At 36.9% G+C, this 72,089-nt stretch overlaps 2 protein-coding genes across 3 annotated transcripts; both read right to left on the minus strand.

Moving 5' to 3' along the window:
• Window positions 1-34,154: 34,154 nt before the first annotated feature.
• On the minus strand, window positions 34,155-39,834 carry LOC111890642 (putative nucleobase-ascorbate transporter 10). 2 transcript variants are annotated; one of them, XM_023886747.3, is made up of 16 exons: window positions 39,645-39,834; window positions 39,379-39,524; window positions 36,859-37,663; window positions 36,668-36,765; window positions 36,384-36,560; window positions 36,194-36,294; window positions 36,037-36,112; window positions 35,870-35,929; window positions 35,582-35,763; window positions 35,406-35,502; window positions 35,214-35,300; window positions 35,060-35,118; window positions 34,873-34,964; window positions 34,720-34,797; window positions 34,478-34,635; window positions 34,155-34,405 (listed from the first exon to the last, which is right to left on the minus strand). In XM_023886747.3, the coding sequence occupies exons 3-16, from the start codon at window positions 37,040-37,042 to the stop codon at window positions 34,199-34,201; spliced, it is 1,656 nt and encodes a 551-aa protein (XP_023742515.3). In that variant the 5' UTR covers window positions 37,043-37,663; window positions 39,379-39,524; window positions 39,645-39,834; the 3' UTR covers window positions 34,155-34,198. The 2 variants fall into 2 exon arrangements, 1 of the variants encoding a protein (XP_023742515.3); XR_006183423.2 differs by lacking the exons at window positions 34,155-34,405; window positions 34,478-34,635; window positions 34,720-34,797; ... (9 more) ...; window positions 36,668-36,765; window positions 36,859-37,663 and adding an exon at window positions 39,021-39,269 and having other exon boundaries at window positions 39,645-39,800.
• Window positions 39,835-69,868: 30,034 nt separating this feature from the next.
• Window positions 69,869-70,489, minus strand: LOC111890631 (uncharacterized). Its single transcript, XM_023886733.1, has one exon. It carries the CDS (start codon window positions 70,487-70,489, stop codon window positions 69,869-69,871), a length of 621 nt encoding a protein of 206 aa, XP_023742501.1.
• Between the last annotated feature and the right edge of the window lie 1,600 nt (window positions 70,490-72,089).

Here is a 72,089-nt window from a genome sequence, read left to right on the forward strand (position 1 = left end):
GGTCTAAGGTGTTGGACAAGGCTACAACAATCATGAGTGCTCATAAGTTCTGAGCATTGGACTCAACCCACGCTCACTAGAATCACTTCATGGAAATCTATCTCGAGTGATCGTGAGACGGTAATATCATATAAGTCTTCAAACCTAGAGATATGATTTGTTACTTACAAGTTGGTTATGCATTGACTGTACGAAACCGCATTGGTAACTCGATGTTATAAAACGTACTTTTGTGTGTAATTCAATAAGTGGTAGAACAAACATATGAGTCGAAGTTTATCTGTTCCTTCTTGGATTAGAAGCTGGTATCTGGGCCCCTCGATGATTTTGTTTTGACCCATGTACCGGGCCCGGTCAGAACTAAGTTGATGTGTTCAATTAAGTTCTATGTCAAACAAATCGGAAATCGGGAAACAAATGCTGGACAATAAGCAAGACAATGTTCCATGTATTTGTCCGGCTGATATCTAGAACAGAGGATTATATGATCACTTATCTTAAATGGCGTACTATCATCTTCTCAGTTCCGAGAGACCTTGAAAGAGCTACGATTGCCGGTCGGTTCCTGAAGTACTAGAGATATAGTTATTAGACTTATCCAAGTGGGAGACTGTTGGATAAGGTGTCTAAGTCCATAACTATTTCGGGCTTGTACTTGACCCGACCCGGCATGGTCCATTTGGGTTGCATGGCACCATGCAATTGGATAGACTAAATGAGAGAAATAACACTTGGAGATTATTAATATATTATAAGTTCTAATATATTAATAATATTATTTAATTAGTTGATCAAAGAATTAATTTGGAATTAATTAAGTGATCAAAGGATAACTAATTAAATATATGGGTTGATTATGTAAATCATCCATATCTTGTATAGTGGGCTAAGAGGCTCCATGGATTATCAAGTTGGGTTCTACCCATAGGATGCTCCATGGATGCTCCATGGGAGTTACAAACTCATGGGTCATGGAAATGAAGAGTCATGACACATTAGGGTTTACATGGTGTAACCCTAGATGTGTCAACACTATATAAGAAGCATATTCTCCACCAAAAATCGGCACTACTAAGGAACTAGAGGGCTTGGCCGATTTTGAGAAGTGTGTGTTATCTCAAGAGTCTTTCCAAGAGCATTTGGTGTTGTGTGAAGCATTTGAGGCATCACACTTGGGGTGCTAGGCTCACAAGGTTTCAAGGAACACAAGCAACAACAAGGTAAGTTATTCTATCTATGATTCAAGTTAAAATTGTTCCCCATGTATGCTAGATAGGAATATAACCTTGGAATTCAACTTTGCATGATAATTAGACAAACATAGATCCAAGGTTATTAGGGTTGCATGTACACTTAGGAAGTGTTAGAATGCTCAAAACCCTTCAACATCTTGGTTCTCCACGATTGATTTTAGCTCAGGGTATCATAAGATGAGGGTTAGAGACGAGGACGTGGAGAAGACATCGTTTCAGACTAGTTTTGGTCATTACGAGTTCGTGGTGATGCCGTTTGGGATCACCAATGCGCCTGCGACATTTATGGATTTGATGAATCGAGTGTGCAGGCTGATGCTCGATTAATCAGTCATTATTTTTATTGATGATATCCCGATCTATTCCAAGACCAGGGAGCGGCATGAGGAGCATATGCGACAACTACTAGGAATTCTGAGGCGGGAATGATTGTATGCCAAGTTCTCGAAGTGTGAGTTTTGGTTACAGGAAGTCCAGTTCTTAGGACACCTTGTTAACCATAACGAGATTCTGGCTGACCCGACTAAGATTGAGGTTGTTATGTAGTGGGAGGTTCCGAAGTCTCCTTCTGAGACTATGAGTTTTTTAGGATTAGCAGGGTATTATAGGAGATTCATTCAGGATTTCTCCAAGGTTGTTGTGCCTCTCACTCGTCTGACGAGGAAGGGCGTGGATTTTCGTTGGGGGCCCCAATGTTGACCCTTCCTGAGGGTTTTAAGAATTTTGTTGTTTATTGTGATGCTTCCATCACTGGTCTTGGGGAATTTCTTATGCAGCGAGGAAAGGGTTATTACGTATGCTTCTAGGCAATTGAAGCCACATGAGGTTCGGTATCCGACACATGATTTGGAGTTGGGAGCAGTGGTGTTTGCTTTCAATATTTGGCAGCATTATCTTTATGGTGTCCGGTGTGCCATCTACATGGATCACAAGAATTTGAGATATCTCATGGATTAGCCGAATGTGAACATGAGACAGTGTAGGTGGCTAGGCGTAGTTAAGGATTATGAATGCGAAATTTTGTACCACCTGAGGAAAGAGAATGTGGTCATTGATGCTTTGAGTCACAAGTCGGCTAGTTCTGTTGGGAGCTTATGTATGCGGATTTCGATTGATTCTCCACTTTTGGATTTAAGTAGGGATGCTCAGGCCTAGGTGGTCAAGAAGGAGAATTGGAAGCAGGAGTGGATTAAGGGTGAGATCGATGGGTTTTCTACTAACAATCATGGATTTTTGACCCGGTGTAGTCGGGTTTGGGTACTGGATTCTGGTGGGATCAGACAGACGGTGTTGGAGGCAGCACACAAGTCCACATTTTCGATACTACTTGGAGCCACCAAGATGATGGGTTTTATGCATAAGAAACAATCCTATGTGCTCATACAAACCCTAATGCTTGGATCTAGGTTTCTCTATTGTACATGCTTTGAATCCAAGACTAATAAACTTAGATCTAACATATTATAAACTGAATTAAGGTTTAGAGAATTACCTTTGATTGTTATATAGCAATAACAATCAATTCCTTGCTTGGATTTGTTGGGGTTTGAGCAATCTAACACTTCCTAAGTGTGCATGCAACCCTAATAAACCTTGGATCTATGTTTTCTTCTAAAATACATGCAAATAATAATTTCCAAGGTTTCTTCCTAACTAGCATAGCATAAGGATTATGAATCATAAAACTACTAGTAGAAATACATACCTTTTGATGATGGTTGATTGTTTGGAGTTTGAGAGCCAAGCACCAATAGTGTGAATGCCTCAAATGGAATCACAAATCACCACAAACACTTGGAAAACTTTGATAGAGTGTATACACAAATAGAAAATCGGCCACACACACAAAACCACACTAGTGGCTATTTCATGCAACATAAGCATGCTTATATAGTGTGCATGGTTAGGGTGAAACCCTAATAACCCATGACCTTTCCTTTTCCAAGGATCCATGGGTTAAAAGCTCCATGGATCATCCATGGACTTCCATATAAGCCTAGCCCATTAACAAATGAGTGTTAGCCCACACTATATAAAACCAATAGCCCACAATCTAGTTAGTCTTCCTTTTAATCTCTAAATTAATTCATAATTAATTTAAGACTAAGACTAATTAAATAACATGACTTCATATTAATATATTATAACTTATAATATATTAATAAACATATGTGTATAACTCTCATAAAATTATCCATAAATAGTTCGGGTGAAGTGCAACCCAAATGGACCATGCCGGGTCGGGTCAAGTATATACCAAATAAGTTATGGACTTAGACACCTTATCCAACAGACTCCCACTTGGATAAGTCTAATAACTATATTTGCGTATGTTACTTCAGGAACCAACCAGCAATCGTAGCTCTCGAAAACTCTGTTGAACTATGAAGCGCCATTTTAGATAAGTGATCATATAATCCTCTGTTCTCATGATATCAGCCGGACAAATACATGGAACAACGTCGTACTTATTGTCCAACAGTTTGTTTCCCGATTTTCGATTTGTTTGACAAAGAACTTAATCGAACACATCAATTTAGTTCTGACCGGCCGGTACATAGGTCACAACAAAATCATCGAGTGGCCCAAATATCGCTTCTATTTCTAGAAGGAACAGATAAACTTCGACTCATATGCTTGTTCTACTACTTGTTGAATTGTACACAAAGGCACGTTTTATAACATCAAGTTACTGATGCGTTTACGTGCAATCAATGCACAACCAACTCATAGGTAACAACTCATATCTCTAGGTTTGAAGATTTATATGATATTACCGTCTCACGATCACTCGAGATAAATTCCATGAAGTGATACAAGTGAGCGTGGGTTTATTCCAATACTCATAACTTATGAGCACTCATGAATGTTGTAGAAACCATTGCTATGACTAAACCCATTTAGCCATCTACAAACTCGATTCATGACAGTCTTGATTCATACCTACTTCCAACATATGAACGACTGTGGAGTGTTTAAATAACTTAGTCATTCGGAAAGAATAACTTAGCTATTTTGGAAGTCAAAACATGCAAAGTGAAACACAATAATAATCGAATCCAATATGGTCTCAGAACCCCTTTGAATATAAATAGAACCACCTTTTATTTATCACCATATTGATTACACATTATTCATTGTATAATGTTTCAAACAATCAACTTAAGACTTGAATAAAAACAACAGTCGTCCTATGCTCCTAGCATGTACACTTTGTTTTTCTAAACAATAGTTATCCCATACTCCAAGTATGCACACTATGTTTGTCTATGATCCTTACATTGTGATGTAGATCAATTGAACATGATTCCAATGATACTCATTCCACAATCCCAAATCCTTATTGTAAATGTGAGAATCCCCGATTCCTATCATTTACCAAAAAATCTGTTAGATTTTAAACTTTTATGCAATGTTCCTCTTGTAATGATTATGCACAAAGTCACCAAAACCTTGTCACCAGTCATTACAGAGTATTCCAAAGAAGGTCAACTTCTATGGAACAGAAGTCTCATATTCAAAGTATATTGCTTTGAACATCCTTCTTGCATTAAGGTTTTCTAATCTAACATAGATTGAATAACTTCCACCTATGGAGACATTTCCATAGTACCATTTTGACTATCACTTCCGAACAAGAATTACTTCTTTTCAGAATATGTCAATATGGTCCTTTCTGACAACTTACATCATACTTCCAACTTTCCCTGAGCAACCAATCTTTGGCAAACCTCAGATTGTCCTCGACAATTGCTTAATCACTTTAGTCATATCCAGTTCTAGACTTTTCCCTTCTCAATGCCTTGAGCATTTGGAAAATTTAGAAAGGATGAATATTATAGCACATGAAATCGATCCTATATCCGAAGCATATGGGACACAATTCATGATGTCTCACATAAAGACATGATACTAGACCAGTCTTTTGTTACAATATTTTTTATTTGCCATGTTTTCAAAATTTAACTATGAAGAGGGATGTCGTAGTCATAATTGAATTTTGAGAACGCAATATATATAGAATTTCCTTAAGTCGAACCATTCAGACATAAAATTCATATATATGTCCTTGACTAAAGATGATTAAAATCTCAATCTAAGCTTCTAGAATTGAAATGAAGTATAATTTCCTCTCCCTTAATTATAGCAAAACGACTTTTTCAACCCCTGCAACTTCATGAATTGAAACTTTTGTTTTTCTATAATTAACATTGCTAGCTTGCAATACTAATCATAATTATCATGCTCCCACTAACATGATGATTATTAGCAAAACACTTATGCTCCCACTAGCTTTGACATATTTCCAGAAATCTGCTGGACTTCTGAAATTTAGATTCATACACCCTTTCTTAGATAGCTCACATGTGTGTCTAAGCAATTTCAAGAACTATGAAAAGGGATGTCGTAATCATAGTCTCAATTTCTTAGACCTTTGCCATTTCTCACAAGTCCATGTTAGTGTGCCGGTTAACCACACACGCTCCACTAACGACTTTTGAAAATGCAAATAACACAATTGATATCTACGTAAAATCTACTTAGTGAAAGCGTTTCCTCACCATCACTTTCATGAATCGGAGAGAAACCTTATGACACTTAGATTTTATAGTGTATGAGTTCCTATCCATGTGAATTTGTCAAAACCATAATCACAAGATAAGGTTAGTGACAAATTCAGCCTTACATGGATTAAACTTGTTCAATCTTAGTTTCTTGTCACCTTGGTAGCACAAGGCCCACCAATGCTTCCAAGTTGAACTCTGATAACTCACATGCAAATTCAACTTATTTGAAGTAGGTACAGAAATAAGAATTATGTCAACACGATAGGTTGCAAACCTTAAGTCGTGTGCTAGTGATAAATTACAGGTTTTACTCTTGATTAAATCTTGAAACTCTTTCAGGATCTTTAAGGCTCCCACTGTCCCCTTGACATATAAGTTTCCCCAGTCAAGAACCATTCCTTGACAAAACAAATATTCAAGGGACAGTGCGGATTCTTATCAAGACTAACACTTCACACAATTGGTCTTAGTTGGTCTTTGTCTCATCCAAGACATCACAACTTACCAATCTCAAATGTACAAGGGTAGAAACATTCTACACTACATTTGATAAGTGTTTTAAACCTTACTTTATGTCACTCAATGTTACAATCTTGGAGTATGACTCCAAGAATTGTTTTGGAACGAAGTATGACTCATCTTCTCGATCTTAACCAATCCAACAATTCATGACCTCTCTTCTTAGCCATAACAATGCACTAAGATGTCCTTAGAGTATGAATTTGTGATATGGTTTCATAATCATTAAGATGATCATGAAATACGATACTAAAGTACTCTCCCATCCTTTCAGATTTGAGAACCTTTTATCTTTCTGCCTAATTTGATTCTTCTCATTTGTTTTGTCATACATTGTAACCTTTCCAATGTTACAGAATTATACTTAACCTTATAAGTATAATCATATTTACTAATCTTTAGTAAATCATGACAAATAAATCTTTGTGGTGGACCTTGACCAGCGCACACCCAGTGTACCTAATTCCTTAGTCCTTTAATTGACTCACATATACATGTGATCAAAGAATTAGTCTTAATTTTCAAAGATGAAAATTCTCATTCATCATACAATACAACTTGTATGATTCCAAGTTTCTGTCCAATTGAAACTTGGGTGATGAAAAACTTTCTTCATTTGGTAAATTCAGACACTACCACAAATGGAAAAATCAAATCCACTTTCCAATATTGCTATTACTGGAAACATATAAGCAACAATTTTTCCACAGATGCCATTGTAAGGATATTTTTAAAATAAATAAAATTAAAACCCTTTTTTCTTTTATTTTAAAACTTTGCGGAAAAACTTATCCTTACAATCCACATGAAAACCTTGTTGTTATCTATTCATAAGCAATATATTATAACTCTTAAGCAACAGCTCAAAATTCTGATTGTCGAACCATGCGATCGAAACCCACCTTTGCAATCAGAATCAACATATACTTACTTTAAGCTTCCTATCTTTTCTTTGATTCTTAAAAACATCAGCATGTGACCCATTCACATTATGTAATAAGAATCTCCAAATAGGAACTTAATAGAGTTAGACAGTGGACTTTACCCGAAGTAGAGTCAAACCTCTTGACTTGATCAACCTTATGACCTTTCAGGTGAATAGGGCAGCTTCGCAACCAATGCCCTTTCCTTTGGCAACAAAACACATGGACCCTTTGGTAATGGCACATGAGACTATCTCAGAATTTGCCTTTCTCTTTACTATTTGGTCAACCGAGTTGACGATGGCCGATCCCTTTCCATTGGGAAGAGAAATGCTTTTCTAGATATCCAATGCTACCATTGTCAATGTCCATTTAAGACTTCGGAAGTTGTTCTTTTAATCAATTTTGCTTTACTGGTGTTCCAAATCATTGTTGATTCCACAACACCAAGCAAATATATAACATCATGGAGCGTCATGTCATAGTGTGTCTCATAGTAGTCCCAAAAAGACTCACTATGTTACTAAGAAAGTGATTGAACATCCAACTTTCACGAGACTTTGACACCCAACTCTCCCGGCTTGTCAATATGTGACTTTATCTCCAAGATGTGAGCACACATAGACTATGCTTGCCAATAGGGATTAAGTGACTTTAAACTTTTCAAGAACTTGTGGGTGAGGGAGAATAATTAGAGGAGGTGGAGGAAGTAAAGCATGATGTTGAGGGACACCATCTTCAAGAGATTTGGGAAGATCATAGTTGTCTGAACCAGACATCTATAATGGGAGAAAATCAAGTTAGTTGATTCAAAGTCCTTAATATAACACCCAATATGAAATATTAAGGCTAGGACCCAACACAATATTTTATAATTTAACTATGAAGAGGGATGCCGTAGTCATAATTGAAATTTGAGAATGCAATATATATAGAATTTCCTTAAGTCGAACCATTCAGACATAAATTTCATATATATGTCCTTGACTAAAGATGATTAAAATCTCAATCTAAGCTTCTAGAATTGAAATGAAGTATAACCAATGCTTCCAAGTTGAGCTCTGATACCACCGTTGGGTTTTGAGCAATCTAACACTTCCTAAGTGTGCATGCAACCCTAATAAACCTTGGATCTATGTTTTCTTCTAAAATACATGCAAATAATAATTTCCAAGGTTTCTTCCTAACTAGCATAGCATAAGGATTATGAATCATAAAACTACTAGTAGAAATACATACCTTTTGATGATGGTTGATTGTTTGGAGTTTGAGAGCCAAGCACCAATAGTGTGAATGCCTCAAATGGAATCACAAATCACCACAAACACTTGGAAAACTTTGAGAGAGTGTATACACACATAGAAAATCGGCCACACACACAAAACCACACTAGTGGCTATTTCATGCAACATAAGCATGCTTATATAGTGTGCATGGTTAGGGTGAAACCCTAATAACCCATGACCTTTCCTTTTCCAAGGATCCATGGGTTAAAAGCTCCATGGATCATCCATGGACTTCCATATAAGCCTAGCCCATTAACAAATGAGTGTTAGCCCACACTATATAAAACCAATAGCCCACAATCTAATTAGTCTTCCTTTTAATCTCTAAATTAATTCATAATTAATTTAAGACTAAGACTAATTAAATAACATGACTTCATATTAATATATTATAACTTATAATATATTAATAAACATATGTGTATAACTCTCATAAAATTATCCATAAATAGTTCGGGTGAAGTGCAACCCAAATGGACCATGCCGGGTCGGGTCAAGTATATACCAAATAAGTTATGGACTTAGACACCTTATCCAACAGGATTGGCCTTATAAAGCTTAGTGCCTCAAGTGTTGCACCTCTAATGGAGTCACAAACACCTTATGCAACTTGGATGAAGAGGAGAAGAAAGGAGGCTGCCAAAAACGACTAGAAACCCTAGAGAATAAGTTGTCCACGTTTTTGGGGCCTAAGGGGTCCTTTATATACTTGTGTGGGTTGCTAGGGTTTCAGTCAAAACCCTAATGGACAGCTTAAACTCTAAGCAGCCCATGGAACCTTCTGGATAAGGCCATGGACGAAAATATGATGGGCTCCCATCATAATTTCGTTCAACCCTTGTTCCTTTAGCATTCCTTAGCCCAATAACTCAATTATCCAATAACTGCAGTCCAGTCCCCTAAATTTAATTAATCTCTTTTAGCCACAAAATTAATTCTTAATTAATTCTTGACTAATATTAATTAAACAATATGATTTCCCCTTTAATATATTATTCTCATAATATATTAATAAATCATATTTAAACCTCTCTCTCCTTAATTCATCCTACATATTGCTATGGTGAAGGCAACCCAAAAGGACCATGCTCATAATCGGGTCAAGTACATACCAAAATAGTTATGGACTTAGACACTAATCCAACAGTCTCCCACTTGGATAAGTCTAATAACTATTTTCCATATGACTTCAGAACCTGATCAACAACCGTAGCTTTCAAAAGCCGTTGTCAACTATGATCTTATCAGATAGCGTGTCCTCTATGTTGGGTCGCATTTTGTGTTGCGTCTATTGGGCTCGTTAGTTAGTCTAATATGTATCTCCGGTATGGGCCTGTCCATCCGTGAGTTTTGTTTAGGGTTTATTATATATAGATGCTTGCATGCATTCTTAACGTAAGATTGATAGAGATTTGATAGCGTACAAGTTCTTATCTTTTGTAACCCTAGAATCCTCTACAGCGGAAGTTCTTAGTCGAGCTCTACTAAGGATTAAGTAATCTAATCATTCAACACATCTTGATTCATACTTGGGTTATTTAATGTTTATATATTCATCGCTTACCTATTACATAGATCTAATCGATCATCAAGTTAATTAATAAATTATCAATTGGTATCAGAGCAGGAGGCTGTGTAATTCATACACATCTTTTCTGTGAAAGAGTTTGCGATTAGGGTTATTCCGCATTAACTAATATTTATTGAGCCGTCATTCAATAATTGACGTAACTCAGCATTTATTTGTTTTGCCCTAATATTATTCATTACAAGTCTGATCTTTCAAACAGGTTAAACGATCAAGCATGGACGAGTCACAATCAAATCCCATCAATATCTCAAACAGCATCGGATCAACGATGAAGATTCCTATTCTTTACACCCAGGATTATGAAGTCTGGGCACATCACTTCGAAGATTATGTCATTGGATCGGAAGAAAATGGATACCTTATTTGGGAAGCAATAGTTTATCGACCATTTGCTCATTCTGCAACGTCAAAAATCATTAAAACTCAGAAAGAGTACAATGATCTGTTAAAAGACGTAAAGGATGTTGCTCAAGACGAAAAGGAAAAGTTTCAGGGCAACATTAAAGCATTGAGACTAATTCGATTCGCTCTTCAATCCGATACGTTCAGGCTAGTGAGTTCATGCAACACTGCTAACGAGATCTGGGATAGGCTGCGAGAGTTATATTCCACAGATGAAGATCTGGAGCATTCCATTCAGACTTTACTCTTATCAGAGTTTGGCGAATTTAAGCAGAATCCCGATGAAACTGTTACTCAGAAGTTCGATCGCTTCAATCATCTTCTTAGTAAGATGATCAAACACGATATAGAAAGGAAGCTGATTGAACAAAAGGTTATCTTTTTGAATGGTCTTAGATCTGAGTGGAGAGCAGTTGTGTCCACTGTTAAAGCTCATGAGCAATTCAAATCTAATTCTTTGGCAAAGCTAGTAGGGATTCTGAAATCCCAAGAAAAGATAGTCTTACAAGAGAAAAGTGTGGTTTCAAGCTTGGGATCCTTGGCTCTTCTGTCCAAAAGCAAAAGTGTAGTAGAGGATGAAGATCTCAACTTAGAAGATTATGATCTTACATCTGAAGATTATGCAATGATGGTGTCAAATCCAAAGAGGTTCATTAAGAAAAGATTCCCTACAAATAAGAATCGGAATTGGCAGGGAAGCTATAGTTCTGAAAAGGTGAGGGAGGAACCGAAGGCAAAAGAACCAAAGAAAGAGCCGAAAGCTGAAGGAGATTCTGGTGTGAACTGCTACTACTGTGGAGGAAAGAACCACTATGCCAAAGACTGTGTCTTGAAGAAAATGGCAGAGAAGGACGAGGAAAATGATGAAGAGGTTGTGCTGATGAAAAAGTTGGAAGATATCAAGAGAAAGAAAGCTACTGCTAACCCTTCAATGAATGCTTTAATTGTGCAGGGTTCGGCAACGGATGATGAGTTCGGTGGTGTGCAGGTCTGGTCAACCGACTCAGAGGATGATGAGGTCAGGAAGCCATCTCATGGAAAGGCGTATGTTGCTAGAGGTGAAGAAAGTAGTGGGAAGTGCTTGATGGTGACAGATGTATCTCAACTGAGGGGATACAATACAGACGGTGGGAATGAAGAAACGAAGGAGCGAGAGGACCTATGCTTCACAGCAAAACCTCTCAGCGTGCAATTCAATGAGCTTGATGAATTAATCAAGAAGGTACAATCCGTTTTTATTTCATATAAAGTCCCACAAAACTCATATGAAAAAGAATTGAAAATCTTAAACTCAAGAATCTCAAATCTAGATAGTAGTTTAACTCAAACACGGGTCACCAATTCTAACCTAACTGACCAAATAAGCAGGGTATCATCAAAGAGTGAGGAACGGAGGATGTGGATAGAGCTGAAGGAGTCGGAGCTGATTAAATCCAAAGACGAAAACATTTATTTACAAAGAGACAATTTGAAACTTTTGAAACAAAGAAATATGTTTTGTTTAATTGCTAAGCGTCTTTATTCTAACATCACTCAACTTCATTTGAACTGTGAAATAGGACAGAAAATTCATCGCATGATTTTGCCCTTCCTTGAATTCAAGGAGGATGAAATCGACGTTGAAGCATATAATTGCGAAAGTGTAGTTTCGTCTAATGATGTGAATCCAACCTACATGTATGGTATAGACAAAATTGAATCTTTCATAAAATCCAAGGACCATAAGGACATGTTGAAAAACCTTTTGGATGAAAATGATAAAATGAAACCAAGGACTGAAACCATACAAAAATTTGACTCATTGAATGCCAACTTGAGCTCAGAAAATAAAATAGATGTTGAAAACGCGTCCGAGCTTAATGAGGATGATGATATGAGTGAAATTTCTGTAGAGGATGAAGTTGATTGTTCTAAGTTTATCAAGAGCGAACCAGAAAACCACAAAAATCTTATTTCTGAAAATTCTGTGGAGTTTGCTCGTTTGTCCCAAAATAAGTCCCCGATTCTAGAAGAAAAGGCCGTTGTGTACCAAAGGTGAGAACAACACCAAATCAGGTATATAAGGTCACAGGACTAACCGAACATCAGACAGCCGAACTCACAGCCATTGTAAACGAAGATAATGCAGATGGTTGTGATGAATTCTTCTGGTCTGCTCCTATAGATAATGCAGACGAAACTGTTGGTCTGTCAGAGCGGATTTCCTGGAAAACCAAAGGCAAATATGTGCCGGAGCCGCTAAACAAGCCTGATAACTTCGACGTGCCAAGTACTAGTGGTACAAAAGAAGTTCCTGTAGAAGAAGTCACTCCCTTGAGCGAAACATCATCAGTTCAAAGTGAACCGGCTGATAAAAAGCAAAAGCAAAAAGCCAACATCCACCGACAGCCGAAGCAAGTAAAGGATCAGAAGTAGCAAAGGAATCTGAGATACAGGAAGAATCTCTCAGAACGAAAACAGTTTTGGCAATCTCAAAACGCCCATTTCTCTTATCATGACAAAAATTCCAAGTCAGAGAAAAGTACTATGAGAATGCAAGAAAGTAGTTACAACCGAAAGGACAGGTTCGGTTCTGAAAGGAATAACAACCGAAGGGAAAGGTTCGGTTCAGAGAACACCAGCTACCGAAAGCATAGGTTCGGTTCCGAGAGCAAAAGCAATCAAGGTTCAAGGTTCGGTCCCACTAATGACCAAAAACAAAAGGGGCACCTAGAACCTCAAGTCAAGAAAACTTCTCAGTCTAACTTCTCTCGTTCTAATTCTTCTCAACCCCATTCTAAATCCAATTCTGTTCAAACTCAAAATCCAAAACATTCAGCAGATTTGAAAGGAAAATCAAAGGTTTCCTCAGTCAAGAATGTTCAAAAGCATTCCAAGGCCCAAACGTCAAATCCTGAACCCAAACCGTCTGTAACAAATCCCAACAAAATTAAAGTTTTCACCATTAAAAAGAAAGATGATACAACTTTAATAAAAAGAACATATCTTGTTGACATCTTTCTTACTATTCATGTTCCTGTGAAAGGCTCACGTGGACCCAAGAAACTTTGGGTTCCTAAATCTGCTTGATTTTTGCAGGTTATCAGTGACGAGCAGTTCGACGAAGAATGGTATATTGACAGTGGTTGTTCACGTCACATGACAGGGAGGAAGGAAGAACTGAGGGAATTTCGATCTCTTCCAAACGGCGGGAATGTCAAATTCGGGAACAACTCATACGGCACAATAAAAGGTTATGGGATGATTACAAATGGAGACTTCACGATTAGAAAAGTTGCATATGTTGAAGGACTATAGCATAACCTCATCAGTGTATCTCAGCTTGTTGGAGGTACTGGTCTTAAAGTTTCGTTTGATGATGAGGGTTCGGAAATAATAGAGAAGAAAACAAAAAGAGTGATTCTCAAATCGGAGCGCAAAGGCGAAATGTTTCCTCTTAATCTCAAACCTATCAAAGGAAATCCAGCTATCTGTCTGTTATCCAAAGCACACTCTGATGAAAGCTGGTTGTGGCACCGAAGGCTCTCCCATCTCAACTTTAAGGATATGAACAAACTTGTCACCGGAGGTCATGTTCGGGGTCTTCCATTGCTCAAGTTTGATCGAGAACATTTGTGTGCTGCGTGTGAAATGGGGAAGCAGAGTCGTCAAAGTCACCCATCCAATATAAACACTAAAGTCGTTGAACCACTTGAGTTAATTCACATTGACTTGTGTGGTCCATCGTCTATCGAAAGCATTGGTGGTAGCAAGTATATTCTTGTTATTGTTGATGACTTTTCACGTTTTACATGGGTGTTCTTTCTGAAGCACAAATCTGAAGCAACTCTCAAGCTAAAGATGTTCATCAAGCAGGTTGAAGTGCATCTGAGGAAAGTCGTTTGCAACATCAGAAGCGACAATGGGCTGGAGTTCAAGAATAAAGAATTTGAAGACTTTTTAGCTGAAAAAGGGACCAGCCACAACTTCTCAGCTCCTTACACCCCTCAACAAAACGGGATTGTCGAAAGACGAAACCGATCTTTGTGTGAGGCAGCACGAACTATGCTAAGTTTCGCTTCTCTACCTCTATATTTCTGGGGTGATGCTATTGTTGCATCATGTTTTACGCAGAACAGGTCCTATCTCAATAAGCGTTTCACTCTTACTCCTTATGAGATCATCAACAACAGAAAGCCAAACGTCAAATTCTTCCACGTATTCGGCTCACGATGCTTTATCTTCAATTCTAAAGAACATCGTAACAAGTTCGACATAAAAGCCGATGAAGGGATTTTTCTAGGATATTCTCTCACTTCGAAAGCATACAGGGTTTTAAACAAGCGTTCGAGGAAGATTGAAGAAACGTATTATGTGACTTTCGATGAAAGCTATGTCAAGAAGCTGAAGGCCACGGAAGAAATAGTTGGAGAAATCTTCTCTCAAACAGGCCAAGTCACAGCCTCGATTGCAAATTTGTTTGAGCAGTTTATGGAGTTGTTCGATGAACCGGAGAAGGATAATCTTTCAGAAGCTAATGCAGCGGACAACAAAGTTGATCATCTGAAGCAAATCGTCGATGACGCTGCCAAACGACTGGGTGAAGGAGGATCAGTTCCAACTGAACCTTCTCAGCACGGTGCTTCAGTTGAGGGGGAGAATCCATCTTCTTCAAAACAACCAAGTTCACAAGTTGAGGGGGAGAACTCTTCTCCAGCTGCACCCGAAAGCTCTACTGCACCCGAAGGTACTGTAGCTCCCGAAAGCTCTACTACACCCGAAGGTACTGCAACACCCGAAAGCTCGACACCACCCGAAACTCCTGTTGCTCCGGAAAGTCAAGATTTACCTGAAAGCTCATCAGTCGAGGGGGAGAATGCCGACATGTTTTATGACGATGACAGTCAATCCGAACTAGAAGAGATGGTAAATGCTGAATTAGATCCATCATATGATCCAAATTACCCTCCTCTTGTCAAATGGACTAGAGATCATCCTATTTCACAGGTTGTGGGTAATGTCTCTGAAAAGGTCCTGACCCGATCTCAACTGAAGGCAAAGCAAACTTCTCTATTCTCAAAAGTAGAGTTTTGCATGTTTAATTCTTTCGTCTCAAAAGTTGAACCAAAGACAGTTAACACTGCTCTTGATCACTCCGATTGGGTTCAAGCTATGCAAGACGAACTTAATGAGTTCGAAAGAAATAAAGTTTGGCGCCTCATTCCAACTCCTCAAGATGCATCGGTTGTTGGTCTCAAATGGGTCTTTAGGAACAAAATGGAGAAGGAAGGCAATGTGATAAGGAACAAAGCTCGACTAGTGGTGAAAGGATACTGCCAGGAGGAAGGAATCGACTATGAGGAAACTTTTGCTCCTGTAGCTAGGCTGGAATCTGTTCGAATATTTCTTGCCTACGCTGCACACAAGAACTTTGAGGTCTACCAAATGGACGTAAAGTGCACATTTCTAAATAGAGAACTCGAAGAAACGGTGTATGTGGAGCAACCTCCGGGATTTGTCAATGAAAAATATCCCAATCACTGCTATATTCTGTACAAAGCAGTTTATGGACTGAAACAAGCACCTAGGGCCCGGTATGAAATGCTAACCAAGTTTTTAAAGATGTCCAAATTCAAACATGGTTCGGTTGACCCAACCTTCTTTCGTAAGAAGGAAGGTAACCACCTTATGATTGTTCAAATCTATGTCGATGATATCATCTTTGGCTCAACGAATCCTAGCTTAACAGCTGAATTCAAAAAGCTGATGGAGACTAAATTCGAAATGAGCTCAATGGGTCCGATTAACTTTTTCCTTGGTTTAAATATCAGACAGGGAGCCGAAGGCATCTTTATTAACCAGGAAGCTTACACCAAGACTCTCCTTGCTAAATTCGGCATGATGGGAGACTCAAAGGTTAAAGTTCCAATGGCGTTCGGCACCAAGCTCACTCCATCCTTGGATAAGCCAGCAGTCGATATTACGCTATATCGCCAGATGATCGGTTCTCTAATGTACCTTACTGCTAGCAAGCCTGATATAATGTTTTCTGTTTGTTATTGTGCTAGATTTCAGGCGAATCCTCATGAACCTCATATGCTTGCAGTGAAGAACATACTCCGGTATCTCAAACAAACTACCTCTCTCGGTTTATGGTATCCATCAAACTCAGGTTTTTTCGTTCAAGCCTACTCAGATGCAGACCTTGGAGGTTGTGGACTAGACAGGAAAAGCACCACTGGAGGCTGCCAATTCCTTGACGGGAAGTTGGTTAGCTGGCAATCAAAGAAACAGACCTGTGTATCTTTGTCTACCGCTGAAGCAGAATACATTGCAGTTGCCTCCTGTACATCTCAAGTGATTTGGATCCAAAGCCAACTCCGGGACTATGGACTCAATATGAAAAAGATCCCACTATATTGCGACTCTGAAAGTGCAATTAGGATTTGTCATAACCCAGTGCAACATTCCAAGACTAAGCACATCGCATTGAGGTATCACTTCATTAAGGATCATGTGGAAGATGGGAACGTCGAAATTCATTTTGTTCGAACCACTGATCAACTGGCTGACATCTTCACCAAAGCTCTCCCTAAAGCATCTTTTAACAAAATTCTACAAGGGCTTGGAATGATGGAATCAGAGTCAGTACCAAAAATTACCTCTCAAGATCAAAAGTAAGAATCGAAATAGACCGAACGTTCGAGTTCGGGTCTTGATCTGGTGTGCCGAAATAGACCGAACGCTCGGGTTCGGTTGTATCATCTGATTTTCGCCTATCACTCAAAGGTAGTTTCTATGGTTGTAAATCTTTTGTATCATTTTTCTTAATTCATTTATCTTATTGTCAAAATTCTTCTCCTTTTCGATCTAATTTTTTTTTCGCAACCGAAATAGACCGAACGCTCGGGTTTGGTTACAAAATTTTTCTCAACCGAAATAGACCGAACGCTCGGGTTCGGTTCCAAAATTTTTCTCACCCGAAATAGACCGAACGCTCGGGTTCGGTTCCAAAGTTTTCTCAACCGAAATAAACCGAACGCTCGGGTTCGGTTCCAACATTTTTTTGTATAATTTTTTTTATGTCTTATTTTTTTATTTTATTTTTATGTCTCGTTTTGGGTAAATTATTTCACTAGCTAAGTGTCCCTAGAAGCATGTTGCTGTATGTGTCCAAAGCCTCATTTGATTCTGAATAATAGCCTTACTGACTTGGTACAAACAAACCTTGTCTTCCCAATTAGGCTCTCATAATTATTCTAATCATGAGCTACCTAACTCTCTTCTCACATGAGATAAGAGTTGTCTGCTTGGTCCCTATTTTTATAGCAGAGGTACTTTGGTTTCTTTATACCATCTACATCATTTTTCTCCATCTCACTCGTTTCACAAACGTAACCCTTGAGACTCTCAGACATTACCATTGAGGTTTATGGTTGCACAATTTCTGTGTTCATGATCTTAGCTTCGTGTCACTACGTGCTAAGTGAAACCCAAAATTCAATACCCATTATGCATTGACGGTGAACAATTAATTTGCTCTAGCTTTCACTAATGAATTGACGAACTTCTCCATGGGGGTACAACATGAAATCTCTATTTTTTTTCTTTTGAGTGATTCCTATGAAATTGTTAAGTCCAATAACATTTCTTCCCTTGGGATCCAGATTTAATTTTTTTTTTGAGATTTCACGTACAATAGTTTACCTTGCCAATTAAATTATCTCCAACCTACTTGTTCAACAGACTACATTGGTCTCACAAGTACTTCGTTCGATCTCTATCTTATCTCAAGCTTAGGAATTCTGAATCGAAGCGAAATCCACCCTCATAAGCCTAATTAAAAGAAGCCTTTCAACACTTCTTCATAAGTGTCTGATCGTTATTCAACGGGAAACCACACAAACACTTTAAAGTCTCTCTTGAAAGAGAGGTGGTTAAATCGTGTGTTTTGGATGTCCACTCTGCTATCTCCAATATCCTTGAAGCACATGACCCCATCATCAACTATTCAGTATGTCGTACCCTTGCAGAGAAGCTCGCTCCCGCCCTCGCTCTACTCAGCAAAATTGAAGGGCTCCTTGATTTCGTGTCCATTCCGAAACAAGGGGGAGAAAAAGAACAAGTGTCTCAACCACCTCCTACTTCAGCAACTCACACAACCGAACCTCCTCCAGTAGGCCAAGCCTCCGGTTCTGGTGTGAAAGACAAAGGCAAAAACATTGCTGAGGATAGTGAAGATGATGATAAAGAGACAATTGCCGACATTCTGAAGCAGCAAAGTCGAAACAACGAGGCTGACATTAGTGCTCGTGTGGCTAGAGAGGCTGAAGAAGCCGAAAGGAACAGAAAGAAGCCCACGACCTTCTTGAGAGCAGGAAAACTCTTTTTCCTTCCTGGACTCTTGGGAGGCTGATTAAGGAAGCCATTGACACACCAAGTATCTTGTGGCTGGAACCTGTGATCTCTTTAGATCGTTCCAATACTGTCGACTCACAGTTCGACATGCCACTGACCCGAAAGGCGTTTGTTTTTCATGCCTTTGACAACATTGCAGAGTTCCCTCATCCTCATCCACAGGTTGATCGGGACTTAATCGATTTTTATCTGAAGGTTGCTCAACCCCAATACCAGACTTGGAGCGCTCAGAAAATCGTCAATGTTCGGGTCCTGAAGCCGTACAGGGAAGGTAACTTCACCAATGTTCGCTTCAAGGTACTTCGGGGATCTGCCAAGACTGAACATGCCATCTCACTTGCAGATCTTCTCAACCTTAATCCCCATGATTGGATTATCTTGCACAACATCCTTCTGACAAACGAAGCTGAATATGGTCCGATCATCGACCATTTTAAGAGGATGTTTGTATGCTACATCATGGAAGTTGCTTTGATGGATCAGGAGATTGCGAGCGTGTTTAAGAAGAAGCCTACCATATCTCCTGTTGGCTCTGCCAGTGATCTCAACATGATGCAGATGGGGAAGATTGACCCGAAGAGAAACTCTGTCATGTTTACCAGGAACGAAGGACATAAATGTCTTTTTGCCTTGGCAGACAAACATCTCTATACCACTGCATATTTGGAACACGTTTTAGGGATCATCCATCGATGCAAGCATAACACAGCGGATGATATCAAGTACTTTGATGATATGATTCAATTGTACATTCGGTTCAGACAGACTATCCTTGCTCTTATCACACGTTTGTTTGATACCGTAAAGAAGGCTCCCGCTGCTGGCCCAAGCAAGAAGAAGAAGTAGTCTCGCTCCAATTTGACGCAAAGGGGGAGATTATTGGGTCGCATTTTGTGTTGCGTCTATTGGGCTCGTTAGTTAGTCTAATATGTATCTCTGGTATGGGCCTGTCCATCCGTGAGTTTTGTTTAGGGTTTATTATATATAGATGCTTGCATGCATTCTTAACGTAAGATTGATAGAGATTTGATAGCGTACACGTTCTTATCTTTTGTAACCCTAGAATCCTCTACAGCGGCAGTTCTTAGTCGAGCTCTGCTGAGGATTAAGTAATCTAATCATTCGACACATCTTGATTCATACTTGGGTTATTTGCTGTTTATATATTCATCGCTTACCTGTTACATAGATCTAATCGATCATCAAGTTAATTAATAACTTATCACTCTAGATAAGGGATTATATATTCCTCCATTCTCAAGATATCGTATAGACAAAAGACATGAATTTTAATCATTCTCTCTATACTGTTTCCCGACTTCCGATTTATGACGACTGATAACAGACTACAATTGAACACATCAACTTAGTCCCGGCTTGGCCAAGCGCTTAGGTTTCATCACTAAATCATCGAGAGGCCCACATATATCGCTTTTATCCCACTTTGAGTAAAAGGAATGGATAAACTTTGACTCATATGCTTGCTTGCATTTACTGATTGAATCATACACAACAATAAGTTTTATAACACCAAGTTACTGGTGCGTTTACTTATTATCAATAAGCAACCGACCAACAAATAACAACTCAAATGTCTCGGTTTCAAGAATATACAATATTATCGTCTCACTATTCACTCGTGACAAATCTATGAAGTGATCCAAGTGAGCGTGGGTTTAATCCAATACTCTAATCTTATCAAAGCACTCATGAACTCTGCAGCAAACTTGTGCTATGTCTAAACACTTCAGACAATCTACAGACAGATTCATGACAGTCTTTATTCATACCTACTCCCAACGTATGACTGACTGTGGATGTTTGAATAACCTAGTTATTCTGGAAGTCAAAACATGCAAACTGAAACATAATAATAATACTTAATCCTATATGGCCTCAAACTTGTGAGAGTAAATAAAACACTTCTATTTAACCACCATATTGATTACTTATTATTATCGTTTACTGTTTCAGAAAATCAACTTATTACTCAAATTACAACAATAGTTGTCCCATGCATAAAGCATGCACACTATGTTTCCTATGGTCCTTACTTTGTGAAATAGATCAATTGAAAAACCTTTTCAATGATGCTCATTTCACAATTCCCAATCCTTATCATTAGTGTAAGAACACAAGGTTCTTTGCTACTATTAGAATATGCTAGATTCTAACATCTTATGCAACGATCCTTTCATAAAGTCATAGCACAAAAGTCACCAAGACTTGGCTAATGAAATTACAAAGTACTCTCTCAGAAATTGTTGCAAGACAATTCCATAGACGCGAAGTCTCACATTCAAAGTACATTCCTTTGAACATCCTTCTTGCATAAAAGTTTCTAATCTAGACATAGACTCTCAACATCCAACTTCCAATATGGAAACATTTCCATATTTGCCAAATGACAACTCAGTCTTAATAGAATCTTATCTATTCATAATAATGTCAATATGGTCCATCCAATACCATACTTCCAACTACTCACAAGCGACCAATTCTCAGCAAACTTTAGATCGTCCTTGGATAGTTGTTTAATTATTTTAGTCAAAACTGATTCTAATCCTTTTTCCCACTTAATGCGCTAGACATTTGGAAAATTTTAGAATGGTCAAATATTATAACATTTGCAATCGATCCTATACCCGAAGCGTATGGGACACGATGCATAATGTCTTACATAAAGATATGATACTTTACCAATCTTTTGCCATAATATTTTATGTGTCATGTTCTCACAATTCGAACTATGAAGAGGGATGCCGTAATCATAATCGAATTTTAAGAACACACAATGTATCCTTTAACTGAAAATATTAAAACTTCTCAATCTAAGCTTTAGATTTTGAAACGAAGTATAATATTCTCTCCCTTAATTATATTAAAACAACTTTTCAACCCATGCAACTTTGCAAATTGAATCTTTGTTTTTCTATAATTAATATTGCTAACTTGCAATACTCGCCATAATAATCATACAAGCATAACACTTATGCTCCCACTATCATGATGATTATTATCATATAAGAATAACACTTATGCTCCCACTAGCTTTGACATGTATTCAGAAAACAAATGAAGTTTCAGAAAACAATGCCTATTGAATTTCTGAAATTCATATTTCTAATACCAGCTGCTTCGATAAGCCTTTATCTAGGCTTCTTAACCTTATGCACCTTTGTATTAGATAGCTCATATGTGAGTTTAAACAATTCAGAACTTATGTTACTAAGTTCCAAATGTTGAAACTAATTGCCAAATCTCATAATTCGAACTATGGAAAGGGATGCCGTAACCATAATCGAATTTTGAGAATACAATTTTCACAATCGCTATCTTCTTAAAATCTCTTTTAGTGAAAGCATTTCCTCACAGTCATTTTCATGAAGGAGGGAATCTTATGACACTTAGATTTTATGGTGTATGAGTTCCTATCCATATGAATTTGCCAAAACCAAGGTTTGCGACAAATCCAAACTCATATGGACTGAACTTTCTTAATGTTGATTTCTTGCCTTATGGTAACACGAGTGCCCACCATGTCTTCCAAGTAGTTTAGTAACTTGTCCTTACATATCAATGTACTTTCCATCGACTAAGGCTCTAGTATGCATTCAAATGAGAACTCATAGAACTCACATACGCAATTAACTCAATTGGAATGGCACAAAAGCAAAATAATGTCAGCACGATAGGTTGCAAACCTCAAGCCGTGTGCTAGTGATGAATGATAAGGTATATTCTTGATTCGTTCTTGAAACCTTTCAAGACCATTAATACTCCCACTGACTCCTTGACATATAAGATTCTCTTGTCAAGAAACATTTCTTGACAAAGCAAATATTCAAGAGTTAGTGTAGTTCTTATCAAGACAAAACACTTCACAAATTGGTCCTAGTTGGTCTTTGTCTTATCCAAGACATCACAACTTACCAATTTCTAATGTGCAAGAATAAAAAAACTTTTCCAAATTCCACATTTGATGATTGTTATAAACCTACTTAAGACTTGTCACTCAATGTCACAATCTTGGAGTATGACTCTAAGACTTGATATTGGAACGAAGTATGATTGACTCTTTGATTTAACCATTTCTACAATTCTCGATTCCTCTTCTTAGACATGAAAATGCACTAAGACTCACTTAGAGGATCAATTGAGACATGGTTCTTAATCATTAAGACTTCATCATAAAACACAATAAAAGGTACTCTCCCTTCTACTTAGAATGGAGAAACTTTTATCTTTATGCCTTCTTGATTCTTCTTATTCGTTCTGCTATTGATTGAAACTATTTCAGTTAACTCAGAATTATACTCAATCTTATAAGTATAACCATATTTACTAAACTTTAGTAAATCATGACGAATATCTTTGTCACTCTTGTGGTAGACTTGATCAACGTACGACCTAGTGTACTCGATCTCCTAGTCCTTCAATTGACACTTTGTCAAAGAATTATTCTAAATTTCCCAAATGTGAAAGTTTTTCATTCATCATACAATACACGTTGCATGATTCCAAGTTTCTGTCCAATTGAAACTTGGGTGATGAGAAACTCTCCCTATTTGGTAAACTTTTGATATGTCCACAAATAACATAATTAAGAATCAAATCCATTGTTGCTAATAATAGAAACATTCAAACATCAATTTTTTCATACATGCCATCGCAAGGATAAATAAATAAGATAAAATCAAAATTCATTTTATTGCGGAAAAAATTTGTCCTTACAATGCAATTCAATTGAAAAACTATGTTATTACATATTTCTTAACAATCTATTCTAACTCCAAATAGTAGCTCAAGCTTCCTCTCTTTTCTTCGATCCTAAAAAACATCAAAATCTAATCTTATCACATCATGTATTAAGAATCTAGAATAGGAACTCAAAAGAGTTAGATAATGGATTTTACCTGAAGCAGAGCCATACGTCTTGACTCTCCCATCTCTTAGATCTCTCAGGTAGTTAGGGCAGCTTCGTCTCCAATGCCCCTTCTCTTGGCAATAAAAGCAAATGGACTCCTTTGGCACAACACATCGGACAATCACAGACTTAGTTCTTTCTGCACTTCCAATGTTGCCAGTGTCCATTGAAGTTTGGGAGTTTGATTCACCAGACAAGTTTGCTTGACTAGCACGCCAAATCATTGCTGATTCAGCAGTTATAAGCAAATAGGTGAGATTAATGAGGGTCACGTCGTGATCCATCATATAGTACTCTCTAACGAACTCACTATATGATTCAGGAAGTGACTGAAGAACCTAGTCAGCAGCCAACTCACTTGAAATCTCGACACCCAACATGCTTAACCTATCAATGTGTGACTTCATCTCTAAGATGTGTGCACACACAGGTTTCCCATCTTCGTGTTTACTTGCCAAAAGGGCTTGAGTGAGCTTGAACTTTTCAAGCCTTTGAACTTGTGGGTCAGGGAGAACGATTGGAGGAGGTGGAGGAAGTGAAGCATGACTCTCATTTCCTTGATCGTATCTCGGAACGTCATCTTCATTTGGAAAGCTTGTTCCAAAGGATTTGGGAAGACCATTGTAAGATTCAGACATCTACAAAACGGGAGAAAATTCAAGTTATGTTGATTAGAATTCTTGATGTAACACCCAAATGAAACATCAAGCTAGGATCCAACACAATATTCTACAACCTAGAAAAGGGATGCCGTAATCTAGTTGCAAAATATTTGAATGTAGGTAAATGACGATTTACCAATTTCCACCATGAAAAATGAAAAGGAAGATTAAGTTTTAAATGAATTGAAACTCCTAGATCTTTTGAGATTCATTGAACTTTTCAATGGCATGTTTAATCTCGATTATGCCCTACTATTTGTGACTGGGATGTCGAGGATCACAAACAAGGTGTGAATAACCATACGATCACGTGGTGCACCCAATGCTACTATCACCTAATCAATGTGCCGGTTAGCCACACACGCTCCATTGATCTATGACAAACATCGAGTCACCCTTCGCTACCAATGTCATCCCCAAATTAGTGTGCCGGTTAACCACACACGCTCCACTAACGTTTGACAGGGGTACGAAGTGTAATTCTATGGATTAGCATACAATTTCACATTTTTTCTAAAGTAACTATGATTTGGGAATTTGAAAAAGCATTTAGTTACTTTGTACTTCATTATACTTATAATGGAAGGTTTCTGTCCTATCCTACCCGTTCGGCTAACGACCCTCCACTAGTCAAGAGTGTGGTGGGTAAGAGTGGATACCCATTCAATCGCCATTTTATAGGCAATTTCCTTAAACACCCCTTATAGACCAGCTTCGTGAATGAGGCCTACTAACGGTAAGACTGACTGTTTACTCATATATAATACTAGACTTTTAATGTTATATATAGTATAGGGTGTATTTTACACTTTTAAAATACTAGGTGGTTTAACTTAGTAAATTATACTTTTAATTTAATTAAATGTAAACCAAAAACTTTATGGGTTTATTAAATCACTTTTAATTATACACTTTAATTAATTAACAAAACCATAAGGGTGTGATTCGAACTTTTCAAATTACTAGGGTTTTAGAATTTAACATTTCAAAATTAAACTTATAATCAACTTTTAAATTCCAAAACTTGAGGGCAAGTTTTGAAACATTTCAAAACATTAGGGATCAAATAACAAATAATTCAAATTAAACAATTAATTTCATAATTATCTACATTTGACCTAATCTTATTTTAGTCATTAGATAATTACCAAATAACTTTAAATAATCCATATTTATCACATAAACAACCAATATTTAAAAGATTTGAAATTATCTATTGTTTTGGCAAGGATAAACATATAATTAAGATAAATTTCGGATTTTAGCTTCATAAAACAATTTAAGCATCAAATCCAAGTCAAAACAGCAGCTAAATCCCGAAATACCCTCTACCTGACGCACTGACTCGCCGAGTAGGGCCAACTCGCCGAGTCCAGATACTGACTCACCGAGTTGTGTCGGACAGAGGCAAAAAAAAACTCGTTTTTAAGCAAACAAAACAGTTAAGCATCACATACAACTGAAACCAATCAAGGCTCTGATACCACTGATGGGTTTTATGCATAAGAAACAATCCTATGTGCTCATACAAACCCTAATGCTTGGATCTAGGTTTCTCTATTGTACATGCTTTGAATCCAAGACTAATAAACTTAGATCTAACATATTATAAACTGAATTAGGGTTTAGAGAATTACCTTTGATTGTTATATAACAATAACAATCAATTCCTTGCTTGGATTGGCCTTAGAAAGCTTAGTGCCTCAAGTGCTGCACCTCTAATGGAGTCACAAACACCTTATGCAACTTGGATGAAGAGGAGAAGAAAGGAGGCTGCCAAAAACGACTAGAAACCCTAGAGAATAAGTTGTCCACGTTTTTGGGGCCTAAGGGGTCCTTTATATACTTGTGTGGGTTGCTAGGGTTTCAGTCAAAACCCTAATGGACAGCTTAAACTCTAAGCAGCCCATGGAACCTTCTGGATAAGGCCATGGACGAAAATATGATGGGCTCCCATCATAATTTCGTTCACCCTTTGTTCCTTTAGCATTCCTTAGCCCCATAACTCAATTATCCAATAATTGCAGTCCAGTCCCCTAAATTTAGTTAATCTCTTTTAGCCACAAAATTAATTCTTAATTAATTCTTGACTAATATTAATTAAACAATATGATTTCCACTTTAATATATTATTCTCATAATATATTAATAAATCATATTTAAACCTCTCTCTCCTTAATTCATCCTACATATTGCTATGGTGAAGGCAACCCAAAAGGACCATGCTCATAATCGGGTCAAGTACATACCAAAATAGTTATGGACTTAGACACTAATCCAACACAAGATGTATTGGGATTTGCGACTTAGTTATTGATGGTCGTGTATAAAGAGAGAGATAACTTGGTATGTTGAGAGGTGTTTCACCTGTCGGATGGTCAAGGACGAGTACCATAGGCCGCATGACAACCTTTAACCTTTGGAGGTTCCCATGTGGAAATGGGAACAGATCACCATGGATTTCATCACCAAGTTACCTTAGACGACCAAGGGGTTTGATGAGATTTGGGTAATAGTGGATCGTCTGACCAATAGTGCCTATTTTCTAACTATTCAGAAGAGCTCCTCGGCCGAGAAATTGGCCGATGTTTATATGCGTAAGATTGTCACTCGACACAGTGTTCCAATTTCAATTGTATCTGATCGAGATGTGCAGTTCACTTCTCAGTGTTGGCAGAGGTTCCATGAGGAACTGGATACGAGGTTGCACTTTAGCACTGCTTATCATCCGCAGACTGATGACCAGAGAGAGAGAACCATTCAAACGGTCGAGGATATGTTGCGAGCCTGTGTGACCTATTTCGATGGGAGTCGGGACTCTAAACTGTCCCTAGCTGAATTTTCATACAACAACTATCACTATAGTATCGATGCACCACCGTTTGGGCTTCTCTGTGGGAGGAAATATTGTACCCCGGTCTGTTGGGGGGAGGTCGGTCACATGGTCATGGGGAAAACAAAAGTGGTTCTTCAGACGACGGATCTTAATCAATAGATCAGACAGTGACTACATACAACACAGAGTCGACATAAGAGTTTATGACGACTAGCGTCGATCCGAGTTGGAATTTCAGGTTGGCGACGTGGTTCTACTAAAAGTATCACCTTGTAAAGGTATAATACACTTTAGGAAGAGGGGAAAGTTGGGGACCATGTATTTTGAGCTGTTTCGAGTGATTGCCAGGGTTGGCAGGGTAGCTTATCGGTTGGATTTTCTTGAGGAGCCAGTCGGATTCACAACACCTTCCATGTTTCTTAGCTTCGGAAGTGTGTGGCTGATGATTCAACGGTTGTTCCCTTAGATGATATTCACGTTGATAATCGCCTGAATTATGTTGAGAGACCAGTGATGATCTTGGATAAGAAGACGAAGGCATTGTGTAACAAGGTGGTATCTTTGGTCAAGGTCTAATGGCAGCATCGGAAGGGTTCCGAATGGACTTAGGAACCCGAGACGGAGATGTAAGAGCACTACCCTTGTAACGACGTGAAAAATTAAAACAATTTTGTCATTTTTAAAACATATCATATCTCATATAAATCATTTCAAAACTCAAGTGTATCGAATGTTATCACAGTAAAACATATCCCATAATCTCAATTACAAAATCCTTTGTCAGTGTGTACAAATCATGTCGACGCCTTCCCGCGATCCTCGCTAGTACCTGAAACACAAATCACATAACACGGTAAGCATAAATGCTTAGTGAGTTCCCCAAAATACTACATTCACGTATTAGCCTTTCGAGGCTATAGCATCGCATGACCTTCCGGTCAATGTGTCTTAGTGGGACCTTCCGGTCCCATAACTCTGGTAGACCTTCCGGCCCTGCCTTGCCTTCCGACCCCAACTCTGTTTGCCTTCCGACCCAATTCATTCAGCATATACATATCACTGTAAACATCTCACATAAGTCACATAACTCATACAAATACATAAGACCTTTCGGTCACACATAGTTACCATTCTAGGTAAAGTATAGTGAGAAGACTCACCTCGGGTAATTCTCGGAAAGTCTCGAACTCGAAATATTGATCTAGCCTCTGCCTCTGCCAAATCACATAAAGTAATTTATCTCTAATTAACAACGATTCTCATAGGATAGACTAATCCCTTCCTATAATGTCTCAGAAGTGGAAAATACCATTTTACCCCTCCAATGGTCCAAATGTCCAAATGTTGACCAAACCCTAAAAGTCAACTCCAGTCAACGGTCCAACTTTGACCAGACTCGTCGAGTGCACTCGGGTGACTCAGCGAGTTCATGCATGTCCTCTAAATCCTCCTAAGGCATCACTCGACTCGTTGAGTTAACCTTTCACTCGACAGGTTACCACTGATCACGAATCACGGAACAACACGATCCGACTCGTCGAGTCCTCTCATGGACTTGACGAGTTTCCTCCATGACAATGCTCAAACAACCTTCTGAGGTCAGATCTGTTTCTCTAACTTATAGATCCGACCTTCTAACACCCAAAAATCACGTAAAGGTCTGAACTTGGTGTCCATGCATGGTGTATCTTGCATTATATACCATAGAAACTCCATTAATGCTTCCTAGCTTCAAAACCCTATGATTACTCGACTAAAGCTTCATACTCTCTGGCTCTCTGGACCTAGAAAGGTCCAGATCTATAACACAACTAGGAAGAGGGATTTGATGCATTCAAGACCCCAAAAATGAAGTGATTCAATCCCTAATCCCAAAAATGGAATCTACATAATAGGGAAGAAGAGGGGTTCAATTTGGTACCTCAAAATGAAGCTCCTTGCTTGACTAACTCATAACACAAACCTCCTCTGGTCCTTCTTGCTGGAACTCTTCTCCTCCTTTGCAAAATCACACAAAATAACTCAAGATAGCTCTTCCTCTCACTCTACACACTCGAACTCACTAGGGTTCTCTCTTCTGGAAAGGTAGCCGCAATTGAAGGCCATAAGTGCCTTTAAATAGGGATCAGGACCAAAGATTTAGGGATTCTGCCAACAGCGCGGACTCGTCGAGTCGACTCTCCGACTCGTCGAGTCCATTCATTAATTCGACATCAGTCGCGATCCTACTCGACGAGTTTAGGCGTCAACTCGTCGAGTCCCTCTTCTCATCTCAAAAACAAATATTTAAATTATGATACCTAGAAATCCGGATGTTACAACCCTGAGGTATTTGCGGCAGCGGACTTCGAATCTGATTCAAGTGGGGGAGAATTGTAACATTCATAATCCTGGCAAATTACATTTTTGACCCTTATGCATGAAATTTATTGCAAAATTAGTCCCATGGTGGATTAATGAGGAAGATGCCTTTTAGCCTTGTACACTAGGCGTATGTGGCTGAAGGCCAAACCCTAGTTTTTAGGTTTTGGACCCTATTTAAGCATCATTAACTCCCCAGACTCCTTCCCTCATCAGCCTCCAGCACCATTTCGTATATTGCAAACCCTTATACACCTTTGTGAGCATTTTGAGCATTGGAGTGTGTTTTTGGTGTTCTTGAAAGTGGAAGAAGGAAGTGGATTCACCTTAGAAGCTCAAGACCTCTTTGGATCCAGAAGCATCTTGCCCTTAAGCTTTGTGTAAAGGTATAAAGCTCTGAACTTGTTGGTTATTTCATTAGATCATGGTAGTTATGGAGTTTTGTGGTTTTTAGCCACATACTCTTGGTTTATTTGAGTATGAGCTACTCTAGACCAAATGTGTTGTCCTTTTGGACGTTTTAGAGTGTCTAGAGTGATAGAAATGTGATCTTGTCCCTTCTAGTCCTTCCATGCAAAGGTTATAATGTCTTATTGGGTTAAGAAGATAGGGTTTTAAGGTTTGGGCACTTAATAGCTGTGCAAGATCATAAAGTTGGAAACTTTATGGTTTAGAACACTATTTGGGACTAGATATGGGTTTTGGAACGAAAAGACTTATTAGATTAAGCTCTTATTAGAAGGAAAGGTTGGTAGAAGAGTATGTTGGGCGTACTTTTGAGTACGATGCGCGCCTGCACGTACCCCCTTAAGCCTCCATATCTAGATTGTGTGTACGCTAAGCGTACATGCTGAGTACGCTGGGCGTACTCAACCTGAGTCAACTCGGTTGACTTTTTGACCTTTGACTTAGGGGTATTTTGGGTATTTTGAGCTGTAGTCTAAGGTTTGGTCATTGTTTGTTGTAAAGGTGATTGGTAGAGTTGTATTCAGAGCGATGTGTTGTTCAACTATTTCGTTAGACTGTGAGGTGAGTTTTCCTCACTGTACTTGTGGGTCGATAACACCAATACCGACCCACTAGATTATGTATCCTGGTATACTATATTGATGTTATGTTGAGTATGTATTATACTGGTAGATCTATATGATTATATGTTTGTTGGTTATATGTTATGTGTTGCATATGTCAACATAGTGTGGTTGGGTTGAGGATGTATTACTTTGTGTTGTAAGCCAACAAACTTGGACATTCTAACCGGAAGGTTGTGGGCCAGGGGTAATCCAACCAGGAGGTTGTGGACCTAGTATGTGTTTTGTATATGTTCTATTGTGTGGTATTTTGGGGGAAGTCGATAAGTTTTGACTTACATTTTAAGTTTTATGATTCAAGTACATGATTGGGGGGAAGCAAAGACGTAATCGTGCACATCCTCCTGATTTATGATATTTGATTTTGGGACACGCTGATATGTGATTATTATCTTTGGAAACAATGTTTTGCAAACAATTGTAGCTTTTAGTTGGATTTTAAAAATGGAAATTTTATCTCGGTTTTTGGGAAGTTACATGATCGTTACTATAACTTGCATTTATGATTACATAGACAATTAGAGAGAACAAGTCATATGATTAAAATCAAAATCCTAAGCGTGTTTAAAAATCTAAACTTGTTCAACATTACTTCATCGTTTTTGTTGCACTTTGCAACATATGTTTCTTCTAAGTTACGTTGTAGACGAACTATGATATTGTCATTAAAATACACATCATCATTAAACTCATTCGGAAAAAAAAAAAGGAGGGCATGAACATATTCTTTTAATGTGAAATAGGTATAGAGACATTTTACAACTATGAATAGAAGCATGAGAGAAACAAACAGAATACAAATTGTTGCATTACAGGTTTCTGTTATTTGGAATCGCTTGGTAATATCGAACTTTGTTTTCCCGATAACTGAATAAGAGTCAAATGCATAACTGATAACCAGACCGACATACCTTATGCGGTACCAACCGTACCGATTCCGATCAGTTTTTTCGGTCCAAACACACATTATTAACACCAACAATCAACCAACAACATTATGAAAGAACAAAAAATTGTATCTTACATGACAAAATAATATACATGTGCACGTATTTCTTCAACAAACACCTTCAATTACCCAACTTTTTGTCTCACTCTTGAAACTATACCACCCTGTAAAGCCTTCATTTCCTCTTAAACCCCATTTTACGTTAATAATTACTTGCAAAAAGCCAAGGTTTCCAGCTCCATTGAGGTACGCAAAGTTGGTTTTTTAGCTTCTCAAGACATAACGTTGCTAAACGGGGGTAAAAATGTTTTTAACATGACACGTTTGATGTCACATCAGCTTGGTAACCGCTGAGAATGGTGAATTCTGCTAAACGACGGATGCATGCAACAAATCTTGAAAACTTCCAGGTTAGGTATAAAAATGATTTAGTGTAAAACTGTAATTTTTAAAAAAACTTATGGGTGTTTATGTAATTTTGTATTTATTTATTTATTTAACGGGAGTATGATTGAATTTGGGTTATTTTATTACATTAGAGTATATAATTAATCACTTGTGTTCTAAGATTGCTGGTTTCTCTGGAATAAATGTTTTGTTATGGAAGAAAATGGTGAACATATGTTGCTTCTGCTTCTGCTGCATGGAAGAAGAGCCTAAATCCATCTTACCAGCCCCATGATTCTTCCCCCTTTTCAAAATTTTGCATCTCTGGTTAGTTTTTCCTCCAATTCGGTTTGTATCATCAATTCCTCATTCAACGCCGATTATCTTGAATTAGGAAGGTCGAATAGAATTCATGAACTTTAGTTCGAATTCCGCTAACAAATCAAACAGATTTGAGTTGTTTCTCTTTCGAATTTTCAATCGCAGGTAAGGAGTCGCGGATTCGATTGTTTAGAGGAAAAGGGATCGATTTTTCCATTTCGGAATTTGAAATTCATCTCTTCGAAGAAATTGATTAGTGTATATAGGTTAGGGTTTTATCTATGGGGACTCGAACCATGGGATCGCATGGTGGTGGTGGTGGAAATGGTGGAACCCAACATCCTAAATCCGACGGATTGTCAAAACAAGGCCCTTTGTATAACCTAACATTGGATGAGGTTCAACAACAATTAGGGGATTTAGGGAAACCTTTGAGTAGTATGAATCTCGATGAGCTTCTCAAGAATGTTTGGAGTGCTGAAGCTGAATCTAATCAAGGTCCTGTACATCAACACACATCATCCATGCCAGATCTTAGCAAGAAAACTGTTGATGAGTTATGGCAAGATATCCAAAAGAAGAAGAATACTACTCATAGTAGCGTTAGTAATGATAACAATCTTGAAAGGAAAACTACACGAGAGAAACAACCAACCCTTGGTGAGATGACACTGGAGGATTTCTTGGCCAAAGCAGGGATTGTTGCAGAATCTTCTCACGAGAAGAAGAAGAAGAATCCAGTTTCTGTTGCAGGAGTTGAATCAATTCCATTGCCCCAACAAAATATCAATCCACAACAGGCACAATGGATGCAGCAGTATCAGATCCAGCCAATTCAACAGCAGCCACAACATGTGTTTATGCCAGGTCATCATCAAGTTCAACAGCCACTTCCTATGGAGACTGCTTATTCTGATACTCAGATGACAATGTCTCCATTGATGGGTACTCTTTCTGATACACAAATTCCTGGCAAGAAAAGAGTTGCATCTGGAGATGTGATGGAGAAGACTGTGGAAAGAAGGCAAAAAAGAATGATCAAGAACAGGGAATCTGCTGCACGTTCACGAGCAAGAAAACAGGTATGCTTTCCAAATTTATATTTATTTTTAATCCTAAAAATACTATCATGTTATAAGAAAGTTCTATAAACTTAAATAGGCTTATACCCATGAACTGGAGAACAAAGTTTCACGTTTGGAAGAGGAAAATGAAAGACTCAGAAGAGAGCAGGTATCTCTTTTTTTTTAGAAAAGAAAACTAGAATTTAATCAAAATCATGAATATGTGCGAATTTTTTTTTTGTTGATTATTTTATTATCTGTTTGCAGGAGGCAGAGAACGTTTTGCCATGTGTACCTCCTCCTGAACCAAAGTATCAACTCAGAAGAACAACCTCAGCTTCTTTTTAACACTCTTCATGTCAAACATTATATGTACAAACAAACAAACCTTCATGTCTTTCTCCTATTGGGACTACTTCAGATTTCATGTTTCATGTTTGCTAGTCTTAGTTTTTAGTTTTCTTTTTCATCAAAGTATCATATTTATATGTCATGGATATGTAACTTCAACAAGACTTTTGGGCGTATCTAGTAGTGTTGAGTTATATAAATTTTTTTTGAAAGAAAATTGGACAATGAAGAAATTGAATTTGATTCATATTGTGGGAAAGGAAAAAAAGGTCATATTACAAAAATTCATCAAACATTAGAAACATATGAATTATAAGGCTGGGAATAACTTGTTAAGTTTCCATGGAAGCTTATAAAACTCATCACTTCGAACATCTTTTCCATACACTGTAAACTTCTCCCACCAATCTTTCCCATTCTCGTTTTTCCCATGAGTAATCGTGCAGTCCAATATCATTGCAATCATCACTGCAACACTTGCATGTGACATCAACACCACCGATACCATGTTATCAAACTGCAAACCAAATTAACTGATACTGATATCAATTGGCCTATGTAAATGTAAAAGATATGAAGTCAAACATACCCATCTTGCATGAGTGTGCATGGGGCCATGATTGGAGACCCAATGTTCTCGAAAGAACTGTGGAAGTGAAAGTCCAAGGGAGAAAGAAAGGCCTAATATGATTTTGGTCCTGAAACTGTTGAGATTACAGAACTGCAAGTGGCCTAGACCTACAGAAGCTGCATTCAAATTTAACAATAACTTGTATTAATTAATTGGATATGAAAATGTATAGTAGTGATGAATTAGGAAGTGGGACATACATACACAACCAAACAAGATGCAGTATAAAGCTGCAAAGATTGGTAAAGGTATTGAAGCAAAAAAAGCTCCAAACTTTCCTGTTGAATGGAAAACAACTATCAGTTAATTAGTCTGAAAGCAAATTTTGATGAAAGGAAAGAAGGTGGGGATACCAAAGACTGAGAAGAAGATCATGAAAGCAGCTGATATTTGAATCACACGTCGACTCCCAACTCTAGTTAAAGCCAATGCACCAGAATTTTCACTACAAATCATGGGATTTTGTGCTTCATAAAAGGAAAAAATGGCTAAATACTGTTAATATGGAAGTTCACAAGATCATTAAGTTGTTGTCATTACATGGATGCAGCAAATCCAGTAACATTTCCACACATGCCACCGATGAAAGTCCCTACTCCCTAACAACAACAAAAAATTGTGTTATTTTTATTATTTAAGTATTATTTTAGTTTTATTTTAATCTCAATTAAATTTGTAATGCGTATATATATACCAGCCAGCCAATACCACGGCTCAAAACAGAAGGTGGCACAGGAGTGGCGCTTCCATATCTTGCTGATGCACTAAACGAGCCTGTTGACTACACATGAAGAAAAAGATTAATTTTTCCAATGCATGCATTTAGGAAATTAAAAAAATAATAAATTAAAGACATAGGCAGAGGAGATCTAGAATTTAATTAAACCTCAATGGAAGAGACGAAAGAAGCAACTATCATGGTGATAACTTCACCAACATCAAAAGTAGGAGTACCCCATTGAAATGGATAAGGAACATAGATCCTGTGTAGTTTTACTAGTTAGTCATTTATAACAATAACATCACTAAGAAATACAACGCAAGTTTTGAATAAAAGTATACCAAGGAGCTCCATGTATGAGTCCAGAATGATCCGTTCGACAAGTGTTTAAAGTGTCTGTAGATTTGTTGTATGCACCACTCCATGTCAAAATTCCAGCACATGTCCATGCAATCGACACAGAAAACAACACTACAAAACGATCACATATTGGCTTCTTGGAGGTCATATATGGAGGAAGATACTACAAAAAGTCAATAATATGATCATGCATATATACAAAGTTAGTTTGACTTTCTTTATATTAATAACTAAATATTATCACTGATTTCTCCAGAACTAGAACTTGCCTGTGAGATGAGGACTATCAACACCAACTCCCCAAGCCCGATTTCTATGCATTTTCCCAACTAAAACAAGAAAAAGTAAAATTATAATAATAATAATAATAATAAAGTTATTTTCTTTCTTTCATCCCAATTATTATCTTTTTGAGAACTAGAAATGGATCTTATACCATGGGAAAAGCAAGGTGGTATAGGCCAAGTCCAGTGAAAGTAACAAGAGGAACAACCGAAAGAGGGCTAAGATACCTATACATACATAACACATATATAGTTAATATAAACAAACATACAATAAGTAAATTGAGTAATTAACATCAAACACTTTACTTTACAACGTTTCTCCACAAACCAAGGAATCCAAGAATCATCTGGAAAGCTGAGGCGATGACAAGAGCACCTTGTATTCCTCTCATCGTCTGTGCAAATCTCTTTTTCCAACACACCAAATAAACTAAACCATTAGAATTGAAGAAGAAGAAGAAAAAAAACAGTCAATATGTTTGATAAGATGATGTACCTGATGAGGTTCTTGATACATACGATATCTTTTAGCATGAATTATGGAGATTACAGGGACTAAAAACGCATGTGATCCACCAACAACAGATGGCAATCGAGTTCCAAACATGGTTTGCGTTAATGTGTTGAATCCTGAAAGAAAAAGCAGCGTTTGAATCACCCTGGCTTTCTCAGCCTGGATCGATTCATTCAACAAGATTCAAACTTGTAATTTCTTCATTGAATGTAATGTTTCATAATTGATAATCAGATATAAATGGATACTTGTAACTAATTACTTACATTGTCACCACCCATTTGAGAAACTGTCATGGTTGATATCAACACAGTCGTACCCAAAGACAAAACGTAATGTTGGAACCCCAATAACACTGCTTCCTCTACATTTGCAAAAGATATATACAAGAATTATCAGCTATCTTTTTTGAATGTCTAGAATTCTACAGATTTACAAGAAGAGAATGATTACTGACTCCATGGAGGTGGACTATTAACACAATATTGAACACCAGAAAGTTGCTCCATTACTGGGTGTGGTTGCAACTCTTGCATAGGTGCATTTTGATTATGTCTGGATTCTCCTTGGCCTTGATTTTGTCTTGATTCTCCCTGGCCTTGATTATGTCTGGATTCTCCCTGGCCTTGATTATTAGACATTGTTGTGGCTTAAACAAAGAGACGATGTTTTTGTGTATATAATTGGCTCAAAATGAAGAAGAAATACTCTTGAATTGTTGTGTGTAATTAACTTGAAATTAATGATGAACCAAATTTGTATCAATTTGACCGTTACTGATTCATTAGTAATAAATTCTGAGATATGGAATTGATTGAAATCATTAGAAATTCAGTTACTTTACTGTATATGTTTAGAGGTGATGATTCAAATTTGAACTTCTATCACTTTATAAAATCCAGCAACATCCCATCAACCAATTAATATCAAGTTTATAACTTGCATTTAACATTCTTTATGACATGACAAATAAAATTGGGGTAATTCTAAATGCACGAATTCACTTCCAAATACACACGAATGAATTGATTGTGATATACGACAGTTACTGCTATATATTAAAGGAAAAGATGATTAAAAGTAGAATGACATAACAAGACATAAACAAATGAAAAAAACGTTGCTGCTTTTTGCATTTAGCCCAAAGATCTCCGTGTTTCTTTAATGTTTGTTTGAAAAGCATGTGGCAGTTGAAACTTCAGCATCCCTAGTTTCAGACCACTCTGAAGTAGAAGCTTCGATATGGAAGCTATTGCTGCAACCTACAAGGAAAATGAAAATTAAGCCATATCATGCACACAACAATTATCCAAACATCAAGTAAACCAGAAACAGAAAATGTAATTCACTGTACTACATTTTTGGTCTGAGTCGCTAAGTTGCTCAATTACAAGGTCAACCTTTTCATTTTCTTCACTGCTTTTTCAGCCAAATTCTAACTTTTTACCAAACATTAAAATCTCATAAGAAAAAACAAAGAGATTGTATTTCTCTGGAAATTCAAAAGCTGGATAAGCGTAGATCTGATTCATTTATGTTGTTAACTTATTCAAAAATCTCTTTCATAACACTGCAAATGTAAACTGACAAACCATGTCAATTAAATACACTCTAAAAATATAAAAAAAAAAATATTCCACTTACGCTACAAAATCATTATTGACAAATCAAAAAATATGTTATCATCAATTAAAAATAAAAGTCAGCAATGAACCTTATTACCAAATTAAAATACCAGTCAATAAAGTTCAATTCAAATTCTGCCCAAAATGGCATCAATAGAAGGTCCATTTCCTAGATATGTACCTTTTCTGAAATTTTTGTTAGGATTCCATGTTCTTTATCGAATTTGGTGATGGGAATGTTTGTTATAAGCTTTAGGCTGAGTTTTATTATAAAAAATATATATGTTTCTTACTTGCTATTAGTGTGGTGGATCATCTGTAATTTTAAAAAGTTTCTAGAAAAATCAAAAGATTAAAAGTAATTTTCATTCAATTTTTCCCAATAAGCATTGGTGGAGCTTATATATGGCCGGGGGGGGGGGGGGGGGGGGGGGGGGGGGGGGGCACTATTTTTTTTTAATAATTAGTCCATAAGTATTAACATAGTTACATATTATGCCCAAAAACAATAAAGTTTGTCAGTTTTAGGGCTGCACTAATGAAAATTAACTTCAGTTCCACTGATCTTTTTAATCCGATCAAATTCAGTAATAATTGAAGTTCAATTTAACTAATAAAGAATTCAATCATGCGTTATTTTTAGAGTGCTAAATGGATGAATTTGCAAATCCACGATGAAGATGATGTTTAATGACCATCAAATGTTATTCTTAGGTTTGTATTCTACATCAATAACATAACAAAAAATGTGACCCTAAAAATCAAAATCGCTTTCAGATTTCTGAAGTAACCAATCTAGCAATTTTTCTGGAGTCATTGTTAGGTTTCCTTTTCCAATTATCACCCCAAGTGCAAGTCCATCAAAAAAGAAGAACTTTGTAGAAAATATTCTATCTTCAATCCTAGTTATCTCCAAATCCAAACAAATCCATGGAAGACGTATTGGAAATTTTTTGGAGCGCTGCCATTTTTGAAACGCAAATCATTAACAGAAAGAAAATGGAATACATTTCTAATCTACCTTTATATCTTCCAATTTTAACACAATTTTGATCAGAGATTGAAGAACCAACGTTTTGTAAAGAATCAATCATCGGGGAGTCCAAACTCAGTGTTTAAAATTAAAAACGAAAAGGAGATGTGATGAAACAAAAATGAAAAATGAGGCGCAGAGAAAAATGAGGCGATGTGATTTGTGACTCGAGGTTAATGGCCGTTCGGAAGTTACGTTGCGTGGCGTCATCTGTAAATGTAATTTTGGCGAGAGAAAAAACATCACAAACCCATCAAAGCTAGGGTTTCAAAAGAAACGTAAATGAAAATTACAGAATAAGAAGAGCATGAAATCTTACTTGACCATCAATTCCTTCATTGATTTCAATAAATCAATTAAAATCTACCAATTGTTCAAAAAACCCTTTAGACCACCAATACCACGGGAAATTCTTCATCTTCCCCGGCTTGAACTTGCCCCACTTGGAGTATCTCCATTAAGACCCTGCCAAAATAAATAAATAAATAAATAAATAAATAAAACATTAACGATAATGCGTACGACAAACTGAAAAGCAATCGAGACAGAGTGATCTTCAATGGAGAGAGGGTGTTATGTATATACCCTTTATCCTCAAGAAGCGAGGTTGAGTCGATTCAATGCATCATTTTTTGGAAGCCTTGGAAAATTATTTGTTGGCTCACCAGAATCCCTTTGTCGCCGATTTGATAGGCGTCGTTCTGACGTGTTGTCACCAGAATATTGTTGGAGGAGATGGGGAATCAGTAGATCAATTTGTAGAACGTAGGGGTTTTCTTTTTTTTTTTTTTTTTTTTTTTTTTTTTTTTTTTTTTTAATCAAAAGATGTTTGGCAAAATTTGTTTTAAAAGTTATTTATGAAGTTTTATACAGGGAAATTGAATTTTTTGAAAAAGTTAGGAAATCCTGACTTTTTGTAACTTTTCCAAAAATGACTTTTGGGCTTTTAAAAGCTAAGCCAAACAGTAAACTTTGAAGGAGAAGCGAAGAAAGATTAAGTCGACGTAATGATAAATTGCGTAGATCGACAGGTTGGTCAGGCAGTCGTGTTGGAACCGTGTGATTTTGATTTTAGAGGCAAAAAAAAAGGTTTTTATAAAGTGGTCGTGTCGATTCATTGCATCGTTTTCAGGAAGCGTTGGATAAGATGCATCGATCCACATAAAATCATTTGTTCTTCAATATAACGACGTGTACTCCTCTTGAAAACCATCGCACGCGCCCTACGCGCTACCACAAAATTAAGGTTTTTATATATAGTAATGATGATATATATATATATATATATATATATATATATATATATATATATATATATATATATATATATATATATATATATATATATATATATATATATATATATGTTCTGTTGACATTAAAAATAAAATATAGATCTTTAGATTCAACCTTTGCTATGTATTTCACATCTACCGCTCTAACCTTCCGACGTAACGGCGTGACAGGCCTAGTATAATCATAAATAATTATACAACGCCACCCATTCCTTTCTCCTCCACCACCATAACCGCCACCGCCACCACCACTACCACCACCCATGACACTAGCCGACCCCACCACTGTCACCTTCGTTACTTATACCACAGCCACCTCTGTCACAACCATCTTTTCTGTCACCGACTGTCATAATCATTTATGATTACTCAATCTGTGAACAGACATATATGTATAATCATTTATGATTAGGCATATACATATAAACATGTATAATCTTATATGATTATACCTTTATACTATACAATCATTTATGATTAGGCATATCCCATTGCTCCCGATATGTTGGAGCATTAGAGCGATAAAATGAGAAATATGTGACTGGTATTCAAATTCATGCAATTAATGGTCACTAACTACACAGAATAAGAAGTTAAAGCAATCTAATATCAAATCAAGCAAGTAAGTCTCACGTCGTGAGTTCACTAGATATCTGTGCTCGACAAGGATTCCTGATCCGCGATGTTTATCTTATGGAATGTCCCAACTCACGTCGTAAGCCTTTAATACTCACGTCGTGAGAGCGTGTTTTTGCTGGATTTTTATTTTTTCAAGTCTTCATCCTCCAAAGTTCCATTCTTTGACGCTTTTAGTCCATTTTCTTCAAAATGTCTTCTATTTGTGAAACATCCCAAAAATATGACCCAAAAATTTCGTTTTCAATTCATTATTAAAATCATAAACCATCAAAAGTCATAAGTGCCTTAGACTCGTTTCTACTGAAGGGAAACTCACCTCGTATAACTGACTGTTGATACTCGAGTGAGGAAATCCTTGTATGAAACTCAAATAGAAACCAAGGTATTAGCTTTATACCTTTAACTAGTCTAAGATGACCCAAGAACTCTAGATCTTCTGCCCTCCTTTGATGTCTTCACTCTTTGCCTTCCTTCTCCTAGCTTCAAACCACACAAATACAAGGAAGAATGGCTCAAGAATGCATAAGATTGATTAGGGTTTCGAGAGTAGGGTTGAGAGGTGATAAAACTGGAAGGGAGGCTAAATATGATGCTTAAATAGGGTGTAAGACCCCGAAAATAGGGTTTCCCTATGGCAGACCTACTAGTTGAGTTTATGCTTGGACTCGCCGAGTTGACTCTTTAAATCTCGCGTCCTTTTTGCCATCTACTCGATGAGTTAGGGCTACCAACTAATCGAGTAGCTCAACTAGAACTATAATAATTTAAATAATTGCATACCAGGAACGAGGCGTTACAATTTGGCTGCAAAATACAATTTAACCTTATAAGTATCATTAGTCCATGCAAATAACCAAAATATTAAATAAAATGTACTTAAATATTGCCTAAAAACATGTATAAATATGACAATATCACTACCCCTGCTACCACCAGTGCCACCGTTATCCTTGCCACCACCTTCATTATCGTTGTCACTACCACCGCCACCACATCCGTCACCTTGTCCACAACCATTGCCACCACTACCACCCCCTGCTATGATTAAGAAAGGTAATTTTGGTATTTCTTAGAAACCAGGTAAGTTTTATTTAATTAAACGGTGGGTAGATGGTAATTCAGTAAAATTACTTAAGTTTTTTCTGGAACATCCTATGGCCATACGAGAAAATAGGTAGAGATAGTTTTAAAAAGATAACGATTGAAACATTTTCCTTTGTTTTCGCTTAATTTTTATATTTTTATATTTATAATGTCACGATATGAACACGAATTCAAATTTTCTCTTTCATAGTGTCTATTATTTTGGACGCAATTACGAGACTTTTTTTACTTTAAAAATCTTATACTAATAAAAGAGTAGTTCTTTTGACAAGTGTCACAATATTAGACCTCCTAATTAATATGATGCCACTTGTCATTCTATTAATTCTCTATTTTAAATTGATTAAACCTCCTAATTAATGTGATTCTATTTGTTTAATATATACTAGGTGTGAGACCCATGTATTACATGGGTTTAATTAAAAAAATAAATATAAAATTTTAACAATTTGAAAATTTTGAATTTATAAGAAAAATGAGTAAATTTGAATTATTAAAATTAATGAGACTTTAATGTATTGAATACATTACATATATAAACTTTTTCTAATAAATACTTTATATATATTAGATTACACATTAAATGTGGAATTTTAATTTAATAAAATGAAAAATACAATAAAATGATAAGTGGAAAATAAAAAATTTAAAAATTCTAGAAAATGTCATGTGTCCAAATGAATGAGAAGAGGACATGTGGCAAAAAAACCTTCATTTATTATAGTAGATGGAAAACTGGTTTATAACCCGTGGAAACCACGGTTACAAAATTAATTAAATATTCATAGTAAAAAATTCAAAATTATTAATCAATTATTTTATATAAAATTTTAAATACATTATTAATTAAGAGATTCTTTTATTAGTTATGTAAAATTATAATTATCGATTCAAATAAATATGTGGAATTAATTTATCATATATATTAGACTCTTTTTATTTGTGAACTAATGAAAACAATAATATAAAATTTAAAATTTAAAATAAAGAATAAATAGATTGACAAATAACATCACATTAATTAGGAGGTTTAATGAATTTAAAATAGAAAATTAATAGAATGACAAGTGGTATCATATTAATTAGGAGTTCTAATATTATAACACTTGGCAAAAAGACTACTCTTTTATTAGTATAGAGATTAACTCCACATATTTATTTGAATCAATGATTATAATTTTACATAATTAATAAAAATATCTTTTAATTAATAACTTATTTAAAATTTTATATAAAATAAATTATTAATAATTTTGAATTTTTTACAAGTTTAATAATTTTGTAACCGTGGTTCCCACGGGTTATAAACTAGTATTATTTATAAAAGGTTGTTAAAAATATATATTTTTAATATATTATTATAAATAAATAACTTTAGCGATAAGGTTTGAAAGTAAAAGAATTAAAAAGTTGAAGGTTTAATATATATTATATACATATATTGAAAGTCAATACGTCTGTGAACACAATATTTGTACAGTTTCATACTTTCACCACTTTATTTTATACATAATGACTATATCGTCCCGTGAAGTTTTGACCATCTTATTTTGTAACCCACAAACCCACCGCCATCACTTTGCAAATTCTTCCACCCCTTTCTTCTTCATTTCCACGACTTTCTTTCTTCATCCAAGAATTTAGGAATTCAATTTGTCTCGGTAGGAACCGCCAACGCAATATTGCCGCTACCAAATACCCACCAACAAACGACTGTACTGTGTTGCTGTGGAGAATTTGGTATATTTATTATGATTTTCCGTTCAATTTCTGTTCAACACCTCTTTAATTTCTGTTCTTTCTGATCCTCCCGACAACTTCTCATCCAATAATTTAGGAATTCGATTTCTCTCAAGAACTACCGCCTGCATTGTATTGCCACCACCAATCAATTTCTCTCAACAGGAGCCGCTAACGCAATATTGCCGCCACCAAATACCCAACAAAAAACGCCTGTACTGTGTTGCTGTGAAGAATTTGGTATGTTTTATTATGATTTTGTGTTCAATTTCTATTCAATTTATGTTCACTTTCTTTTCTTTCTGATCCTCCCGACAACTTCTCATCCAATAATTTAGGAATTCGATTTCTCTCAACAACAACCGCCTGCGTTGTATTGCCACCACCAAACGCCCGCCAACAACCGGTTGTACTGTGTAGCAGTGAAAATTTTCGGTATGTTGTATCTTCTTTCAATTTCATTATGATTTTAGGGTTCGATTCCTCTCCTCTCTGATCTTTTGTGTTCTTTGAGCGATGTCTCCGACTTTGTGGGTTTGAGACTTCCGACAATTTCCTGTCCAAGAAATCAGGATTTTGAATTTATGTCATCAACCACGTCTGCTCTAAATTGCCGCCACCAATCGTCTGTGGTCTGTTGTATGAAATTTTGGTATGTCATATATTGTCTCTAATTGATTTTGATTTTTTGCTTGATTACTCTTGGTTCTATTGTTTTTAGTGCAATGCCTCCCATTCTTATTTTAGGAAAAAGAAATGGAACTTAATTTTATTTTAGTCGTGTATACTTTAAGTCATTTAAAAGAAAAAAATCAAACCTGCATCTTTAGTTTTTGACAAGCTAAAAAACTATTTATCTGTAATTGTTTGTGCTTCTGATAGAAAGTAATCAATAGCAATGACCCATGCATTTTTAATGTTCTTAAATAAGAGAATTCATTAAGCTTCTCTTCAAGTGTACATTATTATTAACATTTCAGTCTTGGTAAAAACTGATAACAACTTTGGGCTTCCTTCGAGGGCAAAATTGTCAAAAAAAATATTGATGACTTGAAGCCTAAAGTTTTTACTTCAGAAGTAGCTAAAAGACTTATATTTTTGTTGTTAAATGCTATCTTAGGTTGTTTCTATGGTAAAAATGATGACATTCAAATGCTTTTTTAGTTAAATAGATAAACTAAGTAATTGTATTTTAACACTTGTTTCTTGATATTCCTAAAAGTATACATTAAGCACCAGGTAAAACATTTGAAACAAAACATGGGTTAAGTTTCCATCTTTTTTAAGTTTGTTTTGAGGTCATGAATATCATGGTCTCATCTTGGAATATATATATATATATATATATATATATATTGGTTCAAAATATTTACTGTTAATAGTGATCTGTTGTTATTGCACTACATATACTCCAAATATTTAAAAAAAAATCAATCTAAGGCACGACTACATATATTCCAAGATGACATCATGATATTCAAAGCATAAGTTTTATAAAAAATTTGAAATCGTTTTTTAACATATGAAAAAAAAAACTTCCAGTGAAATAATAAGAACCACAAAAAGTTTATATGTTTAACTAAAAAAGCATTGTTTTTTTTCATATGTTAAAAAGGATTTCAAATTTTTTATAAATGTTATGCTTTGAATATCATGATCTCATGATAACATTAAAGAACAAAAATATAAGTCTTTTAGCTACTTCTAAAACAAAAACTTTAGGCTTCAAGTTAACAATATTTTTTGACCGTTTGTCCTGAAAGGAAGCCCAAAGTTCTTATCAGTTTTTACTAAGACTGAAATGTTAATAACATGAAATCAATAGTTATCACACAATCAAAAACTTCTATTATTTGCGAAAAACTAATTGTATGTTGAAAAAAACATAGAAAAAAGAGGGAAAATTAAGCAAATTATTAACCTGGGACATATAAGTCATACATTTTTTTTTACCATTTTGCCCTCAAAGAAAACTCAAAGTACTTATCAGTTTTTACTAAGACTGAGATGTTAATATAGTCCCTGATAACTAATAAGGAATAATGATTTTTGGATAGACCTAAAAACTAATGTGAAAACACATAAGTGGTAAACTACTATTACAGTGATGGTCATTGTGGCATAAACTTTTAAAAAACTTATCCTTATATTAATAGTTTGTTACAATAATGGTTTTTGTGGCATAATTTTAAAAAGAAATGGTCCTTATATCAATAGTTTGTTACAGTAATGGTCCTTGTGGCAAGAATCAGTTACAAAAATTGTCCTTATGGCAAGAATCTGCTATAAAAACGGTCCATGTATCAAAATCTGTTACAAATACATCCCAGGTTAATAATTTGCTTAATTTTCCCTCTTTTTTCTATGTTTTTTTCAACATACAACTAGTTTTTTCGCAAATAATAGAAGTCTTTATATGTGTGATAACTATTGATTTCATGTTATTAACATTTCAGTCTTAATAAAAACTGATAAGAATTTTGGGCTTCCTTTCAAGACAAAATGGTCAAAAAATATCGATAACTTGAAGCCTAAAGTTTTAGTTTTAGAAGTAGCTAAAAGATTTATAAATTTTTGTTTAATGCTATCTTGAGATCATGATATTCAAAGCATAAATTTTATAAAAATATTTGAAATCGTTTTTAACATATGAAAAAAAACAACTCATTCCAGTGAAATTATAACAACCACAAAAAAGTTTATCTGTTTAACTAAAAAAGCATTTCATTGTCATCATTTTTAATACAGAAACGACCTAAGATAGCATTAAACAACAAAAATCTAAAATTGTTACCTACTTCTAAAACAAATACTTTAGGCATCAAGTCATCGATATTTTTGACCATTTTGCCCTCAAAGAAAACTCAAAGTACTTATAAGGAATAATGATTTTTTGAAAAACCTAAAAACCAATGTGATGTTAAAATAGAAAACTCAAAGTACTTATCAGTTTTTGACCATTATCTTTTTAAATACTAATTTGTGAATATTCACTAAAAACTATGTCACCTTAGGATGAACATATACAAAACAATTATTGTAATCTTTTATTGTATCTATAAATTTGTTTGATATCAAATAATATTTAGTTTTCAATTTGTTGTTTTTATTGTGTTTATTACTCATGAACTTTATTATCCTATTTTACTTTGTAATTACATCGTACCCTTTCACTATAATAAATTTGTTACAAATTGGCACTTGTGGCAACAAGTCGTTACAAAAATGGTTCCCTTCTCACTTATCTGTTACAAAAAAAGTCTCATGCCTTTCTCCTTAAAACTCCTATAGATGATAGCTCAAACATATCATCACTTGTCAAGACGTCCATCTGTTCAACTTTTATTTTAAATGTAGTTGACATGGTATCGTGACTTTGATCTTCGTGCCAACAAAAATAAGGATTTATCCTTCATATAACCCTTTTGACACGAACTTTGCATTCTCTTGCACAAAAGGTTGTTCTTCTCTATAATTTCTGAAATGAGAACACTTACAGATCTCCTCAACCCTCATGTGCATAAGTTGCATCATAAATATAAAACATTATCTTATGTAAAGTTAACAAAATTATCAAATACACTACTAATATAACCATTCTAGTCAATGGAAACAATTATCATATATTTAATAACAGTTATAATTGAAGCTTTTACCATTTACGAAACATGCAAAAAAAACAACTATCATGACCCGTGGTTACACACAGGTTCAAACACTAGTTATTATTATAAGTTGTGGGGTGTTGAATAAAAATAATTGATAAATGCCCATAGATTGAAGATGAGGTGATGTGATAGCACAAAATTCCATGCAACACACGAATCCATTCGTGTATTTAGGAGTACCCTAAAATTGAGCAGTTATTGACATGAAGAAAAGATAATGACTATTTGTCTGATAGGGTTAATGATCAATGAGTGACACAATTGTGCTTCCTATTGAAATTTGTGCAACATAATTAGTACAAGAACCTATCAATGTAGAACAAGGATTTTACATGAAGGAGATTGACGTTGGATGTATTTTATATCTGGAAAATATAATAAAGCTTTTAAGGCTGTGATTTTTTTTCTTTTTTATTAAGTACAAAATAGATTAATTATCTTATGGATCAATGATGCAAATAGTTGTATGATAAAAGACTCTTTTTAAACTGAATGTATCGAGTGAAAAATAGTAAATGATCATAATACCTTAATAAAAGTAATAGATGACAAAGTAAAAATACTTGAAATAATTAAATTTTTTTATTTAGGGATAATTTTATATATGCCCTTCTTAAACATTAAAATATCATATTTACCTAACTTAATTTCTAAATATCATATTTACTCTTCATAAAATTTCTAAATATCATATTCACCCTTCATAAAATTTCAAAATATCATATATGTCTTTTTTAAACATCAAAATATTATATATGTCATTCTTAAATATCAAAATACTGTATATGTACTTTTTAAACATCAAAATATCAATAGTAATATCTAAAATATCCTACATCTACAACATGATAATAATCAACAACAACAGAAACTAAACAATCAAAATATACATTCCATAGAAAGGGTTGAAGATGAATCCTTTTGTCTGTAAAGAGGTCGACATTCCAACAATTTAGAAGTTCACATTCCATTATCATAGACGTAAGAATAATATGGTTAAATTTCTTAATTATAATAATAATTCTAAGGTATAAAAAATGATTATAAAATATTAAAAACATTATAAAAAAAGATTTGGGCAAATATGATATTTTGAAGGTTTATGAAGAGTAAATATGATATTGAGAATTTAAACTGGAAAAATATGAGAAATTAAACTGGACAAATATGATATGGTGAGATGGAACTAATAAAGGTCTCCAAAGTTTATATTGAGGAAATTAAGTAATCTAAGCATTTTTTTAGGTTTTTTTAATATATATATATATATATATATATATATATATATATATATATATATATATATATATAGAGAGAGAGAGAGAGAGAGAGAGATAAGTTCATGTGTTTTAAGTAAGTATTGTGTTATTGTATGTATAAATGTGTACCAATCATTCTTAAAAGGATATTAATGTAATTTTACAATATCATTTATATTTTCCGAGTTAATTAAAGTATGATTGATATCAATCAAATTCCTAAATATCAGGCTATTAAATATGGATTACATCAACAAAAATAGCATATATATATATATATATATATATATATATATATATATATATCGTATACGTTTTATTCCATTGCAGATTCATCGTTCATCATCTTCAGATCATTTTTCTTATTCTGATATTTCGTTAATGGAGGTATGTTGGTCATGAACGTTTTTACTTTGATAGTGTTGTATTATCGTTTATCATATGAATATAAATTTTGTTATATTCATAGTTCAGTATAATCGTTTATCAGATTCATTTCATATTTGTTATTTATGATATTTCAGTGATGAATTTCATATTTTGAATTTTATTCTTGTGTTTTTCAGAACAAATATAATATTGATAACATTAAGAAGGACTTTTCTGATAACAATGATCATCGGAATGTCAATCAATGCCAAGTGCATCAAGATTGGAAGGAATTAAGAAGATGTGGGATTTGTTTTGGTGTTGGTCATGATAGGAGGAACTGTCCTCAAGCAAGGGTCAAGAGAGAGTAGATGTTTAGTTCGTCAACATATTTTAGGAATTAAATAATGTTTTCAATTTAGTCTTATCAGATTTTATGGAGTTTTATTTCAGTATAATAATAATATGGATTCATGGATTATAGGAGTTTCTCCTTGTAAGTTTATGTTTTCATTCAACTAATATTAATAAATTTCATTTTAAGTTTTATTAAAATTCCATATGTAACATCCGGATTTCTAGGTATTATATTTTATCATTTATTTTTGGAGTTAAGAGAGGGACTTGACGAGTTGACGCCTGGACTCGTCGAGTAGGATCGTGATTCGTTGACTGATAAATGAAGGGACTCGATGAGTCAGTAAGGGTGGACTCGACGAGTCCGTGCTAACGAATGAAACCCCTAAATTCCCGGGCCTGTGCCCTATTTAAAGGACCTTATAGCCCTTATTTGCGGCTACCAGTCCAGAGAGAGATACCTTATTGATCTTGAGCGAGTTGTGAGAGAGTTTGAGCCTCTTTGATCATTTTTGGTGTGATTTTGCAAAGGAGAAAGTGTTTCCAGCAAAGGGAGGTTAAGAGGATTGCATTTCATGGGTTTTCAGCTTGGATCTTCAATTTTGAGGTAGCTATTCGATCCTATTCTTCTGTTTTGCTTAAGGGCATTGAATCTAGGGTTTTCTATACCCTTTTATGGCTTGTTTAGTTGAGTATAGTGTCCCATTGAGTGCTAAACTCTAGATCTGGACCTTTTGAGGTCCAAAGAGCCTGAACCATTCTGCTTTTTGTGGTTCCATGGAGGAAATGGACATAGGTTGCCATGTTAGAAGGGATTTCACCAAAATAAGCCTTGGGTGCAATGCATGTGTAGCAAGATTCGACCTTTACGTGGTTATTGGTCATGGGGAAGTCAGATCTATAGATTAGAGAAGCAGATCTGAACTCAGGAGGACAGATGAGTGTTGTCATGGGAGCAACTCGCCGAGTTCATAAGTGGACTCAACGAGTCGAGTCGGGGTTGCCCCGCGATTCGTTGCTGAGTAACCCGGCGAGTGGAGAGGGAACTCGTCGTGCCAAGTGAGGCTTAGAAGGATTCAGAGGACCAGTGTGGACTCACCAAGTCGCCCGAGTGCACTCGACGAGTCTGGTCAAAGTTTGACCGTTGACTTCGTTGACCTTTAGGGATTAATCAATGCTTGTACTTTTGAGCCATTATAGGGGTAGAATGGTCTTTTACCCTTCTTAGAGAACTTAGAGGGGAATTATTCTAGCCTTTGAAAGTCATATTGATTAGAGTAATTATTTATGTGATTAGGCGGAGACTAGTTTAGTATTTCCGAGTTCGAGATTCTTCGAGATTTCCTGAGGTGAGTCTTCTCACTATACTTTACCTTAAGTGGTAATTAGAGTTATGTAATAGAGTATCTTTTATGCTATTTATGTGACGTGTTGCACCACATTATTTCTATGTGATTTATGTTGTGTGTATATCAGAATTTACAGAGTTAGGACCGGAAGGTCCACAGGGTTAGGACTAGAGGGTCCACAAAGTTAGGACCAGAGGGTCCATAGAGTTAGGGCCAAAGGGCCCATAGAGTTATAGCCTCGAGAGGCTATTATGTGTTATATGTGGTATTTTGGGAAACTCACTAAGCAATTATGCTTATAGTGTTGTGTTATGTGTTTCAGGTACCAGTAAGAATCGCGGGAAGGCGCCGGCATGATCAATACACACATGAGGAGTTTTTATACATTATGATCTTGGGTTGTGTTTCTATGGATTGATATGTGATGCAATGAGATTTTTATAATATTTATGAATGAAAGTATGTTTTTAAAAATGTGAAAAATTGTTTGAAAAATTACGGTGTTACAAGTTGGTATCAGAGCCTTGGTTTGAGGGATTCGGATGCACCTTTGAGTGCATTTGAACTCAAACTGAGAATTTGAGGAATTTTTTGAAATAAAACAAAATTTTTCTAAAAGAGTAAAAAGGTTTTGAAAAGATCAGAGCAGAGCAGTGTGTACGATCAGCCAGCGCCCGAACGATGATTTCCTAAAATACCCTTATATTATGTGTTATGAGATATGAGGTAATATGTTATGCATGATAAAGTAGGATAAGTATTCCTATTAGGACTAGAGTGACCTGATTTGTGATGCATTAGCCTAGGGGTTTTGCTGCTAGGAGATGCTTGAGAGTAAGTAGACAGTAACGAGGAGCTTATGAGAGATTTGCTAGAGAGTAGACTATGCATTAGGGATGAGCAAAACCGGGTACCCGCCTATTTCAAAAAATAAACCAATAACCAAGTAATGTTAACATACATCTAATATTTAACGGTTAACAAATGAATGGAAGTAGCATATGCTTAAAGATGCTTAACAGTTAACAACATCAGTTAACCAACTCATCTCAGTTAACAGGTTATCAATTCATATGAGAGAAATTCGAAATTGAAATTAGGGAAAATCGAAATTGAATACCAACTGATATTAGTTAACCATTAACAATTAACAATTAACAGTTTAACAAGTTCTTGTAACATATGCAAAGCAATGGAACCGAGCAATCATCGTCATAAAAATCTAACATATGCAATAATCGAATGGAAGTAACCGATGCTATCATCGACAAAAAATCTAACACATGCAAATCCATGGAACTAACCTTGAACAGGAAGATGCGATTGCGCCGATTGAGCAGAAAAATACAATGAAGAAGAAGAACTACCCGGGATAGGATGTTGCAAACTCGATTACTCAACAATACTCACAAGAGGGTTACGTGAAGTGAACGTGAACTGATGAGCATTCAATATTTTGAAGAACGACTGAAAAAGAACCAGAGTCAAGATCATTCAGCTCACGAATGAGAACGGGAGTAGAGAGTAGAGGTTGTGAAAGTGTCGGCGTTTTTAGAATGAATTCAAGAAAAAAAAACCCTAACTAGTCTTACGTCATTGACCTAAAGTAAATAACATTTTTATTTTTTAAAAACAAAATCATATATATATATATATATATATATATATATATATATATATATATATATATATATATATATATATAGTATTTGCTTTAGAAAAGGCGGGTACCCGCCGGTACCGGTTCCGGGTAACCGGCGGTTCCGGGTACCCGGTATTGGAACCAGAACCGGTGGTTATCCAGCGGGTAACGATTTTAAGAAATTGAGAATTGGAACCGGAACTGATTTAGGCGGTTCCGACACTTTGGGAACCGGAACCGGAACCACTTAAGGCAGCTCCAGTTCCAGAACCGGCAGTTCCGAGGCGGTTCCGGATCCGAAAGCAGGTACCCGCTTTTTCTGCTCATCCCTACTATGCATAGTGAGAGTAGAGTACTTGGGATTTGGGATCCTATGAGGATGACTTGGGGTGAATACTGATGCGGTGTGGATGGTAGTATTTGGCCCTTACTACTGAAGACACCAGAGCAATGCGTAGCCCAAGTAAGAATCCTTGGGGTACCAGGGAATGAGTAGGGTTGAGTTATCGAGTGCGAGTATGCTCGAGTGCGTCTCTAATATTTTTGTGTTGTATTTCAGAGACATCATGGTTGGGACACGCCATAGACCAGAGACCAGCGGGGTGAGTGATGAGGAGCTCCGCCAAATGATCCATGAGAAGGTGGCTACGACTATCCGCGTAGAGATTCCAGAGATTTTCGGGTCTATTAAGACCACACTGATTGAGACTTTTGATGAGAGATACGCAACGGTTACTGAGGCTGCAGCTACCGTAGTTGTTGCTGCTGTCAGACCTCAGAGTGGTGATTCGTTGCTGTTCCAGGAGTTTAGCAACATGAAGCTGTTGGATAAGGTGTCTAAGTCCATAACTATTTCTGGTATGTATTTGACCCGACCCGACATAGTCCATTTGGGTTGCATGGCATCATGCAATTGAATAAACTAAATGAGAGAAATAACACTTATGGTTTATTAATATATTATAAGTTCTAATATATTAATAATATTATTTAATTAGTTTTGATCAAGAATTAATTTAGAATTAATTAAGTGATCAAAAGATAACTAATTAGATATATGGCTAGATTATGTAAATCTTCCATATCTTATATAGTGGGCTAAGAGGCTCCATGGATTGTCAAGTTGGGTTTCACCCATAGGATGCTCCATGGAGTTAACCCATGGATCAAGAAATGAAGAGTCATGTTACATTGGGGTTTACCTAATGCAACACACTATATAAGTAATGTGTTTCTCCCCAAAATCGGCTACACTAACTAGAAGAAGAGGGCTTAGCCGATTTTGCAAGTGTTAGAGTTTTCTCTCAAGTTTGTTCATTGCATTTGGTGTTGTGTGAAGCATTTGAGGCATCACACTTGAGGTGCTAGGCTCACAAGGTTTTAAGGAACACTTTCAACAACAAGGTATGGAGTTCTATCTTTCATTCAAAGAAAAATTGTTCCCCATGTATGATAGATAGGAACATAACCTTGGAAATCAACTTTGCATGATAATTAGAAAAACATAGATCCAAGGTTATTAGGGTTGCATGTACACTTAGGAAGTGTTAGAATGCTCAAATCCCATCAGTGGTATCAGAGCCTAGGCTTGTTTGTTGATTATTTGTGCAAACTGCTTAAAAAATTCAATTTTCTGCTTTTTGCTCGTATGAACTCACCGAGTCCATGGGGGACTCGACGAGTCCATGACCAAATGCAAGCTACTCGTCGAGTTTGTTCTTGCACTCGACGAGTAGAGGCTGTAGTTTTTAGAATTTCGACTTTTGTTGCTGGAAATGGACTAGAAACATTACCCTAAATTGTTTTGGTACTTGAAAACATGTTTTAGATGGTATAATGTTTATGCTAATCCATTTACACTGACAATTATCAAAATTACAAGTGTTTAAGTGTAATTTTTTATTCTTGAAAGTGTTCATATTCATGTTCTTGTGTCTTATGATGTTTAGATGATCATTGGAATTGTTTGTAACCTATGTGGTAGAATAATTCATGATCATTATGTGTTTTAATGGAGTCCATAACATGCCATTAAAAGAACACATGAGTTATAAAAAATGAAGAGTCTTCATTTTTTAATACTCTATTAGCTCATAAGTTACAAGAAATGAAAAGTTTTGAAAGTTTACAAAACTTGCCCTTAAGTTTTGGAACAAGTAAAGTCTTGATTAAAACTTTAGTTCCAACCCTTAGAATTTTAAAAGTTAAAATTCAACCATTATACTTTATAATATTATAAGTTAATAATATATATATATATATATATATATATATATATATATATATATATATATATATATATATGTATGTATAAGATCAAGTCGTCTTACCGCTAGTACGCCTCATTCACGAAGCCGGTCTATAAGGGGGTATAAGGTTGTTGCCTATAAAATGGCAACTTAATGGGTGTCCACTCTCACCCACCGCTTCCTAGATCAGTGGAGGGGCGTTAGCCGAACGGGTAGGACAAGGACTTATAAATTCTCATTAAAAGTATGATGAATATATTAAAGTAACTAAATGCTTTTATTAAATTCCCAATCTTAGTTACTTTAGGAAAATGTGAATAAGGTGCTAATCCATGAAATTACACTTTACACTTTGTTTAAGTCGTTAGTGGAGCGTGTGTGGTTAATCGACACACTAACTTGAACTTAACAAGGTAGGTAAAGGGTGACTTAATGTTTATCATAGTATCGATGAAGCGTGTGTGGTTAACCGGCACATCGATTGAGGGGTAATACTTTAAGGGTACCAAGTGATTTGCATGGTTACTTCACACCTCGTTTGTGATCCTCGGCATCCCAGTCACAAAACTTGGAGGGCACACTCGAGATTGAAACATGTCATTGAAAAGTTCAGTGAATCTCAAAGAATCTAGGAATTTCTAAGAACCTATTAAAAACCTAATATTAATATTTCGTTTTTCATGGTGGAAATTGGTGAATCGTCATTCACCTACCTTTCAAATATGTTATTACTTAGATTACGGCATACCTCTTCTAAGTATAATATATTGTGATTGGGTCCTAGCCTTAATATTACATTTGGGTGCATTATTAAGGACTATCTTAATATCTAAACTAAATCTTTCTTCTTTTCAGATGTTTGCAAACACTGCTGCTTCTGGCTCTAATTCTAATGGCTCATTTTCTCTAATGAATTTGTGTGGGAAAGTCACTATTGATGTGTCCAACTTTAATGAATGGATCAGAAACATCCGAGTGATTACCCGGTACGAGGACAACGAATATGTTCTTGATAAGGAGCTTAAGGAGATTGATGAGACAGTTGCTACTCCTCAAGAGATCGCTGACTAAGGTGGCATGCATCATGATGGCTACTATGACAACTAATCTCCAAAAGTCCTACGAGGACTTATACCCTTTTGAAATGCACCAAGATTTGATGGAAAGATACCATCAAAGTGCAAGACAAGAGAGGTATGAAATCATCTCCTCCATGATAACAACATGAATGAAGGATGGTGAACCCATCACGGGCCACATGTAGAAAATGCAAAGATTTGTGGACCGGTTGCTGAAGCTCAATGTGAACTTCCCCGAGGAGCTTGCAATAGATATCATTTTGCACTCCTTACCATCGTGTTATGATCAATTCCGCATGACATATCACATAAACAAGGAAGAGGTCACTCTCAGCAAACTTCAAGGACTCTTAAAGACCGCGGAAAGTGGTCTTAAGGGTAAGGCGGTTGTTACTACTCCTACTCCTACCAACTCCGCCCCTGTCTTGGCAATCGGGAAAGCACGAGGGAAGAAGAGAAAGAGTTCTTCGAAGGGTAGCAAGACTAGGACCCTTGATGGCTCTTCTTCAAGTGGAACCAAGAAAGGTTTCGTCACTCCTTCTTCTAACCCAAAAGAGGCTGAATGCTTCTATTTCCATGAAAAGGCACATTGGAAGCGGAACTGCCTAAAGTACCAGCAAGATGTGAAGGATGGGAAATTTAAACCCAACCATGCAGGTATTTACACTATCTTATCTAATAACTCACCCCGTTCTAACTCATGGGTCCTTGATACCGGTTGTGGTATTCATATATGTTCTGATTTGTAGGGACTAAGAAGAAGTGAGAATGTGGAGCAAGGAAGAATAAACTTGATCATGGGAAATAGGAAAGCTTCACTTGTCACCAAGATTGGAGTTTATACTTTATCGCTAAGTAATGGGTTTAGTTTAGATTTGAATAAATGTTGTTATTCTCCAGAAATGGCAAGAGACATTATTTCCTTTCATGCATTGTATAAACAAGGTTTCACCTTTTCATTTGATAATGAAGTTGGTTCGATTAATGTTTTCTTTAATAATGTTCTTTATTTTAAAGCATTACCTTGTGATGGCGTGTATGAAACTGTATTTTATGGTTGATAACTTAGGAAATAATGTATTGTGTATTGATTTTATTAATAATAATAACTTGGATAAAGCATCATTATGGCATTGTCGTCTTGGACATATAAGCAAGAAACGCATAGGCCAACTCCAAAAGGATTGAGTCTTGGAGTCATTTGACCTAAAGTCAGATGATAGTTGCGATTCATGCTTACTTGGAAAAATGACAAAGTCACCCTTCACAGGTTCCTGTGAGAGGGGTGAAGGTTTGTTGGATCTTGTACACACGGATGTGTGTGGACCCTTCAAACATGCCACAAGGGATGCTAATCGTTATTATTTGACTTTTACTATTGATTACAGTAGATATGGATATGTCTACTTAATCATGCATAAGTCAGAGACTTTCGAAAGGTTTAAGGAATTTAAACAGGAAGTCGAGAATCAATTGGGCAGGAACATTAAGATGCTACGATCCGATCGAGGTGGTGAGTATCTTAGTTCAGAGTTCCTCGACTATCTTAGGGAATGTGGGATTGTCTCATAATTGACACCTCCCAGAACACCGCAGTTGAATGGTGTGGCTGAGAGGCGTAATCGAACCTTGTTGGATGTGGTTCGTTCCATGATGAGTCGAGCTTCGCTACCAATCTAATTCTCGGGGTATACCTTAGAGACTGCCGCCCATATACTTAATCTAGTTCATTGAAAGAAAGTTGCCAAAACTCCTCACGATATGTGGACTGGTAAAGTACCCAAACTATACCACATCAAGATTTGGGGTTGTGAGGCTTTCTTGAGACGTGAGACTCATGATAAGCTTGAACCCCGAAGCGAGAGGTGTATTTTCATCGGCTACCCACATAAATCCTTTAGTTACCTCTTCTATGTTGTAGTAGTAGGGGTGAAATAGTCCCCGTAACCTGTTGAGATAAACCGGAGGGGTAGGTCGGACACCTTAGTATGTCTGACAGGGGTAGGTTAGGCACCCCAGTATGCCTAGCAGGGGTAGGTTGAGCACCTCGATATGCTCAGCAGGGTAGGTCAGGCACCCTGATATTCCCGACATAGGGTACGTCTGGCACCCCGGTATGCCGACAGTATGTGTATTGTATGGTATATGGTATGATGGGGTAACTCACTAAGCTTTGTGCTTACGGTTTTTAGTTTTGGTTTTAGGTACTTCGTTTTCAAAGGAAATGAGCCTGCTCGATCGCAGCACATCACACTATATTTTTGCACATGAGATCTTGAGGATTACACTCTGATATTGTTTTATGATAACATGTTCTGGTTATTTCTACTTTGGTTTTGACATGGGATGTTATTATGGATGCTTCTTTACTAATTGGTTTTATAATAACTTAATTAAAAATAAAAAATTTGGTCTTGAATTTTGGGATGTTACAAAAATAATAATAATAATTACTTCTTGGGGTTCCGAGTTTATTATTTAATTACTCTATTTTAAACGAGATGTTACATTTACCTTTAAAATCCCCCCTTTACTCAAGACCTTTCACATTTGCCTTCTTTCCTTACTTTTGTTGTAGCGACTCAGGCATTTTGTGATTTTTTCTTTTTCATCACTCATCCATTCTTAATGATGAATCGTTACAGTAGAGTCCCTATCGTAGAGGAATTTCGACTACTGCTAGAAAATTTTGGTTTCTTGTCGGAGCATGGCGTGATGGTTACGGTGAAGAGATCATCGATCTATGACTGCCCTCGAGGGAAAGTGGGGGTTCCTGCTCCTCTGTTTGAAGAGAGGTTACGCCTGCCAACATCTGACTTCTTTGATATGATCGTGCACCACTACGACTTTTCTGTTGACAAATTAACCTCAAGTGCCGTCAATAAGATCATGGGCTTCGATCTGATCTGTCGGTCTCTGGGTTGTATACCTACTTATTGGGTTTTCAGTTACTTCTTTTGTGCGTCTACAAAATTTGGCATCCGCACGCTGGCAAAAAGGCCGGGCATTCACCAGTTAATCTCTGAGCAAGATAATCCGAAGAAAAATTGGCAGAGGCAATGGCTCTGGGTCAACCGAAACCTTGTGGGGCTCAGGTTTCGTAAGAACCGAGACTTTCCCGACCGTCTTCCTAAGCTATTCAGGGATAACCTAGTTCTTGGCAAATGGTTGGGAAACATTACTATCATCGGGGAGAACTAGAAAGATTTCATCCTTGCCGCAGTTGGCATAAGTGCTGCCTGGATGGTGCGTAGGAAGATGGCACAATTATTGTTCATGAGATGTGATACTCACTCATGTCCTTCTCCCCCCCCCCCCCCCTCTTTTTTCACAAAAAATAATAAAAGAGTATTTTATTAGACTGTCTGTTCTCATGCTTGGTGTTTGTCTTTGCAGGTGTCGAAGCCGAGATTTCCTTGGTGATGGCCTTACGTGGCCATTATTGGGGTAAGCTTTGTTACTAGGAGGTTGACCTTGTGGAGATTCTTCCCCCTCCCGTATCTAAAAAATGTATGAGGAAGCTTGTTGGATTGCTCCCGGTAGAAGGGGAAAATATTGGTTCTAGCGGACTTGCCTCGTTTTCTCAACCCGGTGTTGGAGCTACTTCCCCAGCCCGTTCTCCGGCCTCTGCTTTAGCCAATATTCTTGTGGTAGGTTAAGTAGGAAAAGTGCTACTCCTATCCGGAAAAAACGAAGCGCACGCGTGGTGTTGTCGTTAGACGAAGAGACCGAATCTGATGACGTGGGCCTCCTCCCTCTTAAGAGGCGAAACACTGTGTCTGTGCCCAAGCTTCTTAGCGGTATTGGGGATGTTCTTGGTGATGGGTTTCCTGCACCCGAGTGGGAAGAGATAGTATTGGTGACCAATTCTTCCAAGACATTGCCTTCTCTGTTTTTCGACTCGCTCACGACTGATCCTGGTGCCTGCTCTGCCCTTGGAGGTGCATTAGGTGTGTTAGGAGGCTTTCTTTCATCGGACACACCTTATATTGTTAAAAATGAGGATTGTGTCCCATCCCTTGGCTTCCGAAGCTTACGCTCCAGGTTGGGCGATTACTAAAGACTCATTACTTTCGGAAGACATTGCTGCTTAAGAATGGAGTTAATGTGCCCATCTTCTGGCCACAATGGAGTTGCTTGCGGCCCAAGCGGGCGCACACATGGCCGACGACCTTCGCTACGTAGCTGCTCAAACTTTTGCATGTATGGTTGTTGCCGCTGACCAGGTTTGTTGCTCTGGCATAAATGAAACCCATCTGAAAACTACGCAAGGTGTTGTTGCTAGCTTGAGGGGGAACTCTGTGATTCAAAGGCAGGATGTCGGAGGCTATCCGAGCAATATTGCATTGTGGCCTGTGAGAAGGTTGATTTGGAAGATCATGTGGTCACTCTGGAAGACCAAGTGAAGCGACTTAAAAATCGAATTCTCTAGCTCGAGAGAAGGGTGTTCTGGCGAGTGAGTTGGCCAGGTGTCAACGTCAACTGGCCCATGCCTGGGTTAACGGTGTTGTTTCCCATGGAAACTTGCACTGGGTGTTGGAAAAGGGCATGGTTCGATTGATCGATAAGGTTATCGAAAGTGAGGAATTTTCCAGTAGGATCCAAGGCTTAAGGAAGGCATGCAAGGCCATTGGGTTGGAAAAGGGGAAATAGTTGTCCCGTCTTCCGACGACTTCTAGTGAATCTAACGTCCTGGACCTTAACCGTGTCTCGGAAAAGGCCGAAGAGGTGGATGTTGCCCTTTCGTCCCTTGCTGAGACGGATTTTGCAGGCCACTTTCGTCTGGGGGGGTTGAACTATGACAACTTCAGTCGATTCTGTTGTAGGCCGAGTCTGGGAGGTTCTTCTTCGGACTCGTGGGACTGATTCTTGTTTGTTCCCTTTTTTTATTTTGTAATTTATCCACACTCCCTTGTATTGTATGTGTAAGAAAGATATTAGTTGCCAACGACTAAGAACTGTGTACTTTGTGCTTTGTACTTGGTATGTGAATGCTTTTCCTGTATTTTGCATTGACCGGTATTATCCTTAGACTAGGATTATTTGACATTTTTACTGTAATTCTTTTCTACATATTCCCTTGTTCTAGGGTTCGTGTTAATTAGCTAGTGTGGTCGTGCAACCGTTACTGTGGGCTTATATGCTTTCGACAACCATTAACTTGTATATTTAGTTGGGTTTCTTACGTTAACTCACGAAATGTTTTCCTATGTTCATGGCTATACTTTGAGGTTTAGTACCTGTGTTTTGGCCGAGATCGTCACCTCAATACCTTCTACTATCTAATTTTCAGGGGAAAGGTTATGAACCTTTTTAGGACCTCTTTTTTCATGCCATTAATTAAAGTTTGTACATTCTCAGCTCTAATATGTTATTGGCAATTTTTAGGTAAATATTATCATTCTTTGCGACCTATGGTTGCATCCTTGCATAGATTTTGCTCAAGTAGGGAAGGTGATCAACCGTTGTTGCTACTTGGAAAATATACACAACCTCTTTACTTTGTGTTTTTGCAAATGGTTAAACAGAATTCTAGAAAGCTCTTTCAAAGCAAAAATTATATTGACTACAAAAAGGAAAAACATGAAACATTAGACTCTAAATGTCTAAGTGCCAGGGCGCGACCTTGTTCTCCGCACTGGCAATTGGAATATGGTTATCCTATGTGGAGTTTGACCATACTCCTTTTTTTCAGCCTTTGCTTTATTTTCGTTTGGGTGCTCTGTTGTGGTTGGCCCGTCATAGCCGCGTGTCCTTTTCTCATTTCCTCCAAGTGTTCCTTGTTAACTTGGGGTTTCTTTCTTGTTCCACTACCAGGTCTTGGTGTGAATTTCTCCCATCACCGCCCGTCGAACCATCTGAGGCATCTAGGGTGTAACCTGTCCTATTGAATGTTGTGTTTTTGAAACCGGTGTGATATTTATGTTGTTGCTTTTCTTTAATACGGACAACGTCTGCCTCTCTGGATTTCGACTGGGTATGAAAGAGTCGAATTTCATTTTCCATTGTCTGCTGGTGCTCGCACTTTCCCTTTTCCTTGGCCCCATATGAGTTGTGACTCTGGGGAGTATCTCCCATTGACTGGGTGAGAATGATGCTTGCCTTTTTCTATGCGTGCCAATTAGTGTTGCATTTTGCACGGTTATTCAGGGTTTTGTTGTTATCAGGGACCCTGCCTAGTTCCCCTATACAGTGGAGCTTGTGTGCTAGAGTGATTGATGCTCCGTTACTATATGTGTTGTTACCGGTGCCTGACTTCTTCATCCTACAAGGGTGTTGTTCATCTTCAATACTGGTGAAGAGTAGATTCGAGTCTCGAATCGTTCTTCGCATGGGCGTCGTTTGGCCACCGATTGCAGGTTGGATTGATGCTCCTGCTCGCGAGTAGGCATTCCCCTGTCATGTATTTTTGCTCCGGGTTCTGGCTGAACTATCTTCGTATCAGTGTTTGTTTCTTTCCATGACTGGGATGTTACAAGTCGTCTGAATGTATTTATGTGCCTTTTCCTTGACTCGTTGGCCAACATTTTTGCCTCCGCTGACCGCCTCTGTCGATTCTCATTTTTCTAAAAACTTTCACTTTGACACGATCTAATTTCTTGTTTTGTTTACTGTTGGTTACTATATTCATTATTTGGCCTTGTTGCTATGACCGTCGCCGGCCCATTTCCTGTGCTGAACTTAAGAATACCATGGAGGGTGGACGAAATCGCTTGTAGTTGAAAGAGTGCGGGTCGGTCCAGTAGGATATTATGTTCTATCGGACAGTCAACGAACCAAAACTCGAGTACTCGCGTTGCGTTGGCTTGTTGACCTTGACAATTGTTGTATGGGCAAGGCCCGGTGATGGTTAGTATCTCTGGCCTCTTATCATGGCCCTTTCCCCTGTCTTTTTGATTTCTAGGCTGGTGTTGGTCTTCATCAAATTTTGTTCAAAGCTCTTTTGCGATGTCAATTATGTTTCCGACCAACTGCTTCTCACCGATCTCCCTTTTCAACACCGTGCATTCGGTGGTATGGTATCATGAGTTTTGCTCTTGTGGTACTCACAGAACTTAGCCTTGTCCTTGCTTTCCTTTGAAGGAGTTTTGTTGATTGCATGGATGTCTGCATGACCATTTTGGTTGTCATCTTTATTGAACGGCCTATACCTCCTTGACATGTGTCTAGAGTGGCGATTGTGTTTTTTTGGTTACCTTCTTACCTCTCCTGTTGAGTTGAACTTGGTTGGGACACTGCCTCCTCTTGTTTGATGTATGTGTTGGCTACGACTTTGAGATTGGATTCCTTTCTCTCTTCTCCTTCAATTTCTCTCAAGTATTTTTCCACCCAGAACTAGAGCTCATCCTTGGATCTGGGGGCTGTCCCTTGCATCTTCTTAGATAGGTGCCCCGGGAAGCAGTCCTTGAGCGAAGGAGCCCGTCACCAGGAACTCTTCATGTCCTAGGACTTTCATGATAGCTAACGTGAACCGATCATAGTAGGCGTAGATTGACTCTCCTTCTCTTTGCTTACACATCCTCACATATTTGGCGTCCCATTTTCCTTTCCTCAAATGCATGAAGTTGTTTAGGAAAAGGTACTTCAGTTGCTCAAAATTCGAGATACTAACTAGTCTTAGAGACTTGAACCGTTTTCCTGCATTTCCTGTTAGGGTGCAAGGAAAATAGGTGTAGGTGAAGCGACGATCCATATTAAGAGATATCATCGTCTACTCATAGTTGTCGATGTGGTCATCTGGGTCAGAAGAAGCGTCGTATTTTGACATGTTCGATATCATCGCAGTGTGTGGGATCTCGTATTGTAGTCGTTCATGGATGAAATTAGAGTTTTCACTTTGCATGGGGTTATCCATATACGAGTATGACAAACCACCATAGGCCATATGCTATTACGCCTGGTAGGGGTTCACGTACATCTGGTTGTACATTATTGCCGGCGAGATGTAAGGTTGATATTGTTACAAGTTTGGTTGCGTCCTAAATTGTTGAAATGCGTATTGCCCTGTTGGGTGAACTATGTACGGGTTTGCTCCCGTGTACTGTTGTGTGGACGGGTTGAATGGCTGAGTAGTCGCCATGAAATGGGTGAATTTTAGTGCTGCTGAGAAATGGACGTCAGGTCCGTAGGAGCTGGATCCCTGGTTCATCGAGGTATGCATGCCTATGACTTGCGGCTGAGACGCTTTTGGGATTGGAACCTGAGCCTGTTGTACGAACGGGTTAAACACCGGTGGTTGCTGTATGAAGAACGACATGTGGGGCATGCCTGCCATGGTGGCGTGTGGGTAGTGATGGGTTTTGGTCATAAGACATCCTATGTGCTCATACAAACCCTAATGCTTGGATCTAGGTTTCTCTATTGTACATGCTTTGAATCCAAGACTATAAACCTAATTCTAGCATATGTGAATCAATTTTAACATATAATTAGGTTTAAGATATTACCTTGATTGTTATGTAGCAATAACAATCCCAAATCTCCTTGAATTGACTTTGGAAGGCTTAGAGTCACAAGTGTCACTCCTCTAATGGCTTACAAACACCATAAGCAAGTGGAGAAGGTATAAAGAGAGAGGAGAGAGGTAGAAATTCGTCCTTAGATGCTCTAGGGATCAAGTGCACGAAATTCTAAGGCCTTAGGGGTCTTTATATAGGGTTGCGATTAGGGTTTCAGTCCTTATCCTTATCTAGTTACTTGCCCATCAAGCAACCATAAGATAAGCCTTGAAAATCCCTATCTCCTGGACCTTGGACGATTTTAAGGATATCCTTATCCTTGAATTCGTCCATCCTTTAACAAGGATAACCATTTCCCTATTTTGCAACTATCACATAATTACAATTCAGCCCCTCTAGTTTAATTAATTACACTTGATCACAAAATTAATTCTTAATTAATTATTGACCAATATTAATTAAACAAATATGATTTCTCCTTTAATATATTATTCTTATAACATATTAATAAACCATAATAACCTCGCTCTTTATTTATTTCTTCAATCAAGTTGCTTTGGTGAAGGCAACCCAAAAGGATCATGCACCATCGGGTCAACTACATACCAAAATAGTTATGGACTTAGACACTAATCCAACAGGTAGATCATTGATGAATATTGTGATTGGGGTTGGATATTGTGAAGGATCCAGGTTCCAATGCTCGAACTGTGTGCTAAGAAACAGGTATCTCTATTTTCTGTGTTGCGACAATATGTGGAGATGTGGTTTTGATTGTTGCTTGCTGAGATGGGTTAACTGTCTGACGCCATAGACTGGCTATGTAAGTTGCTGCCGTTTCAGCTGCAAAGCTGGATGGTGTCTGTGAGACTGGCGTGCGATTGGAAGTGTGTTCTTCCTGGATGGAAACTTTCCCTCCGTATAATGGTTGCATTGGACGCATCAGGGTTTCCTCCGTTGCCCTCGGCGTACACTAGAATTTCGCCTGCCATCTTTGCTCTTTGGTTTTGTTTCATGGATGTATCGTTCTGTAGATACGTCCGGATGGCGCCAAATGTTGTGATATATCGGAGATGGTTGGATTAAGATCAAGGGTGAGTGTCGAGCTGGTTCCTTCTCCTGATATCACAATACAAAGGAAAGAGATGATCGTTAGACAACTTCTGAGAGAGGCTCCCATGATGAAGCTCCGACGATCAAGTTAGACTTGATTCTGAGAGAAGATATGGAATGTCTGAGACAAAAAGAGTCTGGTCCCCTTCCCCGTGAGGAAGAAGGGTCCCTTTATACCTAATCGAGAGGCACGTGCCTCCTAACTGATTATGTTGAGCCTTCCTTCGTGAGACGTGACATGGTGGATCCATATTGAAGGATCCTCCATCACGTCTTTCTATCTCGTCCCCCCATCAGCTAGAGGGGAATCTTCAATATAATGATGATCGTGGTTGTCGTCAGATATGCAAGTGGAGCTCTCTGATTGGTTGTATGTTTTCCGGGTATTTCTCCTGGGAAGAAGAGGTTAAGGCGCAGTTTTGCACCTTAACCGCCATACCAGTGAGTCCATGCAGGAGGAGGCCCGACCTTGGCCTCAGACTGGATATGACCAGACTCTAACTAGGCCAAACTTGGCGCTAGTTTGACTTTTCTTCTTTAACGTTTTTCCTGAGGGATACGTTAACACCAAGCAACATTCTTGAAGCAATGCGTACCCACCTAACAACAACTAATGAGAGTGAATTCAACTAAACAAATCGATTATTGTAAAAACTTGCTTTCATTCACTCACAAAGCTAGTATATATATATATATATATATATATATATATATATATATAGGGAAGGGTTATATGGAAAATAAAGGATTAGGGCAACACATGCTTGAACCAATGAAAACATGACAACACATCACTTTAAGGTAACTACATAAATAACTTCCACAATACATTACTTGTGAATAAAGAAATGGACACGTGTCGTTTGATTATTGGTTCCAACGTATGTTGCCCTAGTTATTTGTTTTCCATAGAACTCATTCCTATATATATATATATATATATATATATATATATATATATATATATATATATATATATATATATATATATATATATAGAACCAGGAAACGTAATCCTTATTCAAAACAAATTCTAAACAAAATCCCATAAAACATGAATGGATAAAAGGAAACAAATCATAGTAATATTATATGATAATAAAGAGATTTCTTTACTCCCCCTCAAGTTGGAGCGTGCAAGTCTTGAACGCTCAACTTGCTTAGTAAGGACTGCAGCCGAGGAGCTCCAAAAGCTTTAATGAACAGATCAACCACTTAATGAGTCATATGAATATATAAAGGCATAATTTCTTTGGACATAAATCGTTTACGAACAAAATAACAGTCCATTTCTACATGTTTTGTGCATTCATGGAAGTCTGGATTGTTGTCAATATGCCGAGCAACTTAGTTATCACAGAACAAAGACATATGACCATTTGAACAAACACTAAGATCTTTGTGTTGCCAACATAACCACAAAACTTCACTCACATTTGTTTCCATGGCTCGATATTTGACTTGAGTAGAAGATCGAGAAACAAAAGACTGCTTCTTCGTCTTCCATGAAATGGGAGCACGTCCTAAAAGCACCAAGTACAAGATTTATTTCTCCTTCTTTAGAAAGAAAGATACATTGACCCGGGGAAGACTTCAAATAACGCAATACATGAAAAGTTGCATCCAAGTGTTTTTGGTGAGGATCAGATACAAACTAACTTAATATGTTCACTGAATAAGCTATACCCAACCTTGTTGATTGAAGATAAAGAAGCCTTCTCACCAAGCGTCTATATTGATGAGGAGTGACATTAGGACAGTATTCACCTTAATCAAGCTTCAAATTTTGTTCCATGGGAAACATTGGGTCAACATCCAATCATCCCATAATCTTCGAGAATGTCCAATGTATATTTTCGTTGGCTCAAAACTAGACCATCAGTTGTTCTTGCAACTTGTGTGCCGATGAAGTATTTTAAAGGACCAAGGCCCTTGATACTAAACTCCTTGTTTAAATGATATTTCGTCTGTTGAATCTTCTTCTGGCCATTTACAACAATCACTTCATCATCAACATAAATAAGAGCTGCAACCAAGTTCCCTTATTGTTTGTAGAAGAAAAGGGAATTGTCAGCATAATATTGTTTGAAACTAACACTCAATAATGACGTAGTGAACTTTTGATACCAATTCCTCGAAGCTTGTCACATACCATAAATAGACTTCCGAAGCTTGCACACTCTTATTTCTCCTTCCTTATCAAAGCCTTGTGGGATTTTCATGTAGATGTATTCATCCAAATCTCCATGCAGAAACGCGTTATTTACAACCACTTGATGGATGATCCAATCCTTCTTGACTGTGACAGCGGGAAAGGTGTGAACTGTGACTAGTTTAGCCACTGGAGAAAAGGTATCATGATAGTCCACCCCATCTTGTTGAGTAAATCCTCTGGCTACAAGACGTGCCTTATAACTTTTAACTTCTCCAATGGGTTTTTACTTGAGTTTATAGATCCATTTAGAGTTGACTGCACACTTTCCTTTAGGTAGATCTTCAATAGTCCGGGTTTCGTTTGTTCAAGTGCTTCTATTTATCTTTGCATGGCTTCCTTCAACTTGACGCTCTACATGACATGATTGAAGTTCTTGGGCTCAACGTAAGAACAAATGGCTGCTAGAAAAGCCTTGTGAAAATCTATAAATTTATCATAAGAAACAAAATTAGCAAGATCATGTACCATCAATGCATGTTGGACGAGTGTTACTGAGGCACGGTCTATCAAAGGGAGCAATTTCACTCCAAAGTCATTTAGATGATTGGGTCGACTCTTATTTCTCTTTTCTCTCAGATTTGCACTCAGTTGTGTATCGATAAAGGCAGGAGGTACTGAAATCCTGCTCATTTTCAGGCACTATGTTTTCTTCTGATGTCATCCCATTAGCCGTCCGATCTGAATTGGAATTGACTTCATGTATTGTGTTAACACCATCGATTGGTTCATGCTTAATAAATTCTTCATCATCATGTATATTTTTGCTAAGGAAATCAGCTTCATCAAGTCCAATTTTCTCTTATTTTTATATCTTGAGCTTTGAACAGGAACTCATTTTCAACAAATCTAATGTCCCTTGATACAAAATAATTATTGTCTTTGATGTCATGAACATGATACCCTTTCTACCCTTGTGGGTATCCAATAAAAATTCCTGGTCTCCCCTTCTCTTCGAACTTGTCACCTTTTGTATCTGTGTTTCTCTTGTAAACCAAACAACCAAACACTTTAATGTGATTATAGTCTGGTTTTTGGCCAAATACAATTTCACAGGGGGGGGTTATGCTCTATTGCCTTTGAAGGCAATCTGATTATGATGTATGTGGCTGCCAGGATGCAATTCCCCCAGAATCCAACAACAAGGGTTGCTTCATATTTTAGAGTGGGTGCTATCTCAAGAATATGTCTATGCTTATGTTCCACAACACTGTTTTGTTGTGGAGTGTGGGGAAAAGTGGTCTCTAGCATGATTCCTTCCTTAGCATAATAATCTTTCATTGTTAGTGATACAAACTCACCACCGTTGTCAATCCTTATTCTTTTAATTTTCTAGTCAAATTATGTTCTAACCATATTGTGAAAGTTCATTAAACAAGTTACTGCATCACTCTTGTATTTCAGTAAATATACCCATAGAGCTCTACTATAATCATCAACAATTGTGTGAAAATAACTAACACCCTTATGTGTAGGTGTACGGCATTTACCCCAAACATCACAATGTATTAACTCAAAACAACCATTAGTTTTTATTGAACTCTTTGGAAAGGACAATCTAGTGTGCTTTACCTTTACACATGAATCACAAACTCTACCCTTAAAATTTCTAGAAAAACTACATAAGACACTAACATGTTTAAGCTTGGACTCGGAAGCATGACTCAACCTTTTGTGCCATAGATCCACATTGCTTGTCATCATCAACACTCTCATTTGCCTTTCTTCCATGCCCATTCGGTATAGACCCTGTTTTCACTTACCCATGCCAATCAGGTTCCTTGAGATTAAGTCCTGCATATAACAAAAATTAGGAAGAAACGTTATGGCACATTGCATGTCTTTAGTGACTCTACTAACAGACAGTAAGTTACAACTAAAATTAGGTATGTGCAAAACTTTATCAATATTCATATTGTTTTGCTACTTGCAATCTCCTATCCCTTTAACATTTATACGATCACCATTAGGAATGATGAAAAGAGGTTCGAAGGTGATTATAGTAACTTTTTCAAGTAACCTTTGATTGCAAATTATGTGTTTAGTTGCGCCTGAGTCAACAACCTAAGCCTCGTCATGATCAGTCTTATCAGCCATGTTAACAATGAGATAAGTGTTGGTTTCTTCATCTTTTGAAAAGTTTTTGAGGAGCCTTTGGTATTATTCAGTCGACAAACCAAGTAAGGGGTAGGTTCATCGTTTCCGTAGGATACCCTCACCTTTCCTTTTTCTTATTTTCCTTTGCCTGACCACCAATCCGGATACCCGATACGTTTTAAATAACCTTCTTGTTGTGACCCTTTTTCCTAGAGAAGGTACATTCTGATTCATCATTATTGCCTTGTTTGGGATCCTTCTGCACTGCGTTTTTGTTTTGCTGACTATGATCACCACCGATCTCTTTTTTCCCATGAATGAAAGCTTGAAAAGTTGTAGCCTCGTTTGTGGGTTTCTTCGCAACAATGATGGCTCGTTGGTGCTCTTCTTGTATTACCAGGTGATAAGTTGCATCTAGGCTTGGTGCAGGTTTCAGGGCTAAAATTGGAGTTTTGATGGTAGAATACTCATTGTCAAGTCCCATGAGGAACTCGTAGATCCTTTCTTTATCCTTGGATTGATTCAACCTTTTACCTATATCACACGTACAACCAGCACACTCACAGCGAGGGGTGAGTGTCATCAACTGTATCTCATCCCATATGGATCGCAATTTCATGTAGTAACAAGAAATAGCGGTTCCTTCTTTCCTTGTTCTTGTAAGCGATTGTTTCAGCTCGTATGCTCGTGGAGCACTTTCCTTATCGAATCTTTCTTCAAGATCAGTCCAAATCTCGCTAACTGTATTGGCATACTTCACGCTTAACCTAATGTGTTTTCCATGGCAATGGTCATCCATCCCTTTATCATGGCATCACATCACATCCACGACATATAGGTTTCTGATTCTGCATCCAGTTTATCGTTAGTTCCATTAATGAAACCGATTTTGTTCTTGGCAAAAAGAAAAATTGTCATCTCGTGAGCCCAATTATTGTAGTTGTTGTCCGTCTGAACATCATTTATGTGCATCTGCATGGGATATTCTGATGAATGGATGTAGTATGAAAAATTAGAATCGATGTTGGTGGAGGCTCCATCCTTCGATGACTCTGGTTTGTCTTCTGCCATCCCTGGCGATGTGATTTTCTAAAGCAGGTGAGATACCTGCTCTGCTACCATAAACAAATCAATTATTGTAAAAACTTGTTTTTCATTCATTCACAAAGTTGGTATATATAGAACCAGGAAACGTAATCCTTATTCAATACAGATTCTAAACAAAAGCCTAACAGGAATGGATAAAATGAAACAAATCATAGTAATCTCCTACGATAATAACGAGATTTCTTTATCAACAACATTAACTCTTACTAATTTTGTGCTCAATACAGTCTTAACTTTTGTGTCATGTCTCAGCAGCTCTTCTCAAAATGACAAGTCTAAATGAAAAAAATCCACTCTCACCAATCTTAGTCACACTCTTCTCTCCCAGGCCTCCTTACATTGGTAAAATCTCTATATACAACCATGGTACCCAAAAAATGATTAAAATGTCTCAATAACTTATTGAATAATTAATGTTTAATCTAAGGATCTGCGGTGTATACACATTGACAACCATGCATGACACTTTAGGATTTAATAAAAAATTTCCCGCTGCTACAAAATTATAATCACAATAAATTTCTTAGTATCATACTATCTCTAAATATTATTAAAAGAGAACCTTTAATTCTACACTTAATAAATCAATACCATTAATTACATTTCAATCCTATATTCTATTCTAGACCCCTAGATTATTTGTTGACATAGTCTTTTCACTCAAACACCCTTTACCTAAAAAAAAATTCCCGCTGCTACAAAATTATAATCACAATAAATTTCTTAGTATCATACTATCTCTAGTATTAAAAAAGAACCCTTAATTCTACACTTAATAAATTAAGACCATTGATTACGTTTCAATCTCCAATCCCTCTAGATTATTTGTTGACATAATCTTCCGTCCTTCATCATTTACTCTCTCTATCTCTCCTTCTGTTCATCATCTACACCCCGCTCTCGAGTTGTAGCAAAGAAAAGAAAGAGAAGAGAAAAGAAATAAGGAGAGAAAATAAGAGAAAAGAAAGGAAAAGAGATTTCTCTTTGGTGCTCCCGAGTTGGAGAGAAATGAAAGGAAAATTAACCATTTTGTTCTTTCTTTCCGAATCCTCCCAAATCGGAAGGAAAGTTAGGAGGGAAAATGATCCTTCCATTTCCTTCCACTTCCTTCCCTTAATAAAACTCGGAGCACCAATCTCTCTTGTTTTCCTCTCATTTCCTTTCTTTTCTCTTCTTAACTTCAACTCTGGAGGGGTGCTAAAGACCATTCCCTTCTACTTCAATTGATGCCAAAAACACCTAAGAAATGGTTTTTAAAATATGATTGGTTTGATTTCGGAGTTACATGAACG

Source organism: Lactuca sativa, chromosome 5 (genome assembly GCF_002870075.4).
Source record: "Lactuca sativa cultivar Salinas chromosome 5, Lsat_Salinas_v11, whole genome shotgun sequence".
Taxonomy (NCBI): Eukaryota; Viridiplantae; Streptophyta; class Magnoliopsida; order Asterales; family Asteraceae; genus Lactuca; species Lactuca sativa.

Excerpts from the sequence above, each read along its gene's own strand:
- LOC111890642 (XM_023886747.3), bottom strand. The coding sequence starts at position 37,042 with ATGTCTAATAATCAAGGCCAGGGAGAATCCAGACATAATCAAGGCCAG. Across the intron at positions 36,766-36,858 it reads TAATAGTCCACCTCCATGGA|AGGAAGCAGTGTTATTGGGG; the intron begins GTCAGTAATCAT and ends TTGCAAATGTAG. Across the intron at positions 35,930-36,036 it reads ACCACCTTGCTTTTCCCATG|TTGGGAAAATGCATAGAAAT; the intron begins GTATAAGATCCA and ends TTCTTGTTTTAG.
- LOC111890631 (XM_023886733.1), bottom strand. The coding sequence starts at position 70,489 with ATGGATGACCATTGCCATGGAAAACACATTAGGTTAAGCGTGAAGTAT.